The 71893-nt window shown below is 43.1% G+C and overlaps 4 protein-coding genes and 1 pseudogene across 4 annotated transcripts; 3 read left to right on the forward strand and 2 right to left on the reverse strand.

Annotated features, from left to right (window-relative positions):
- The first annotated feature begins 4163 nt into the window (after positions 1–4163).
- LOC136505432 (OVARIAN TUMOR DOMAIN-containing deubiquitinating enzyme 1-like) lies at positions 4164–13849 on the forward strand. The gene is made up of 9 exons (XM_066500586.1): positions 4164–4367; positions 5076–5396; positions 6238–6300; positions 6387–6470; positions 6556–6702; positions 12797–12831; positions 12939–12994; positions 13067–13176; positions 13449–13849. Exons 1-9 carry the CDS (start codon positions 4164–4166, stop codon positions 13761–13763), a joined length of 1335 nt encoding a protein of 444 aa, XP_066356683.1. The 3' UTR covers positions 13764–13849.
- A 5978-nt stretch (positions 13850–19827) lies between these two features.
- Positions 19828–26347, forward strand: LOC136504860 (OVARIAN TUMOR DOMAIN-containing deubiquitinating enzyme 1-like). Its single transcript, XM_066499894.1, has 10 exons — positions 19828–19959; positions 20616–20933; positions 22263–22325; positions 22412–22495; positions 22581–22727; positions 22838–22927; positions 23650–23684; positions 23785–23840; positions 23913–24001; positions 24216–26347. Exons 2-10 carry the CDS (start codon positions 20685–20687, stop codon positions 24555–24557), a joined length of 1155 nt encoding a protein of 384 aa, XP_066355991.1. The 5' UTR covers positions 19828–19959; positions 20616–20684; the 3' UTR covers positions 24558–26347.
- A 120-nt stretch (positions 26348–26467) lies between these two features.
- Positions 26468–29011, reverse strand: LOC136504861 (uncharacterized). Its single transcript, XM_066499895.1, has 7 exons — positions 28799–29011; positions 28576–28653; positions 28185–28291; positions 27798–27875; positions 27223–27324; positions 27001–27079; positions 26468–26894 (listed from the first exon to the last, which is right to left on the reverse strand). The coding sequence occupies exons 1-7, from the start codon at positions 28932–28934 to the stop codon at positions 26776–26778; spliced, it is 699 nt and encodes a 232-aa protein (XP_066355992.1). The 5' UTR covers positions 28935–29011; the 3' UTR covers positions 26468–26775.
- A 4568-nt stretch (positions 29012–33579) lies between these two features.
- On the forward strand, positions 33580–34786 carry LOC136504941 (chalcone isomerase-like protein 2). Its single transcript, XM_066499994.1, has 2 exons — positions 33580–33835; positions 33933–34786. Coding segments are annotated over exons 1-2 (651 nt in total). The 5' UTR covers positions 33580–33834; the 3' UTR covers positions 34583–34786.
- Positions 34787–48664: 13878 nt separating this feature from the next.
- On the reverse strand, positions 48665–50048 carry LOC136505626 (RING-H2 finger protein ATL74-like; annotated as a pseudogene).
- Positions 50049–71893: the final 21845 nt, after the last annotated feature.

The following is a 71893-nucleotide window of genomic DNA, read 5'->3' on the forward strand; positions in this document are numbered from 1 at the left end:
CACTGGAGCTCCCATGTCGCATAGGATTGGGTGTGACCGATGCGTCGCTCCAGTGCATCAAGGACAAAGACCACTCCATCGACCATACCACCATAGTGACAAGCTACAGGGCTCGGACACGCCACCTCTGCTTATAGGACGCTGCATAGCAAACACATGTATCACCCTGGTCCCCCATTCAACTATAAAAGGGAGAGATCGGGGCCATTTCTAGGGGGACAGAGGGGCACGAACATGGACAGACAGACTCACTCACTCGCGCGCAAGCGACACTCTGTAACATGCATGCTTCCTCGCTGCCTGAGATCAACATCCCAAGCAATTCACACCACTCCATGCAGAGACCTAGGACTAGCTCCCTCTCTCACCCTGCTTGTAACCCCCTACTACAAGCACTTCGGTGCAAGGAATACAAGATCGATCTTTCAGACTGGACGTAGGGCATCTATTGCCTGAACCAGTATAAACCTTGTGTCTCTTTGTATCACCATCTAGGATTAGGGGCACGCAGTATATTTTCACTAGTTGGTTGAGGGCCCGCCGTTCCAAAACACCGACATGGAGGGAGTTGCATCATTGGGAGAACCTATGGATGTAATCCCACAAGGACTCGCTGGGTTCCTGCTGGCAGCTCTTAAGGTCCTTGGAGTTACCAGGGCGGACATACGTCCCCTAGAAATTTCTGACAAAGATCCTCTTGAGGTCCACCCAGTCACGGATGCTGTCGTGCAGGAGGAATTCAAGCCATGCCCTAACATGTCCCCCATGTAGATGGGAGATATTGAATGATGAAATGGTCATCATCCACCCCTCCGACTCAACAGGCGAGCCGAAAATCTTTGAGCCAAATACTAGGGTTTGTCTCCCCGATGTACTTGGCAATATTGGTGGGTGGTTGGAAGCACTGTGGGAATGGCGCTCTCTGGATACGCCGATCAAAGGCCCATGGTCCCAAGCCATCTGGGTTGGGACTCCGGTTGTCTGGCTGGTGACCATGCCTGGGGCACGTTTCACCGCTCCCCTCGATGGTTCGACCGGGGCCCATGTCGCCTCCCCTCACTGCTGCCCGATGGACGTCATCATCATGCCAGGCCTGATGTCGGTTGCTAATGATGCTACAAGCGTCTAGGTGCGGACTGAGCCATTCGCGTATCAGTGGTTGTTGTGGAGCAGGCGCTGCGGCCTCTTGTGTCGCGCTTTGCGGCTGTAGCGGTGAGCGGATGGAGCGATCCGTCTGGTGCATCCCCACTCCCCTGGTGGGGAGAGAGGTCACGAGTCGGAGTCGCAATGTGGATCTTTCTGCTTATTGAACGGTGGCGGCTTCCACCAGCGCCCAGAGGTTCTGGTGGACCGCCCGCTCCTGGAGGTCGATGGGGTTGGGAATGCCATGCAGAAGCATTGCCGCAGCGGCGATGTTCTGGCTAGCCCAAGCGAACTATGGGGGGTCGTTCCCCTCATCCATGATGTCACGCTGGATCTGGCGGGCGTGACCCCGGGCGCCACTCGCTGGGTTACACGCATGGGGCGCAACGTGTTGCACCGAGCGCTCCGGCATAGGTGGCGACTAGTTCTGCCGCCGTTGTCATAGCTCCTTGGCATGCTCTTGTGCGAGCGTGAGGGCCCCCGCATGAGGGTCCAGGGGGTGTGAGTCTGCAAGGACTCCGCTACCACTAGCGGTTGTCCCAGAGCGTCTGCCATAATGCACTCCTGGGACGGACGATGGCTAGGTGCTATGTCACCGATGCTGGAGCCGTCGCTCTCAACCTCGTCATTGAGGAGTTCGTGGAAAGTGGTGGGAGCATAGCTCGCCATTCCCATGAATTCAGATGTGAGAGGGAGTGGCACCAACGTCCTTTGGAGCCCCCAAACATACGTGTCCGCGAGGGACGCGAGGCTATAGGGGAACCGGTCGTACGGTGGTTGCGGTGCGGACAATGCGGTCCCTTTGGATAATCGGCGGGAGATAGTAAATAGTGAGTAAATAACAACATGTACATTACTCATAGTGGGGTTTAAGCAGAGCGTTTGCTCAGATTGAAGCGCAGGCGCCTCATCGTTGAAGTCGTCGTGTGTCCCAAAGCCGATGGAGGGCGCCCCTCCGACGGGCGGCGGAACAAGTGCCTCCTTGTGGAGGTGTAGTACGCCGAGCCGGTCGGCGACGAAGTCTAGGCTTCCGAAGAGGAAGGCTTGGGACGGCTCGAAGACGGGTGGAACCCACATCCCAACAGGTGGGACTACGGGAAACTCCAGTGAGCCGAAGCGAGTCGTATCGCTTGAGCCCGCCACGGTGAAGGTGGCGGAAAAGTGGGCCATCCAATGACCAAAAGTGTGAACATACAACGTCTTTCCCATGGACGGCGCCAACTGTCGGTGGAGAAAGTGACCAACACGTAAATATTTATAGTTTCATTGTACGTTGTGATCGGATGTGGCCTAGCACTCAATGACATAGGGTTTATACTGGTTTAGGCAACATGCCCTACGTCCAGTTTGAGTCGGTCGATGACTTTATTCCTGAGCCTAGGTGCTCGAAGTTTGCTATGGGGTTACAAACGGAAGGGAGAAAGATGGGGGATACAAGAGGTCCAGTCAAACTCTGGTCTGAAGGGTCGAGAGTGACAGAAGCTCCGTTATGTGCTTAGTGTTCGAGCATATGCTCGAGGTTTGAACCTAGTGGTTCTGTTGTGGTGTGTGAGTGAACTGAGGAGTCTATCTGTTGGGAGAGAGCGCATCCCCTTTTATAGATGAAGGGGATGGTCTTACAAGCGAGAGAGAAAGAGAGTACGCATGCTACTAAGTCTTGTTGCCCACGTCATCGGGTACAAGATGATGGTTGGCACCCATAACACTGTTGTTGTCAGACGCATGTGGGAGGTTTTACCGTATTCACCATGTATGGTAGATGACGACGCCCACAACACTGTTGATGTCCAAAGGCATGTGGGGGGAGCCTTACCGCATTTGTCTGGTATGGGAGTTGATGGCGCCCACAACACTGTAGGGTAAATGTCGGCGCCCACAACACTGCTTGAGTTCTAGCATGCCTGGAAGGTTGCAGGGCACCCTCTTGACATGTCCTGTCGCTTATTGTCCTGTAGGTGTGTAGGGTACGGTCCTCGGTATCACGGTCGACTTGAGTGCCCTGCTTTACTTGCTCCATCCGTTTCCTGGTCCTCACCGAGCGGGCGTCTCCGGTCGGTTAGTTCCAGTCAGCTCTAACTGCACTAGTCGGAGAAGAGCTGTAAGCAGAGGTTCGGTGTATCCCTAGTCGGAGACGCGGGTCGGAGTTGGAGGCGATGCGTTGTTTCTCCTTTGCCAGGCCTTCCGGTCGGAGAGGCGGGCTGGAGTCGGAAGCGAGGCCTTCCGGTCGGAGAGGCCAGCCAGAGTCAGAAGCGGGCGCCGTTCCTCCTTAGCCAGCCCTTCCGGTCGGAAGCCTGTTTGCCCTTCTACCCTGTTGTTAGGTTTTTGGGCCGGTCCAGGAGTTGCGCGTCGTTCGCAACGTCGTCTGCTAGGTTGAGCCTTTGCTGGGAAGCCGGTCCATAAGAGACCCTGGGTTTATGAATCCGATACAAATATTTTAGTTGTTTCAGTCATACGTTACAGCAAGCATGTTGCAAGTGTTTCATTCATATTTCAAGCTTATACTCTTGGATGGGAGTCTATGGCACGCATCCGCAAGCGGGGATGCGAGCACACGGAGTAGGCACAAGAAGCCGGTGTAAGTGCAGGAGGTCCCCGCGTTCGCGATACGAAGCAGCCGCAGGCGGTGTGCATGCGCACAGGAAGCGAAGGGTGGCGCGGGTGGTCCTCGTGTGTATACGGGTGCGTGAAACAGAGCGGGCTTGAGTGGTCTCTAAGTACGCGTGAACAAGTGCGACCGAATTGTAGGCGGCCCGACATTTTTCGTGGACGCGCGTGACGGAGGAAGCGCAGGACTCCGTGCTAGTATCTCGGATTTCTTTACTACAGCGCACATAATAAAAAGGCGTAAAATTCTGGAAATACCTCTTCACTTGTAAATTCTCCATTAGATCCCTATGACTATAAATAAATAGGGGCCTATGATGATAAAAAAAAGGAGGGCTATGTTCTGACCCAGCAAGAAGTAGCGCATCAACATTTCGTAGAAAATCAGGGGAGAAACTGCAAAAGAACTCGGCGAAATGTCAGAAAAGGCAACGCCAGAAAAGAATGTGAGGCCGCACAAGTTCACGTACACGTACAAGCCCAGCGCGGGAAGCAGCGCAGGTGGCGGAGGCGGAGGCGGCGACGGCGCAGCAGCGCCGCGGCCCGCGCCGCAACCTGAACCCTCTTCTCCGTGGCCACCTTCACCGCCGCCGCCCGACGACGACGACGATGAGGAGGAGGTTTGTGTTTGTTCCAGCTTCACGCGGGTCTCTTGGGGTTCCGTGCGTTGGCAGGTTCTTGATTTCTTGAGTCGCTGGCAGGCTGATAGAAGGCGAGGGATCCTCGATTGGGTCGGTGGCAGGATGATTTTGGTTTGAACACGTCCCCGATTTGATTGATCATTGATGGGTTCTTGATGTCGGCTAGGAAGGAAGGAAGGGGAAAACCAATGCCGGTTACTGAATGTCCCGGAGTGGTGCCACGGCAATTTCGAATGGCAGTTTCTTGCGGCGTCTTTTGCGAAATGCTTGTCCCGTTCTGGCTGATTCTTGCCCTCTGAAGTTTTTGATCGCTTTATTCAAAATCGCCCGTTTAGATTACTGTGTGTCATAATTTGGGCTTCCTTCAGGGATTTGATCCAATTGCAGTTGGTTTGTTATTTTTTTTTCTTTTTCTCTTGGTATTTCGTGAAAAGAAAACTCGGTATATGTTGAGCACGTTGTTTTGATTCTTTTTTCTCTTGGTATCTTGTTGTAAATGGACATCTCATGATACCAGAGATCATGTCGTGACTTGCATATTTTCTGGAAAGTTTTTTTTTTTAGATTATGTGTCCGTCATTTGACTAGCAGTAGAATGAAATAGGTGAATTTACTGGGATTATGTCATTGTGTTCTCCCTGCTTCCATTTGGAAAACATGAATTACCTGATGATTGTAACTCACCAGGATTATGAGGGCTTCAAAGACGAAGAGCTGGACGTACTTGAAAGAAGAAGTGGATGGGGTTCTCTGTACATGAGTGATCCTCAAGTTCTTTGTATGGACTCGAGTGATCCACAAAACCCCCCTCGTTATATTGGCCGGCAAAATTGTGAGCCGCTCATCACAGAGGAGTTTTTTTTTTCACTGCGCCACAATTGGCAACAGCTGCTAGATGGCAAGAAGACATACCTCCGCCCGCCAAAGAACAACCGTGTTGCCAAGGACAATAATGCCAACTGCCTCTTTGTAACCCCAGAACCTCTTGAGAAGGCAATACGATGTCAGGTATAAATATTGTAGCCTCATAAGCTACTTAACTGAATTTATTGTTTGTTCCTTAATCATGAATTGTTTCTCCTTCACAGTGAAGTTTCTTTTCTGTGCTCAATGAAATGGTCTGGCATCTGAAATTTCATACAATCATCAACTATCATTAAGTATCCAGAAGTGTTACCATTGTTCTCTATTGAAACATCTGTGATGCCCTGATCATACCCTGTTCATTGTGTTTGTAGATAAGATTTGCTAATCAATGGCAATAAATATGTGATGATGATTTGCACTAAACATTTCCTGGACTGTTTGCAGATTCCTTGAGTGCGTCCTAAGTCTTGGCTTAGATATTCCAGTCATGATTTCTTAAATATAATAAAAATAAAGCTGATGCATCTCTCGATCAGGCTGGATGTTTCTATTCCATTATCGAGAAAATGTTACCCATAAAATAGATTTGGTCTTTCCCACAAACAATTTTTGTTTTTGTAATTTGGTGTCCTGGAAAAAAATTGTAAATATTGCCATGAACAGATACAATGTGCCCTGCAGTATTTGTACAATAAAAATATCATGAAAGTCAACCAGAAAGATAAGTGTGTCTTAAACGATGTTGAATACTTGGCTACCAGAGACTTCATGGGTTCATAATGTTTACTGCAAGCACTAGCTAGCTTGCATGCCTTTATACGCAAAGACATTTTGCCATGAGTCTTATAGCATTTTTTGTAAAAAAAAAGCAAAACTCGTGTGCCCCATGCCTTGCCTCAGCATGACTTATCTGGATCATTTTAAGTGAATCTTATGAATCAGTTATTATGCCTATGTGATGCTAACTCTCTTACAACCATAGGTGCCACTATCTGATTTTGTTCGTGCAGCTGCAAAAAATTCTATCGCTCAGCAAAAGTTTAAGGTTTGTTTTTACCTTACAAACTTGACTCTAGAAGCATTGTCATTATTAACTGCTTTCTGCATTCCTGAAAATCATTCTTTGTGCAGATTCTTAGTGAGCATTATGTGTGCATCAGACAAATGCGAATAGATGGATCATCTTTTTACAGAGCTTTCCTTTTCTCTTACTTGGTAACTATCTCAGTTATCTTGTTCATGATGATGTTGTTGCTTTCTTCTTCTGCACAAAATCTTAACATGCTAGGCTTGTAAACAGGAAAACCTTGGGAAAATGCAAGGTAGTCAAGCTGAGGTCACTCGCTTAATGGAATGTGTGGCAAGGTCCAGAGAGAATTTCTGTCGTTTACATTGGGATAGTGCGTACTTCTCAAATCCTGAAGCATTTTTCTCAAGTGTTGTTTCTGTAAGTATTGTCTCAACTTACAAAAGCATGAATTTGTATTGTCTGATTGTTTTATCCTAAATTTTTTCCTAGTGATCAGTTCAGCCAGTTATCCACAAAATAATCCTGTGGGACATCTATTAGTTGCCTAAATAGTTACTGTACCCCGTGCCTTGAATTCTAGAGAGTACGTAATGTAGATTTGTTCAAAGGGTTTTAAGTACTGCTGGGAATGTGGCTCTGCTCTGTTTTATGGTTGGAGCTAGGGGTTTGCTGCAGCTAGAGTTGGCTTCATCTTTGTTCTCCGGGTATACATGCCTGGTCGTTCTCTTGTTCCTGTGGGGTGTATGTAACTTCATAAATGTGTTGCTCGAGAAAAAAAAATCATAAATGTGTTAGGGTGTGTTTTACTTCAAATTTCTCTTCTTAATGCAATAAAACACAACTATCCTGCACATTCGAGAAAAAAAATGTAATGTGTATTTCTCTGGACTTTAAGACAACGTTTTAAATAAACAATAGTAAGGCATAATTTATAATTTTATAGAAACCTGTGCTCTCATCCCCTACATGGGAAAAATGGGAACTTTGTTTTAAAATAATAACAAGATGGAGTGCACAGACATATAGATAACATGGAGTACATGAACAAAACCAACTTAAAAAACTCATGAATAATCACATATATCTGGGTCTATATCACACTTCTTCTTTTCTCTCGAACACTATATCATATTTCTACACAGCACTGAAAATGAACTTTACTATCTGGTATGCATTTCTTTTTTTCTTTTCCATTTCCCCTGCATTTTCACTATCTATTAAAATTATGTTTTATGTGGTACTTTTAAAATTATGTTTTATGTGGTACTTTTCCTGAGATTATACTTTGAAGTAATTATATTAATCACTACACATGTCTTTATTTTCTTTCAGGAGTTTGAGAACTTGGTCAATTCAGATGCCAATGGGTACGTTCAGCTCATTACACCAGTGATCCAATTCTTTGAATAATATTTATGTTTACAGAACATTTATTTATTTTTCCTTTCTAGGCTAAATGCTGATGAGCTTTACAAGAGAAGCCTACAGGAGATTACGTCATCCAGGAGTGAGGATACATTGTTTTTTGGAATGTGTTTGTTTTTTTTGTTCTCTATGTAACATTTTCTTTGGTTAGTTCTTTGTTTGCTTAGATTGCTGACAGAGGTTCATATCCGTACACATCATGCGGACTACGAGCCAGCATTTGAGCAAACCCAAGCCCTTTTGGTTAATGTTTCTGGCTGCTATACCCAGTGGCGGACCTAGGATTTTATCATAGGGTATGCCGTAATTTTTTTTCTTATGCAATTCGGTAAAACTATATTCTAATTCGGTAAAACCAGCTACATTAAATAATATGATGAGCCTTAAATTAAAAGATTAAGCTACAAACGACGATAAATCTCGATATAAATTGTTCAAATGAAACACAAATAATTCATAATATAGAATCGATCTGTTGGGAACTTTCGGTTAGAAAACTCACAAGTCATAGGATATGATGGACTAATGACCGGATGCTAATTATTGATCTGATGCGTGTCTACCAGGTAGTAAGTTTTTTTCTTTTTTTCTTACATAAAAATTTATATTCTGATTCACTTACACCTCGACCCCAGGGTATGCCGTGGACCACCCAGCATACCCTATGGGTCCGTCCATGGCTATACCCTTTCAGAAATTATGCTTGATTCATTTTAAGTAGTAGATTATTTTCCTCTTATGCTGCTTTAACAATTATATTTTGTTAAAGATATCCTCACTTTCCCAAGTTAGTCCTCTCTCAGCAGAAATATGCAAACCCTAGAAATAAAATATGGGCAACTTTTTTTTTTTGGTAAATATGGAAGGACCAAGCTGACCAATACTATTTTTCATTTACAAATAGCTCTCACTATTCTGCATTTGTGGCTTTGGTAACAGTTTTGCATAGCATCAGTGCGTCCCTTTGACGCTGAAGCCGACATGCTACAAATGAGTGCTCTATCAAATGCACTTGGCATCCCAATGCACCTGGCACTCGTGGACGGAACCATGAACAATGGGATTGCGCAAGTAAAGTGCTTTGACTTCTTTCCTCAATCAGAATCAAGAGTAAGCACAGCATCAGGACCTCTCAGTTTAATCACAAGTTACTGTCCCTCAAGCGCAACTGATAAACATCCAGAGCAAGGAAGGGATGATAGCAACTCAGCCATGCCGGCTGGAAACTTACTTTCATCTGATCACATGCCTTTAGTCTCCTTACTGAGTAGGACGGGTCAATGTGACATTCTTTATCGCAAGTGAATTCCGAGTATGTTGCAGCCTCTGGTGAACAGTTCTAACCGAAACTGTTTGGGTTATAACATGGAAACCTATTGATAACGTACTCTAGTATGGGTGTTTGATTGTGCATCTGCTTCCAAAATGTATCTGGTTACACTTTGCCCAAGACAAAAAAATACTCCATTTGCTGGGATGTGGTGATGCACGCAGTTTATGAAATAAATTTGGACTTGGCATAAAATCTGAGGCATTGTTTCTTGTGTTGCTGGAGACTTAAGGGCACTAATACCAGTGGGAAGAACTCTTTACACTGGGAGCAGTGGGATAAATCTGTTAGTTTTTTTTCTTTCTTTTTTTTCTTATGGATGTTCTTCCTGTTGCTGAAGCATGGATGGAAGATTCATATTTGGTAAGAGCATATGAAGGACTAGTTGTTTTCTGATACAGCAAGATGTGGTTTGGATCATCCATGTTCAAGGAACAATAATACCGAAATTTGCAGCATGAAGGCATTTTTTGAGAGTCCTGCAGGCTCTCCTTTGGCCAGTGATTGGTAATGCTTGCTAAAAGTTGGATGCGTTCTAGAACGAATTTTAAATTGATAATGATATGGAGTTTGTATTTTTCTTGTGAAAAATCTTTGAAGACACTTGTGGAGAACTAAGATTAGCATTGACAGCAGACTTAATCAAATGAAAATGTAGTATGTGAGCGGTGATTCTTCTGGGAAAACTCGTGTGGATGTGAATGGAGACTCGATCGATCTTGTGTATTGCTGCAGCTTGCATGGTACAAATTGGGTTGTTGAGTAGAAAATTTAAAGCCATCTCGGAGATTAAATTGGAAATACAGATTTACTTCAAGTGGAAGGTTATGGACATACAGCGCCCCCTGCTAGACATGATGCATGAATGGTTCGTGACATTCAAACACATGCATAATAATTTGAACTTCAGCCATTTAATTTGGCTGTTTTTGGTCAGTTGCTGAACAGCGGCAGTTAATTCCAACAACAGAATTTGTCCATTATGTTCACTGTAATGTTGGTGCTAGCTTCCCGGTCACTGGAGTTGAGTGATCTGCAGAGAACAGAGACAGCAGAGGGAGGGATAGACAAATAGGAAGGTAACTTAAAGAAGAAGATCAGATATGTAGAAACATAATCTTCACTTAGTTTAGGTTCTCATCAGTTACTGTCTCCCTCACACTGACCAATATGGCCCTCACACAAACATGGAAGTATTACAATCACAGCATGTATCCATGCAGTGCCTTGCATTCAGTTGTATGCCAGATATGCTACAGAGATGCCTGATGGCTATGCGCCTGCATGTTTTAGCTTGTGTGGCAGGCAAAAGCACTGCTTGACAACGTTGTAATCCTTCTTGGATCTGGCATTTGACAAGCACTTGAGCAGCAGCCGAAGCACTGCTGTCCTTTACCAAACTCCTATCCAAGATGTATTATGGCAAGAGCGACATATTGCCCAGATCAGGCAGCTCAGGGATCTAAGGGAGCACTGGTGTGCACTAAGTTGAGACATTAAGCACAAGGTGAATTTTGCATTTTTCTGGTAGAGCTAAGTGGTATGCTGTTAAAATCCTTGCACTTTAGTACTCCAAATGGGCCAAAGTACTTTAAAGGGAGCTTCGCACATGGTTGACGATTTACCATAATCAACCTGAAATTTATTTCGAGAACGATGCTTATCAGTTTGTATTTTCATTTTGTTCTGAACTCAACTCAGTTCATTGTTGAGATCCAAATTTAGCTGCCCATCTTATAGCAGAGTGTTAGCATCAGAACTATTGGAAAGCAGTGGAGGCATAGTCCTAAAGTTTTTTTTTGGAAGAGAAACAGGAGGGTACTGAGCCCCTAGTGCATAGTCCTAAAGTTAGAATCAGAGACATATAACACGTTACATGGTGTGCGGCCCAATGAAGTTTGATATGTGATAAATTCAGCTAGGTTCTATTTCATCCAAACAAGCTGCATAGAGCATTGAGGAGTTTTTGGTTTCAATTACTAGACCAATGGCTCCCCCATTGATTAGACAACAACCAAGTCCAAATGTGGAAGCCCAAGATACCGCAATACAATCTCCTCCACAGCGCAAAAGCAATAGTCTTGTTGAAAAAGCGAAAAGCAAAGTTGGCAAAGGGGCAATCCAAGTAGCAGAAGAACTCCTTGTTAAGAAACTAGTAGGAGCTTTATCCCCTAAGTCATAATCTTCAAGTACAGATCTCTTTGAACAATTTGCCCAGCACTTTGATCAACCGCTCACCAAGGTAAGAATGGAGGCCATCCAAGCATTGTTTTTTTTTTTGAGCGTATCCAAGCATTGTTAGAGCACGGACAACACCTGTTATTGCTCTCTCACTAAGCAAAATAGGGAAGCCAGATGGTCTGAACACATCTTATTACTCTCTCATTTGGGAAAATATGGAAATCATCAAGTGCTGTGGGGAAGGAATGCTAACAATTCAACATTGTCCAGGGTTCTATCAGTCCAGCAAGCTATCTGAACCTTTCTCATGCTCCAGCTGTGGGTGGGATGGAAGGCGTATGGGCGTTTTTTTTCAGACTTCAGTTTGTTTATTGACACTAGCTTTGGTAGTATGGATATGTCGCATGTGGGCCTCTCTACAGTGGTGCTATGGTCTTTGTGGGGCTGTTGTGGTCTTTGTGTTTTTAGGACAGCATCTTAGACTAAAGGACAGCATCTAGGACAGCATCTTAGACTAGCATCTAGAGGACAGCATCTTAGCATCTAGGACAGCATCTTAGACTAGCATCTTGGCATATGCTTGGCTGGCTAGCAGCCTATAAATATGTATCCCCAACCCCTTGGGTTGGCATGGCATTGAGAAGTAAATCAGAAAATTGTCCCAACTCCTAGTGTCATCCTCTCTCGATGAGAGTAAGAATTCTGCTATTTCCAAGAGTGAGAATTCAGCGACTAACATCAGTAAGTATTATCACAGCTTACAAAAGCATGAATTGTATTGCCTGATCATTTTATCCTATTTTTTCCTAGGGATTTGGTCAGCCGGTTATGCACAAAACAATCATGTGAGACATTTTTTTTCCTTACGATTTTACGAAGAATCGTGCGGGACATCTATTAGTTGCCAAAATACTTATTGTGTCCCATGGCCTGAATCATAGAGATTATGTAATGTGTATCTGTTCAAGGGATTTTAAGTACTTCTGGGGATGAGACTCTCTGTTTTATGGCCGGGCTAGGGGTTTGCTGCTGCTTGCTTTGGCTTTTAGTTTTTTGGTATTCATGCTTGGTTGTTCTTTTGTATGTAACTTCGTAGGGGTGTGTGTGGTGTGTTTTACTTCAAATTTTTCTTCTTAATGCAATGGAATGCTGACTCCTGCATATTCGAGGTTAAAAATGTAATGTGTACAGAATTTACAGTTCTATGGACAGTAATTTACAGTTTTATAGAAACCTGCACTCTCATTCCTTATACATGCGAAAAGAGGTAAATTTGTTTTACAAGATGGAGTGCACAGACACATAGATGACATGGAGTATATGAACAAAACAACTTAAGAGCTCATGAGTAATCACATATATCTGAGTATGTATCATACATTCTGGCATTTTTTTTTCATTTTCTTACATTTTCACATCTAAGAGATAAAATTATGGTTTATAAAATGGTACTTATCTAAAAAAAAAGAATAGCGCTGCAAGACCACATTATGCATCACTTAGGAGTGTCTTTTCCAGAGATTATACTTCAAAGTAATTATATTAGTCACTGCAAATGTCTTTATGTTCTTTCAGGAGTTTGAGCACTTGGTCAATTCAGTTGTAAATGGGTATGCTTAGTTCCTTATTTCAGTGATCCAATTCTTTCAGTAATCAATTGTTGCCATAATACTTATGTTTACGGAAAGTTCTATTTTATTTTTTTTTTCCTTTCTAGGCTAAATGCTGTTGAGCTTTACGAGATAAGCCTACAAGAGATTTCGTCATCCAGGAGTGAGGATACGATGCTTTTTGCTATGTGTTGTTTGTTTATTTGTTCTCTATCTAACGTTTCTCTTTGGTTAGTTCTTTCTTTGCTTAGATTGCTGACAGAGGTTCATATCCGTACATATGAAACGGACTACAACAGAGCAGTAGTGAGTCAGAATCAGAATGAAAAAATAAATGCCCTTTTGGTTAGTGTTTCTGGCTGCTATACCATCATCTCAGAATTTATGCTTGATTCATTTCAAGTAGTTGATTGTTTTCCTTTTATGCTTCTGTAACAATTTTATAACATTAACGATGTGCACGCTTTCCATGTTAGCCTTCTCGTGATGGAAATATACAAACCCGATAAATGAAAATGTGGGCAATTTTTTTTGGTTAATAAGGAAGAACCAAGCTAACCAATACTATTCCATTTACAAATTGCTCTCACTATTCTGCATTTGTGGCTTTGTAACAGTTTTGCAAAGAATCTGGGCGTCCCTTTGACGCTGATGTCACCCTTTTACAAATGAAGGCTCTATCACAAGCTCTTGGTATCCCCTTGCACCTAGCAGCTGTGGACGGCGTCAAGATAGGTGGAACTGTGCAAGTAAAGTGCATTGACATCATTCCTCGATCAGGACCTCTCAGTTCAACCAGAAGATACTATCTATCCAGTGCAACTGATAAACAATCATTCTTGCCACCTGGAAACTTATTTTCGTCTGATCGCATGCCTCTAGTGACCCTATTAGTAACTCCTAATGCTACCGCCATTCTTTATCGCAAGTGAACAGATTCTGAGTATGCAGCAGCCTCTGGTTGTTGGTTCTAACAGAAAATGTTTCGGTGATAACATGGATCTCTATTGATAGTCTACTCTAGTATGGGTGTTTAATTGTGCATCTGCTTCCAAATTGTATCTGGTTACACTTCTTTGCCCAAGACAAAAAATACTCCATTTGCTGGGACGTGCTGATGCGCACAGTTTATGAAATAAATTTGGACTTGGCATAATATGTGAGGCACTATTTCTCTTGTTGCTGGATACTTAAGGTCACTGGTCCCAGTGGGAAGAACACCTTAGGAGCTGTGGATAGATCAGTTAGCTTTTTTGGTTTACTTTTCTTATGGATGTTGTTCCCAGTTGCTTAAGCAGTTGGATGGATGATTCACATTTGGTATGAGCATATGAAGGAGTAGTTGTTTTCTGATACATCAATATGTGGTTTGGATCATCCATCTTCAAGGAACAATAATACCGTAATTTGCAGCATGAAGGAATTGTTTTGTGAGTCCCTGTTGTTACAGGCTTTCCTTTGGTCAGTGATTGGTAATGCTTGCTAAAAGTTGGATGTGTTCTAGAAGTTAGATCAATAATGATGTGGAGTTTGTAAAATTCTTTTAAGACACTTGTGGAGAACTAGGATTAACATTGATAGCAGACTTAATCAAATGAAAATGTAGTATGCGAGCGGTCATTCTTTTTGGATAAGAATACCACGTGACTGTGAATGACGTACTCGGTCAGTCTTGTGTATTGCTGCATCTTGCATAGTACAGATAGGGTTGTTGAGTAGAAGTTTTAAGGGGAAGCCTGGTTGTTGAGTAGAAATTTTACAGCCATCTGGGAGGTTAAACTGGAAATACAGATTTGTTTCAAGTGGAAGGCTATGGACATACAGTGCAACCTATACTTGACATGATGGATGGTTCGTGACATTCCAACACAGACATAAAAACTGGAAATCTCTGCAATTTAATTTGCCTTTTTTTTTACTCAGTGCTGAGTAGTGGCAGTTAACCCCAATAGCACAAGTTAATTTGTCCATTATGTTCACTGTAATGTTTGGTGCTGGCTTCCCGGTCATTGGAGTTGTGATCTGCAGAGAACAGAGACAGCAGAGAGGGAGGGATAGACAAATAGGAAGGTAGCTTTGAGAACAAGATCAGATAGGTAGGAGGATAATTCCCATTTCTCCACTTAGCTTAGGTTCTCGTCAGTTATCCTCTCCCTCGCACTGACCAACACACAGTGTACACTGACTTTGTTTCCTGGCCTCAAGTTGTATGCCGGATATGCTACAGAGGTGCTTGATGACTGTGCACATGCCTGTTGTAGCTTGTGTGGTAGGCAAAAGCACTGATTGACGACATTTGTAGTGGTTCCATATCTATTTCTGGCTGAAATGGAGTCCATTTGAAAAGCACTTGAGCAGCAGCAGAAGCACTGCCTTTTTACCACTCCTGTGTCCTAACCAAAATGGATTCAGGCAACAGTGGCATATTGTCCAGAACTCCAGATCAGGCAGCTGTAGCTCAGGGATCTCAGGGAACACTGGTGTGTACAAATGGGTACAATGTATGGTCATTAGTTGTGAGACATTAAACACAAGGTGAATCTTACATTGTTCTGGTAGAGCTAAGCAATATCCTGTTGAATCCTTGTGCTTTAGTACTCCAAATGAGCCAAAGTACTTTTGGAGGGAGCATCTGACATGGTTGGCGCGTTTGAGCATAACCGACCTGAAATTGGTTTGGAGAACGATGCTTATAAGTTTGCATCTTCATTTTGTTCGGAACCCAACTCAGTTCATTCTTGAGATCAAATTTAGCTGCGCTTCTTATAGCTCAGGGAACTATTGGAATGATGTACTTGTGGCATAGTTTGGAAGCATTGAACATGACCATGACAATGTGTTCGACTAATAGTGGTTTTTTTTTTCAAAACAGTGTGTGTATATATATACGTACTGTTCTGTAGTTGGCCGCAGAATAAGTTATTCCGTGGCCACTTTGAGTTACGATAATTACTATACTAATTTATGAGATTATGGTAACTCCTTCATAAGTGATTTACTATAGCATTATGGTAAGTATCATCTTGAATTATAGTAACCCATGTATCGTAAATGTGTATTGTCATTATCGTAAATTGGTACAAACATTATCGTAAATCAAGGTGACTATAGAATAAGTTATTCTGTGGCCAGTAGAATAGTCTTACCGTATATGTGTGTATATATATATATATATATATATATAGAACTACTACTCTGTAGCTGGCTACAAAATAACTTATTCTATAGCCACTTTGAGTTATGATAATTACTATGTTAATTTATGAGATTATAGTAACTCCTTACTAAGTGGTTTACTATAATGTTATGGTAAATATCCCCGTGTGTTATAGTAACCCAACTATAGTAAATATATATTGACATTATCGTAAATTAGTATATAAAATTATGGTAAATGGAGGTGGCTACAGAATAACTTATTCTGTAGCCGGCTACTGAATAGCCTCTCCCTATATATATATATATATATATATATATATATATATATATATATATATATATATAGAACTACTATCCTGTAGCTGGCTACAGAATAACTTATTCTGTAGCCACTTTGAGTTATGATAATTACTATGTTAATTTACGAGATTATAGTAACTCCTTACTAAGTGGTTTAATATAACGTTATGATAAATATCCCCATGTGTTATAGTAACCCAAACATTATGGTAAATTAGTATATAAAATTATAGTAAATGGAAGTGGCTACAGAATAACTTATTTTGTATATATATATATATATATAGGGAGAGGCTATTCAGTAGCCGGCTACAAAATAAGTTATTCTGTAGCCACCTCCATTTACTATAATTTTATATACTAATTTACCATAATGTCAATACATATTTACGATAGTTGGGTTACTATAACACATGAGAATATTTACCATAACATTATATTAAAACACTTAGTAAGGAGTTACTATAATCTCGTAAATTAACATAGTAATTATCATAACTCAAAGTGGCTACAGAATAAATTATTCTGTAGCCAACTACAGGATAGTAGTTATATATATATATATATATATATATATATATATGAAATTATTCTTCTCAAAAGTTATTAAAGCGAAAAAATTGTTCCATGATACCATAATGTAGCTGAGGCTCCAATGAATAGACCAATGTACCTACATTTGTTAAATCTCTTGGAAAAAACATATATTGGAAGCATTTCAAAGGATTTTGCTCCTCCTAACTACAAATTATAGAATAAGCACTTCAATTTAAGATGAGATGTTTATTTTTTGCTAGATAAATAGTTTGAATGAGGGCCTGGGAGAGCTTGTTCAAATTGTGGTGCCTCAATCCGTCTCAAAACAAATCCTAACTACAAATTATAGAATATAAGCACTTCAATTTGAGATGAGATGCTTATTTTTTGCTAGATAAATAGTTTGAATTAGGGCCTGGGAGAGCTTGGTCAAATTGGGGTGCCTCACTCGTCTCAAAACAAAAAAATCCCTTTATTTCAAATTATAAGTTGTTTTGGCTTTTTAATTCTTAGCTTTTACTATGTATCTTGATATACCCTATATCTACATACATAGCAAAAGCTATGAATCTAAAAAAAAGCCAAAAACGACTTTATAATTTGAAATGTAGGGAGTATCATCCTAGGTTAGACTAAGTTAAGGTTTTTAAGCTTATAAACTGGGTTTATAAAGAATATTATCAACATTTGTACCTCCGAACATGGTTACTATTTCATCAGATACTTATTATTCATTATAAAGATTAGTACGTTGTTGTATATATATTGTCAAACTTAATATGCATTGACTCCTCAAAAAATGAGTATGATAATTTTTTGGACGGATGAAGTAGGGCTCCATGAACTACATGATGTTGTTGCTCGAACTTAGAATTTCATTTTTTAAGTACTCCCTCAATTCAAATTATAAGATGTTTTCACTTTTTATATACGTAATTTGTCTATACACTTAAATATATACTATGTCTAACTATCATAGTTTTTAAGGCGGTAGGGCGAGGTGCGGTGCTCCACCCCCTTCCAGACGCCTAGACGGGTTAGGCGCATGGCGAGGCGACGCCATACACAAATAACAGAAAGGAGCAGAGCAGAGCACGAGTACAAGAAGCAGAGCAGAGAAACAAGGGGGAGGAAAAGCAGAGCCGCAGTGGAAAGAGGGATGGAGGATTGGAGGAAGAACAGAGGAAGGAGAGGCCAAGAGGGGAGAGCATACCCGCAGAGTGGAGCCGGTGATGGAGGAAGCGACGGAGAAGTCCTGGAGACGGTCGCAGATGGGGCGGGAGTCGCGGCAGGATTCACGGCCACGGATGGGGCGGGAGTCTCGGTCGTGGACGGGGCGGAAGTCGCGGACGCGGATGGGACGTGGGTCGTGGACTCAGGGTCGCAGGCGCCGCTGGCCCGCCGCTCGATTTAAGGTGAGCCGACGCGCTCCTCTCTCCCTCTCGCCTCCCTTTCCCTCCCTCGACTGGCGCGAGTCAGATGGATGCGTCTTTGGCGGGAGGTATGCGCGCGCTGCTCTCTCTTTCCCGCGCGCTCGCGCCTCTGTTTCCTGCGCGCACGCAACGCTCCGCTCTTTGCCCCGCGCGCGCAACGCGCTGCGTTTTCCCCACGCGCGCAATCCCAGGCTTCCCGCCCCCGCGCGCGGTTTTCCTCCTGCGCTCGTGCACGCGCGGCGTCCGCCTAGAGCAAGTCGACGCCATGGCGACGACTTGGGGTGCAAGGCGACGCCATACGCGAGGATGCCGTGGCGAGCCCGACGCCATGGTTCAAAAAACGCCCGGACGACAAGGCGTCGCCTAGGCGACGCCTTAAAAACTATGCTAACTATATAATAAAATCTAGAAAATCTAAAACCTCTTATAATTTGAAAGAAAGGGAGTAGAAAAGAGAAAAAAATTACTATGCAGCACATAAACGATATAGGCGCAAAACTTCCAGAAAATACCTCTCCGCTTGTAAATTTCCCATTGGATCCCTGTGGCTATAAATAAACAGGGGGCTATATCTTCTGAGTTCTGACCCCTCAAGAAGTAGCGCGTCAACATTCCGTAGAAATCCAGGGGAGAAACTGCAAAAACAAACTTGCCCAAATGGCAGAAAAGCTACCTCCAAAAAAGGAGACTTTTCCCTGTGTGCCCTTATAAAAGATCGTAATTCCCTGTGTGCCCCTGAAAAAATTCAGCGGTCTTCAGCGCCACTACTCCAACTTTTTCGTGTCATCCATGCCACTTCCGTCAGTTTGGGCTCTAACGCCGTTAAACTGCAGATGTGAAAAGACGAAAATGCCCTTAAGTTCAAATGTGTTATTAATTTTTTTTGAGCATCTTAACGACTTCAAATGAAAAAACTCAAAACTAGAAAGTTGTAGATCTCGTCGAGATCTATAATTTTTATATAAATTTTTTTTTATTTAATTTCGCAAAAAAAATATGATTTGATATGATTAATATATCTTAGAAAAATCATATTATTTTTTTTGCGAAATTAAATGAAAAAAAAATTTATATGAAAATTATAGATCTCGACGAGATCTACAACTTTCTAGTTTTGAGTTTTTTCATTTGAAGTCGTTAAGATGCTCAAAAAAATTAATAACATATTTGAACTTAAGGGCATTTTTGTCTTTTCACACCTGCAGTTTAACGGCGTTGGAGCCCAAACTGACGGAAGTGGCATGGATGACACGAAAAAGTTGAAGTAGTGGCGCTGAAGACCGCTGAATTTTTTCAGGGGCACACAGGGAATTACGATCTTTTATAAGGGCACACGGGGAAAAGTCTCCCAAAAAAGAGACTGCCGTTCAGGTTCACGTCCAACCTCAGCGCGGGAAGAAGCGCAGGTGGCGGAGGCGGAGGCGGCGACGGCGACAGCGCAGCAGCACGGCCCCCCGCACCGCGACGGGAGCCCTCTTCTTCGCCGCCACGTTCGCCGTCGCGACCCAAACCGCTCACGTGCAACCCCGGCGCGGGAAGCAGTGCAGGTGGCGGAGGCGGTGGCGCGGCGGGACAGGAACTCTCTTATTCGCCGCCGCCGCTTTCACCCTCGTCCCCCGGTGACGAGGTCCCCGGCGCGTCGGGACGGGAACTCTCTTATTCTCCGCCGCCGCTTTCATGGTCGTCCTCCGATGACGAGGTTAGGCTTTGTTCCAGCTTCATCCGGGGTGTATTGGGGTTCGGTGCGTTGGCATGTTCTTGAGTTGCTGCGCTTGATTTCTTGGGGATTCTTTCTTGCGTTCTGATATAGGGAGAGGGATTCCTCAATTGGGCTGGTTGGTTGTAGGCTAATTTTGGTTTGAACATGTTCCCAATTTGATTGTCGGGTTCTTGATTTTGGGGGAACACAGAAAAGAATGAAGTGACGGATAAAAAAAAGGCAATGCCGGTTCTTGAATTATCGCGGAATCGTGTGCCACGGCAACATCGAATGGGGGTTTCTTGCGAAATGCTGATCCCGTTTAGATGACTGTGTCGTAATTTGGGTTTCCTTCAGGGATTTGATCCAATTGCAGGCTGGCTTGCTTTTCTTTTTCCCTGGGCATTTCCTGAAAAGAAAACTCGCTCTATGTTGAGCACATTACTTAGATTCTTTTTCGTGCGTTCTTGGGTGTAAATGTCCAGAGAGCATGACGTGATGTGCATATCTTCTGGAAAGTTTTTTTTTTTTAGATTATGTGGCCGTCAGTTGACCAGAACAAAATAGGTGGATTTATATTTATTGGGATTATGTCATTGGGTTCTGCCTGCTTCCATTTGGAAAATATGAATTACCTGATGATTGTAACTCACTAGGATCCTAAGGACTCCGATGATGAAAAGCCGAACGAATTTCAAACAAAAAATGGATGGGGTTCTCTGTTCATGAGTGATCCTCAAGTTCTTTCAATGTACTCGAGTGATCCACAAAACCCCCCTCATTATATTGGCCGGCAAAATTGTGAGCCGCTCACCAGACAGAAGTTTCTTTCACTTCACCACAATTGGCAACAGCTGCTAGATGGCAAGAAGACATACCTCCGTCCTCCAAAGAACAACCGTGTTGCCAAGGACAATTATGACGACAGCGTCTTTGTAACCCCAGAACCTCCTGAGTTGGCACTACATCGTCAGGTATAAATATTGTAGCCTCACAAGCTACTTAACTGAATTTACTTGTTTATTCCTTAGTCATGAATTGTTTCTCCTTCATAGGGAAGTTGCTTTTTTTTTTGGTGCTCAATGAAATGGTCTGACATCTGTAATTTCGTACCATCATCAATTATCACTAAGTATTTATACCATTGTAAATTTTTCTCCATTGAACACCTGTGATGCTCTGATCATACCCTGTCCATTGTGTTTCTAGATAAGCTTTGCTCTTTAATGACAATAAAATATGTGATGCTGATATACACTAAACTTTCTTTGAACTGTTTGAAGATTGTTGTATTTTGAAACTGATAGATAATGTCTGGGCTTTGTTAGCTTATATCATAGAGAATCAACATGGATAGTTACCCATTCCTTGAGTGTGTCCTAAGTCTTTTGGCTTAAATAGTCGAGTTATTGTTGGGATCGGGCACGATCTCGTCGTCGGCCATGGCAAGAGAGAGGAGGGCGGGCCGCCGGGTGGGTGGACGCGTCGTGAGGGGAACACGCACGGAGAGGGGTGGCGGCGCGAGGAAGAAGAGTCGCGGCCTGGGCGCGCGATCAACGGAAGCGGAGGATCGGGTATGCGGCTGATACCATGTTAGAGTGGGAAGATCAGATTGGGGGCAAAGGCCACACTGGGCAACAGCCAGGGGCGCCATTATATATAAGCCAATGGGCTGAATTACAGGAGGTGATAGACACCAATAATAGCTTATTATACAGGCCTACCATGCATGTGTAACCGTAACAACCGTAACTATACAAGCCTACCATACATGTGTAACAATATTCCAACAGTTATGATTTCTTAAATACATGAAGAATACGGCCGAAGCGTCTCTCACTGTCCTGGATGTTTCTGTTCCATGATCTAAAAAAATTGTTACCCCAAAAACAGATTTAGTCTTTCCCCCTAAAACAATTCTTATTTTCATGTCCTGGAAAAAAATGTAACTTAAATATTGCCATCAACAGATACAATGCGCCATGCAGTAAACAGAAGTGTTTGTACAGTAAAAGTATCACGAATGTCAACCATAAGTTCATTGTGTTTTAAACGATGTTGAAAGCTTGGCTAGTTGGCTACCAGAGATCTTACAGATTCATGATTTTGCTGCAAGCAATAGCTAGCTAGCCTTTACGTGCAAAGGCATTTTGTCATATGGTTCTCAAGCATTTCCTGTAAAAAGAAGTGAACTCTTGTGCTCCAAGCATTGCCTCAGCATGACTTATCTGGATAATTCTAAGTTTTATAATCTTATGAATTAACTATTATGCCTAGTGTGATGCTAACTTTTACAATCATAGGGGCCACTATCGTATTTGGTTGGTGCAGCTGCTGGAATACCTACCTTCCAGCAGCAGTACAAGGTTTGTTTGTACACTGTAAATTTGACTCTAGAAGCACTGCCATTATTAAGAGCTTTGTGCATACCTGAAAATCATTCTTTGTGCAGATACTTAGTGAACATTATGTGTGCTTCAGACCAATACGAAACGATGGGTCACAGTTTTACAGAGCTTTCCTTTTCTCTTACTTGGTAACGATCTCAGTTATCTTGTTCATGATGATGTTGTTGCTTTCTTCTTCTGCACAAAATCTTAACATGCTAGTCTTGTAATCAGGAAAACCTTGGGAAAATGCAATGTAGTCAAGCTGAGGTCACTCGCTTAATGGAATGCGTGGCAAGGTCCAGAGAGAATTTCTGTCGTTTACAATGGAATAATGCGTACTTCTCAAATCCGGAAGCATTTTTCTCAAGTGTTGTTTCTGTAAGTATTATTCCAGCTTACAGAAGCATGAATTTGTATTGCCTGATCGTTTTATCCTAATTTTTTCCTAGTGATTTGTTCAGTTGGCTATGCACAAAACAATCATGCAGGACTTCTTTTTCCTTGCGAAGAATCATGCGGGACATCTATTGGTTGCCAAAATACTTATTGTGCCCCATGGCCTGAATCATAGAGATTACGTAATGTGTATCTGTATTCTGTTCAAGGAATCTTAAGTACTTCTGGGGATAAGACTCTCTGTTTTATGGCCGGGGCTAGTGGTTTTCTGCTGCTTGCTTTGACTTCATCTTAGTTTTCTGGTATTCATTTTTTATTGTTCTTTTGTTCCAGTGGGGTGTATTTAACTTCATAGGTTGTGTCTTTTAATACAAATTTCTCTTCTTAATGCAATGGTACACTGACTCTCCTGCATATTAAAAATGTAATGTGCACAGAACTTACAGTTCTATAGAGACAGTAAAAACAGTAGTACAGCATAATTTACAGTAGTACGGTATAATTTACATTTTGCAGTTATAGAAACATGTGCTCTCATTCCCTATACATGGGAAATGAGGTAACTTTGTTTTAAAACAATAACAAGATGGAGTGCACAGACACATATATGACATGGAGTACATGAACAAAACAACTTAAGAGCTCATGAGTAATCACATATATCACATTCATACTTCTGCATTAAAAACTCTACTTTACTATCTGGTATGCAGTTTTTTTCCATTTTTCTTGCATTTTCACATCTAAGAAAGAAAATTTTGGTTTATGAAATGGTACTTCTTTTTTATATAAAAAAGAATGGCACTGCAATACCTCATTATGCATCACTTAGGAGTGTCTTTTCCTGAGATTATACTTCAAAGTAATTATATTAATCACTACAAATGTCTTTATGTTCTTTCAGGAGTTTGAGCACTTGGTCAATTCAGTTGCAAATGGGTATGTTTAGTTCCTTACTTCAGTGATCCAATTCATTCAGTAATCAATTCTTTCCATTACACTTATGTTTATGGAAAATTCTATTTTTTTTCCTTTCTAGGCTAAATTCTGATGAGCTTTACGCGATAAGCCTACAGGAAATTTCATCATCTAGGAGTGAGGATACGATGCTTTTTGGGATGTGTTGTTTGTTTATTTGTTCTCTATTTAACATTTTTCTTTGGTTAGTTCTTTCTTTGCTCAGATTGCTGACAGAGGTTCATATCCGTACACATGAAGTGGACTACAACAGATTATTGAGTATACCATCATTACAAGTAATTGATTGTTTTCCTTTTATGCTTCTGTAACAATTATATATCATTAACGATATGCTTGCTTTCCAAGTTAGCCTTCTCTCAATGGAAATATGCAAACCGTAGAAATGAAACGCGGGCAACTTTTTTTGGTTAATAAGGAAGAACCAAGCTAACCAATACTATGCCATTTACAAATTGCTCTTACCATTCTGCATTTGTGGCTTTGTAACAGTTTTGCATACAATATGTGCGTCCATTTGGCGCTGGCATCGAAATTCTACAAACAAGGGCTCTATCACAGGCTCTTGGCATCCCAGTGCACGTAGCATTTGTGGACGGTGCTATGAAAGATGGAGCTGTGCAAGTGCAGTGCCTTGACTTCGTTCCTCAATCAGAATCAGGAGTAAGCAGAACATCAGGATCTCTCAGTTCAATCAGCCAGTACTATCTATCCAGTGCAACTGATAAACATCCAGTCTTGCCAGCTGGAAACTTATTTTCGTCTGATCGCATGCCTCTAGTGACCATATTCATGACGGCTGCCCACACTACTGCCATTCTTTATCGCAAGTGAACAGATTCGGAGTATGCGGCAGCCTCTGGTTGATGGTTCTAACAGGAACTGTTTGGGTGATAACATGGATCTCTATTGAAAGTCTACTCTAGTATTGGTGTTTGATTGTGCATCTGCTTCGAAATTGTATCTGGTTACACTTCGTTGCCCAAGACAAAAAATACTCCATTTGCTGGGATGTGCTCATGCACACAGTTTATGAAATAAATTTGGACTTGGCATAACATGCGAGGCACTGTTTCTCTTGTTGCTGGATACTTAAGCGCACTGGAACCAGTGGGAAGAACACCTTACACTAGGAGCAGTGGAATAGATCAGTTAGCTTTTTTGGTTTACTTTTGTTATGGCTGTTGTTCCCAGTTGCTTAAGCAGTTGGATGGATGATTCACATTTGGTAAGAGCATATGAAGGACTAGTTGTTTTCTGATACAGCAATATGTGGATTGGATCATACATCTTCAAGGAACAATAATACTGTAATTTGCAGCATGAAGGAATTGTTTTGTGAGTCCCTGTTGCTGCAGGCTTTCCTTTGGTCATTGATTGGTAATGCTTGCTAAAAGTTGGATGTGTTCTAGAAGTAACTTTAAATCGATAATGATGTTGAGTTTGTAAAATTCTTTGAAGAGACTTCTTGTGGAGAACTAGGATTAACATTGACAGCAGACTTAATCAAATGAAAATGTAGTACACGAGCAGTCATTCTTTTGGAATAAGAATACCCAAGTGACTGAATGGCGTACTCGATCAGTCTTGTGTATTGCTGCAGCTTGCATAGTACAAATAGGGTTGTTGAGTAGAAGTTTTAAAGCCTGGTTGTTGAGTAGAAATTTTACAGCCATCTGGGAGATTAAACTGGAAATACAGATTTGCTTCAAGTGGAAGGCTATGGACATACATCGCCACCTATACTTGACATGATGAGTGGTTCATGACATTCCAACACAGACATAAAAAATGGAAACCTCTGCAATTCAATTTGGCTATTTTTGGCTCATTGCTGAACAGCGGCAGTTAATCCCAACAGCACACGTTAATTTGTCCATTATGTTCACTGTAATGTTTGGTGCTGGCTTCCCGGTCATTGGAGTTGTGATCTGCAGAGAACAGAGGCAGCAGAGAGGGAGGGATAGACAAATAGGTAAGTAGCTTAGAGAACAAGATCAGATAGGTAGGAGAATAATTCTCATTCTCCACTTGGCTTAGGTTCTAATCAGTTATCCTCTCCCTCACACTGACCAACCCGTAGTGTATGCTGACTTTGTTTCCCAGCCTCAAGTTGTATGCCAGATATGCTACAGAGGTGCCTGATGACTGTGCACGTGCCTGTTGTAGCTTGTGTGGTAGGGCACTGCTTAACGACATTTGTAGTCCTTCCATATCAATCTCTGGTTGAAATGGAATCCATTTGACAAGCATTTGAGCAGCAGCCGCATTGCCTTTTTACCAGTCCTGTGTCCTAACCAAAATGGATTCTGGCAACAACGGCATATTGTCCAGAACTCTAGATCAGGCAGCTCAGGGATCTCAGGGAACACTGGTGTGTATAAATGGATAGCCAGACTCGCAAAGCCATATCCTCTGTTCTGGCCTGGGAGCAGCTGAGAGGGCCAGTTTGCAGTGGCTTCTGGTCCCCAGATCAGGAGTATCCGGAGCCTCTCTATTGCAGGATCAATACACCCTTACTCTAATGTACCTTCCAGACTGCAGTCGTAGTCAGCAAGGTTTGTTCATCATCAATTTTCAGACAATGTGTCAGGCTTGACAGCCACTGTACCCCAAGCTTCATTACCAGTGTAACATTTTGTAAGCTACTAATCTGACTTCAGATATTTCTTCAATTTGTTGTGGCCACATGCCTTGTAAGTGGTAACCTGGTCAGCTGGTTCTTATAAATAAATTTGATCCGGTTATTCTGCTAATCACAGCTCAGATTATTTACTCATGTTCTTTGGTCTGTACATTCTATCTACTACATGATTATAATCAGAGTTTGAGATATGAGCTGCAAAATTCTGAACACAATTTTCCTTTTATCTGGAAGCCGAAGATGTACATGGTTATAATCAGAGTTTGAGATCAGAGTGAGGATTCACATGCAGCGGAAATGTAAAGTTCCTGGGGCCAAAGACGCAGAGCATTCATACAAGTGAACGGGACTAAAATGGTCAAACAAAAAACCAGTACTCTCCTCAAATCTGAAATCCTCTTCAATTCGCTATGCTCGATTCATATACTGCCCAGTTCTTGAATCAACCAGAATATCATCGCCTACGTTCACAAAAGAGGGCACAGTGACAACAGCTCCAGTTTCCAGGGTTGCAGGCTTTGTTCCTCCTACAAAATACAGTAACAGTATGATCCCAGTACAAGTGATTAATTTGTTTAGCAACATGCAGGTACTTACAACAGAAGCATACTATATTTTAAGAGAGCTTTGTACCTTGCGCACTATCACTTGCCCCTGGGTCAGTATCAGTTACAGTCAGCCTCACAGTGATTGGGAGCTCGAAATCAATGATCTACAAAATTATCACAATCAGTGTCCAGTATTTATTTGCTGTGTAAGAAAACTATTCGCCCTGAATTTATAGGAAATTATTAGAATTTTAATTCATTAAAGAATTGAATAGCAAAGAATCTGAAAAACAAAACTAGGAAATACCTTCCCATTCCAGTACAACAAATTGCAGTCCATCCCCTCTTTCAGCCATTTTTGCTTGTCACCGACATCTGCTTCATTTAACCGACTTTCTTCAAATGTTGTCTAGACGGAGAAATTAAGAAGAGCATTGTAAGACAGAAAAAATCATGGAATTGTTTACCTATATCAGGATCCTAATTCCTAAGTTCAAATTTCTCCACGAATTCAGAAAGTGGCTCGTTTACGTCCAGATATCAAGCTTTCTGGGAAGACAAAAACAGAATATATTTTTATTTTCTGAAAAAAGAAACTGGAAGTGGCTATTGCGGTGGTGGTGGAAACTGAAAGTTTTCTGGTTCTTTTCCTTCATTCAAAATTTCTTACATTACAACTCTGAGTTGCCTTTGATAAAACAAATGATGCTGAATTCCTTCAACAATTCCTATTGCCAATTTGCACTGTGTTTTGAAGCAAGTATAATGCTACAAAAGGTGATCTAAGAAACGGGTGCCTCAGGGTGTTGAAGTGGGACCATGGTAAAATACAAAAAACATAAAATATAATTGTTTACATTGACAATAATTTTGACTAATTACCAGATCCATGAACACGAACTGGGCGCCATCCTTGTATGTAAATTGCTTGGTCTCCTTTGAAAGGGATGGTTCCTGCAGCTGAAAGTTTCAATGAAGAAGTGACTATTAGTCGTTGCATAACTGAAAGGGGATATACAGTGAACATAAAACATATATTGGTGAAGCAAAGGCAATCCACCATAGGCCAATGATACGTCATACATAAATCATCAGAGAAAATAACAAGAGAAGCAAGAGTTTCGCTAACTAAGCTACATCGTGTACAAGTAATTTGTTGCAAGGAAAAAAAAACATTTACTACTAGAACAGGCACAGAGTGGGGAAGGGAAAAAGAACAAGTGCTGAATATTGTCAGATTCAGAAGATGTGAATTAGAGGGGTGATTACCGTACTTCCAGCCCGGAAGGTTTTCTCAACTGTGTTGCCGGTTACATAGTTACGCAATTTTGTCCTGACAAAAGCAGCACCTTTTCCTGGCTTGACGTGGAGGAACTCTGTTGTTGGATGGAGAGGAGAAATTAACTGGCGTATTTTGCATAACAATGATGTACATTTTGTGCAGTGAATTCCTTTTGTTTTCATTCAAGAATAGAGCTAAGCAAATACTCCTAAATCAGTGATCGTTGATAAGACAGGTACATGGACATTGGACTTGATAAGTAGTCTCCACAACTTTATGCTACTACAGTGTTGCATATCCTTGAGCAATTGCAGGTAAAGGGATAGCCTTCAGATAAAAGAAGGAAGGGAAATACGAAGGGTGGGGAATGCTTGTCACCTAGAACTTTCCATGGCGCGCCGTCGACCTCGACGTTGGTGCCGACCCTGATGTCATTGCTGGAGAGCGCATAAACCCCTGCAAGCAAAGAAATCAGCCGGCCACCACCAAAGGCACTGAAGCAAGACATTGGGCTCCCACACTCAACCTGTAGCCGAAGAAATTGGGAGCGGAAGGAAGAAAGGAGGCCGACGAGGAGAGAAGGGGGAGAGGAGTTACTTACTGGTGAAGGAGCGGGAGCGGGAGCGGAGGGGGCGGGAGGGAAGGGGGAGGCGATGGAGCTGGAGGGAGGCGGTGGCTGCCGCGACGCCGTGGTGGTGGTAGGTGGGGCCGGCGGCGAGGTGGCGGAGCGCGGCCATTCCTTCCTTGCTGCGTCCTCCGCAGCCCGAGCGTGGCTCCCCTGCAACTGCTGCTCGCGTTGCGATAAGGAGGTTTGGAAGAGGAGGAACAGAGTAGAGAGGCAAGTGTTCGCAGGCAGATCGAGGATTGGGCTGGGCCAGCCTGTGACGAGCCCGTTACGCTTGTAGCCCATCATCGTAGAGGCCCAAAGTTGTGTTAGGGCTCATAATGATGATGGGTTAGGAAAACAAAAGGTCCAGTTTACTCCCAGTTACATATGAATAGTATTCGGGCTAAACTGATTTGATGTTCAATTTGTCCGTCTTTTTTCAGTTGGCCCAATCTTTCAGTTAGCAACATTTTTGTTTTTACTTTTTCATGTATAATAAGTTGAGTTTTAAGTTTAAATTTTATAGGGTGATAGAGAATATCATAATTTGGGCTAGAAAAATACACTGTGCGTTTTCACTATTGTTTTTTTTATAGTTTAGGCATTTAATAATAAAGTAACACTAAAATAAAAAACATACACAAGATAATGACAAAAAGTTCATAATGTATTTTCTAACATAATTTATGTTCGCTGTCACACTACAAAACTATTAGAGCTTAAAGTCTTAAACCTCAACTTGTACATTTTTTAGATAATAGAGCAAAGTTCCAGCCTCTACCATCCTCAGATGGTACACAACTGATAGTCACAATACACACCCTAAACCCTAAGAAAACGTGGTTTGACCCATCTAACGAGCATAGCAAACAAAGAAAAGGATCTAATCACGATTCCTAAAGTTTCATCCAAACTTCGCAAAGACGGCCAAAATCAACGTCTTCTAGCTTCTGCACCGTACCCCTACTGATACAGTGGTCGCTCCTCTTCTCTATGCAGAATTGACCACTAGCGGATCCAAAACATCGCGCTGAAAATTACCTATATAAAAATGTTAGATTTATCCTTGTTAAATACCATATTATTTCCAGTCAACCATATTGCCCAACAAAAGTGCAGTAGCTCCAAGCTATATTTGGTTTATGAGTTAGGACTTAATCCATGTAGCCAAGAACCAAACCAATTGGCAAAGCTAGTAGGTGGTTGAATTTCAAAAGTGATATTTACATTATTTTAAACAAAGCTTGCAAAGTGATAGTCAAAGAACAAATGTGGGATAGTTTCAACTGCGCTATAGAGGCAACATTTGACACTTCCTTACCAATTCCTCGTAGAGAGAAAAAGAAAAGAAAATTCTTATTAAGGGGTGGATTGGATTTGACTAACTAAAAATCAAGAGGTAAAGCTGAACACAAAATAACTATAGGGGGGTTATAATTTGGACAACTCTTTTGGTTACTTTTCTTTTTGAATTTTAGTTACCATTCATTTAATTTATTTATGAAAGATAAATCGTAAACTTAAATCGATGGACTTATTAAGCCGCCACGCTGCCGTTTTGGCGGCCGTCGCGACCACGTCCATGGCCCCTGGTCGCCGATTCCACGTCCACGGACTTCACAGTAATTGATTATGATTTTGATTTTGATTTTGACGAAAAAACAAAGATAAAAGGTGGTTACCACTTCCTTCCACGTGGATGGACTCGCGGGAAGTCCTGGTCCAGAAATTCCACCACGTGTGCCCGTGTCATTTGACTCGACGACTCCCCGTGTCTGTGTTATTATGCGTGGAGCCGCCCCTGACTACGATCTCTTTCTCCTGGGAATCCTTGACAATTCTGTTATCCCGGCGACCTTGAGACCAAGGAGTTTTGATCCGGTGACGCAACTAGCAACTTGCAAGTTGGTGGCCTGGCCTGGTCTTGCCGGCCAATAAACCATCTTAGAATCTGTTTATTAGATCCACTAGTGCTAACAGTTAGCAGCTAAAGTTAGTATCAGTGGATCCAAGCAAACCTACTAATCAATATTATTACGTGGATCAAAACAATCCGCATGAATAATTAGCTAGCATGTAGTTAGTACTCCCTTCAGTCTAAATGGTAAGTCGTTATAGCTTTTATAGATATTTCATTTTGCTATATATCTAGATATAGTATAATGTATATATCTAGTAGGTGCGCCGCAAAAACTATACACCTAAAACCTAGAACAACTTGCAGTTTAGAATAGAGACAATAGCTAGCTATTATAGTTAGCTAATTATTTTTTTCTCAAATACACAAAATTTTTGCAGAAACAAATATTTGTTTGTTTTATTTCCGCGGCCGCCTTTGAATACAAATGAAAATTAGAGAGCGCCGGCTTCAGGTAGAGAAGAGGGTCGAAGACGACGTTATTTTTTTATAACAATCAATCACGCACTAGGACTGGGGTGATTATGACAGCCCGGCGTTTCAATTTCAATTCAACAAAGCGATCGGACCTGCTGACGGTACCTGCACGGCATGCTTTTGTCCCTGCCTGCTACTACTTACCACTGTGTAGTAGTAACTTTTTTTTTTCAAAAACATGCGTTGGCACGTATTTCATTAAGCAGTATATGTATATAAACATCCCCATACCGTTTCAAAAAAAAAATAACTAACCAACTATGCCGTTACAAATATACAGAATTGTCTAATAATTTCTCTTCACCTGAATCTGTCGTTGGTCCGTTCCATCATACTACCAACCAACTAACCAAGGGAATCTTTATCGATCGATCTGTTGCCCTGTTCCATCTCAGTAACATCATCATCTGTCCATTATCACTTGCCATTGGTTCTCTACTCTCCGCTGTTACCTCGCTAAACGTTTTCAAATTTAATCAAATTTATATAAATAATAATAAATGTTTATCGTGCTACATAATTTTTTTTTTGCATTGTCAACAACAACAACAACAAAAAAGAGAATTGTATGCACACATCAGCTCCACTTAAGCGAAACAACAATACTTGTAATATTCTATTATTTGAACGTATATATGTCTTGCACTAAAAAAAATCAGATCAATTCACTTAAATAAAATTGCAAGCTTAGGGGGTGTTTGCCCCTCCCCCCATTCGTGTACCACTGGTTAGATTCATCATGATATATACTTCTATAGTATATTTATTCAGAGTAACATGAAGTTATTCATGAGATAGTTTCATTTTAACCCACCAAATATTACGAGAGGTGCCTAAAAATTTGCATTTGATCAGGCAATGATTTCATCCATTGGATCGAAAAATCCGATGACTCTGGGATCTTCTTCTTCCTTTGTCTCGTCTGCTTGCTCATTAACGCACCCACTCTCTCCTTACCCATCCGCTATCGTCTGACGCTTCCCGCGGCCGCTCTCCCTCTCCCGCCACTACCGCCGAGCATACTTACTTCTGAAACCCTCCTTTGCTAACCCGACTATACCCGGCCTTCCCCTAAGGCTACCTACTACGGTGGCACTCCTTCGTCGCCTGAAATTTTCTCCATTTTCATGGTGCCTGCAGTACAGGAAGCATGATTTTTTTTAGGACGGAGGTGTGGTAAAAAAAAATTTAGAGCCCATCCGTGCACCTTCCAGTCAAATAAATAGTCGCTCCGTATTTGAAACAAACCTGTACGCATGCGCGTGTGGGGTGTACATATGAGAGCTTGACATTTAATTGGTTGTTTGGAAGAAAAATCAAAATAAAAAAGGTTAGTCGTCGCTGCAAGTTGAACAGTTGTTGTTGGCTAGCTGCAGGCCGCAGCATGCACCTACCACGCCTAAGGCTGGACGAAAAACTCGAAGCTCGTTAGCTCGCTCGGCTCGTGGTTGGCTCGACTCGGCTCGGCTCGGCTCGTTATGATAACGAGCCGAGCCGAGCCAAGATTTTAGCTCGTTAGCTATAACGAGCCAACTCGAGCCAGCTCGCGAGCCGCTCGCGAGCTAAACGAGCCAAGCTTTCAAAAAAAAAGTATCAAAACTTGTATTAGTTTTTGTATTACTTCATGTCTTGCACTTTACAATTGACTGGTAACTGGTCTAGACCCTATAAATTGACTGGTAACTGGTCTAGATGCATTTCTTTTGTATTATTATTATTCTCAAACTTTAGATAAATGCAAATATTATATTTTGTGTATTTTTTATACCTGGCTCGCGAGCTTAACGAGCCAGCTCGAGCTTTTAACGAGCCGAGCCGAGCTGGCTTTCTGGCTCGTTAGGATAACGAGCCGAGCCGAGCTAGCTCGTTATCTTAACGAGCCAGAACGAGCCGAGCCCAAACGAGCCGAGCCGGCTCGTTATCCAGGGCTAACCACGCCCGTCCCGTCTGGTTTCTCTCTCCGGTCCTATCCTATCCAACCCCTCTAGTCCGTTCGTTGTCAATGGATGGAATTAGGAGATGTTTGGAGTCGCTGTCCATGGAATATTTGATACATGTATAGAGGATTAAATATAGGTTAATTATAAAACTAATTATATAGTTTGTGATTAATTTGCGAGATGAATATTTTAAACCTAATTAGTCTATGATTTGACAATGTGGTGCTAAGGTAAATATATGCTAATGATGAATTAATTAAGCTTAATAAATTTATCTCACGGAATAGCGATAAATTTTGTAATTTATTTTTTTATTAATATTCGAACACCCTCGTAACGCGTCCTAAATTTAGTCATCGGACCAAACACCCCCGGCCCAGCCACCTCCCTCGCTCACTTCCCTGCCTCTCCTACCTAACCTCTCTCGCCCTTGCAACTGGCTCAACTTGCAACAACAACAACGCACACGAGCACGTACTAGTCGTAGCTCCATCCCACTCTCTTTTTATTTCATCCCTTCTCTTCCTCCCTGCACTTACCTACCCAGCTACCTCTCCTCTCCTCGGAGCAGCAGCAGCAACGTCACCACAGGAGCTCATCCCTTCTTCTTCCTTGCTGTGTTCTACTTCTATCTACCTACCTCAGTTCCTCACTCGCATCCCTGCTTGCCTTACGTCGTCCACACCAACGTGAAAAGTAAGTACGTCGTCGTCTTTCCATTTCATTTCTTGTTTCGTCGCATGGAGACATCGTGTGACCAAGAGCAACGTTCGTACGTACCTTACATGCGCAGTGGGCTTGGAGACGGAGACGATCACCTTTGAAGGCATCCCGTTCCCGGCGGAGATCACCGCCGGCAAGCCTCTCTCCCTCCTAGCCAACGGTATCACGGACATCGAGATCCACTTCCTGCAGATCAAGTACAACGCCATAGGGGTCTACCTCCACCACACCGACGTCGCGCTGCTGTCCCACCTCGGCGCGTGGAAGGGCAAGACGGCGGAGGAGCTGCTGGCGGACGCCGCCTTCTGGTCCGCCCTCGTCTCGTCCCCCGTCGAGAAGCTGCTCCGCGTGGTGGTCATCAAGGAGATCAAGGGCTCGCAGTACGGCGTGCAGCTGGAGAGCTCCGTCCGCGACCGCCTCGCCGCCGCCGACCTCTACGAGGACGACGAGGAGGAGGCGCTCGAGAAGGTCGCCGAGTTCTTCCAGTCCAAGTACTTCAAGCCGGGCTCCGTCATCACCTTCCACTTCCCAGCCACCCCGGGGCCCGCCGAGATCACCTTCGTCACGGAGGGCAAGGGCGACGCGAGGATCACCGTGGAGAACGAGCACGTCGCCGGCATGATCCAGAAGTGGTACCTCGGCGGCGAGAACGCCGTGTCTCCCACCACCGTCCGCAGCCTCGCCGACCGTTTCGCCGCGCTGCTCGCCGTCGCCGCGTGAGCGTGGTATGTTGCTCTGCTTTTTCCGATCCGGCCGGCTGATGGAAGTGCAGTGCGTTGAGTTCTTGAATGTCCGTGTGTGTCGTGTGTCGTTTGCAGCAAATTTGAGAGTAATAACAGCAAAGACTGGTTTTAATTTCGAACGATCTCAAGTCCTTGGATGCTCTACACTTCTGAATAAACGCTTTTCATCACTTTGCCTCTATATGCGATTTTAGCTTTCTTCTGTATATTCTTCAGGCATCAAATGAGCAACGTTAGAATTAATCTATCCTCTCAAGAGTACGGCAATAGGCTATTACAACGTATCATGTGGAAACCAATCAACCTGTGTAAATTTAGAAACTACCAATCAGGACTACTATATACTGATCCAATGGATAGGGTGAGAGGTGTGATTTTTTTACGCTTAAGCCCCCCACCCGCTGGCCTTTTTTTTTTTTAGCTTAAGCTCCCTCACCTCATCTATTGGATCATCATCTAGTGATTATGATTGATAGTTTTTAAATTTGCACAGGTTGATCGGTTTGCACGTCTATTATATATAGCACAAGACAAAGACATGAGCAAGTCTGGCCCACCCCATGGCTGTACACAGGGCCAGGTTGAACATAGGTAGCCAGGCCCAACCATTTTTATTGCCCAGTCTCAAGCTATTACTTCAATTGTTATGCAATATTAAGCGACCAGCCCAACCAAAAATAGGCCTGTCTCGAAAAGGAAGACCCAACCTTGGCCAATGTGTAATGTCTACCCGTGACTTTTTTCGGCTCGGCCCAGTGTGCAAAAATGATTAAATCTATTCACAGTTTTGTAACCCAAAGCATGGCGAACACACATCGCTCAAAGATCACTTTGAATGCTTTGATAAGGGATCATTTGCTAAAAATTCCAATTGTTTGTAAGAATGCCACTGGAATTTCAGTTCTGATTTTGTCTTTGCAATTTCGTAAAAGCAAGATATTATTGCAATGATGGTTGTTGAAAGCGGTGGCAAATTTTGCAAGAACTCCCTTTAACAAAGAGTCAAGGATGGGAAACATACATGGCAATTCCTATGAAACCAAACGCAATCAAACATAGGTGATGGACTGTACGGTGTTATTATTTTTTATTCCTCCACTGTAAAACTGTCAATGGAGTCGTTATCTACCATGTGTGAAACGTGTAGATATGGTGGGGTAGTTAGTCTGGCTGCAAATGCAAGGTATGTAATCGAGCTATATCATCGGATCAATAATTCATACGGAACAAATGTGGATCAATAATTCATGCGGATCTGCCATTGCTATATCATCTCTGGTGGATCAAAAATTCAATAGTATTTTTTGTTGTTTTACCATGGACCAAATGTACCTAGTAGTAGGCAGAGTTTAGGCTATCCTCCTCTTACTAAATTGAACGGGAAAATTTCTAAAAGGATACTCCTATTTTTACACATGCCTCTCCTCCTTCTATCCCAAAATAACTGCACATCTCATTTTTTTAAGGAACAAAACTTTTTCTTTTATGTTTGATTAGATTTATAGAAAACATTATCAATATTTGTATCCTAATACGTTTATTAGGAAATATATTCCACTATTAATCTAATAGTATTTATTACGCATTACAAATATTACTAGTATATATTTGACTAAACCTAAAATAGTTTGATTCCTAAAAAATGAGACGCATATTTATTTTCGGAAATGCTTCGTGTAGGGCGTTCGTCCGTCTGGACGCCGGCTTCTCGGGCCTGCGGACGCTCCCGTTGGTGGGATGTGACGCCCTCGGGCCTGCGGACGCTCCCGTTGGTGGGCTGTGACGCCCTATGGCCCAACACTCGGATACGCTCGTCCACATGCCCTAATCGAATCCGCTCGTCTAGCCTGCCACATCTGCAGCGCTACGTCCACGCTCCACCATGACCGTGCCACCACTGCCTCCATGGATTCACCGCGACCGTGTCGCTTATTTGGCGTTCTCCACAGCGTCTGGCGCTCGCTGGCCGTCCCACCCGCCCTCTGTGTCATCACCGGCTCACCGTCGCCTCTGTGCGCCGGCACCTAGCTCCACGACCACGCCGCGACTGGGCTACACCGCCACCGTGCCACCTCGGTGTTCTCCACGGCATCCGGGCACCCCCGGCCATCCCACCCGCCCACTACGTCATCCATCACGCTGCCCCCACCTTTACCTCTGTGCGCCGCCACCCAGCTCCGCGCCACCGGTGAACTCAACACATCTACGAGCCTCCATTCGCCCAAGCAGCGAGGAGATGTTGCGCTGAAAGCGTATGCTGCAAACATATGTTTCATGTGTTTTATTTTGGTGTTGCAAAAGTAGATCTGGATGTTGCATTTGTTGCAATGGCTACACACGTAGTATATGTTGCAAGTGTATGTTCCAAATATTTCATATATTTCAGACATATGTTGCAATTGTTTCATCTGGGTGGTTGCAAAAGCAAATCTGGATGTTGCAATGTCTATGTTGCAAGTGTATGTTCTAAATGTTTCATCTGTTCAGACGTATGTTTCAATTGTTTAATCTTGGTGTTGCAAAAATAGTTCTGGATGTAGGCGTGGAGGAAGCCCAAGCCCTCAGTGGTCATGCTGTTGCCCGAGCAGTGTGGCGGCTGCTAGTATGTCGTGACGGACGACCATAGGAAGCGGGCAAAGGGGACCTCCGGTGGCGACGGCGTGGTCGCCAATAGGTGGAGTTGGACTCCGCGGGGGCGTGAGAGGCGTGGTAGATGCCTTGGCGACGCCCGCGGACATGGAGAAGGTCGGATGCCGTGGCTCCCTAGTGTATGGGCCGATGGCGAAGATGGAGGCCACGGGTGACACGGGCGCGACGGGGATGGGATCTCACGGGCTCAGCCCACTGGTAGAGAACAGAGCTTTACTCCCAGTGGGGAACCCCCTCTAGTCCCGGTTCCCCACCCGGGAGCAAGCATCCGGGACTAAAGGGGGTCCTTTAGTCCCGGGTCAGGAACCAGGACTAAAGGTGCCTCCTAACATGCCACGATGGCCGGCACCTTTAGTCCCGGTTGGTAATACGAACCGGGACTAAATATTTTTTTTCCTTTTTTTCTTTTTTTTTCATTTTTTTCTTTTCTTTTCAAAATAGGTTTTTGAAGTCGTATTGTACGCTGCTAATTATACATTTATACGTGCGTATAGTATGTTTCGGTTCAAGCACAATGAACGTATTAAATCACACAATTCAAGCATAGAAATATATATATATATATATATATATATATATATATATATATATATATATATATATATATATATATATATATATATATATATATATATATGCATGCATGCATATGTGTATTTTACATTATATTATTTCATGTGCATATATTACAAAAAGATTGCATTACAGTTGTTGTGATATAACAAGTTTTCTCTCATCCTCTAGCTTGGCTTCTATGGCAGTGTTGGGTCGAAGTAGAACTCGCCCTTGGAATCGATGACCTGCTCATTAAAAAATCCAGCTATAGACTCTTGAATTGCTTTGATTTGGTCTTGTCGTATGACCTTTTCCTCCAACCATCGAGTCTACAGGTTTGAATTAAAGGAAAATAAATTAATATATGTACATATATATATAAAGACATAGTAACACAATCAATAATAATAATTAAATGAATATATAGTGTATTTTTAACGTACTTTGAGTCTCTCTGTAGGAGTTCTTTGGGAGACCACCTTGATAAACTTGCAAATATAGTAACCACAGTAGTTGTTCTCCTGTTCCTGCCTCAGACACCACTTTACGAGAAAAAGATTTATCATCCAATCTGGTGATCCGGTAAAAGCTATATGTTTAATTAATAAAGATGATGCGATTTAGGGGACTTACTTTCAAAGGGATTACATTCAGTGGCGCTTTGCATTTTTCCATGTGTTGCTTCTCAATAAAGGTTTTCCAAACACTGCCCAATAAAAAATTTGCCACGTCATTAGATATAGTTAATCATCATGTTTGTGTGTATATATAGTTGCTAGAGATACCGAAATTATCTCTGAATAATATCTATCATATCTTGGTAGTCTTGTTGTGGTTTTCTCATCGAGTCATAGATTATCAAGTGACTTTTTACCAGATCGATGTCCATCAATATCCAGTGATTACTGCATGTATTTATAGGATATAATACATAACACTCATTAATTAACTAGAATCAACATATGAGCCATTAAGGATGATCGACATTATTAACACTCACTTGAAGTTGTAGGGAAAAAGTATATCTTTCTTGTGGCGTTGGTTCACTAAGAAGTTCATGAGGTTACTCTCTGACTTAGACTTCCAATTAGTCTTTGGAGTAACTAGGTCTTTGAATACTATATGGGGATCAACAAAACCAATTTCATTGTAGCCTTTCTTTCTGAGCTCTATCATTGTAAATCTGCATATATATAGTACTTGTTAGGATAATTTATATGCATATACACACATATGATGAGTTTAATAATAGATCGAAAGAATTATTACTTACAGGTAATAGCAGCTAATGATAACTTTGTTCAGAGAGGTTAGGTGGCATAGTTGATGAAATTCTGCAAAGTCAACATACATAACATCATCACCACAGAACCAATGTTCGTCTCTAATTCTGACACCAACACAGAAGTCTCCACCAGTAGACGCCTGCATGTACCACTTGTTTAGCAGGTACATTTGCGTCCCTAGATCAGATAAGGCTTGAGGGTTGTATAGACTCTGGCTTAGTACAAATTTTTTCTTCCAAATATCAACCTCCGCCGCACTCTCAATATTTCCATCACCAAACATCTGGTAAAGGTCGAGACCAGTCTCATCAATAAATTCACCAAGGTGATCCAAATCGACATCCGGAGGTATGTTTGCCTGATGCATTAATCCTAAATTTGAACTATATTCATTACCAACAACTAGCGGGGGGACTGATTGGTGCGCTTGTTGTCCGAGTTGGGCAACTCCTTTCCCTGCCCGCTTCTTTTTCTGTGCCACCTCAATTGACTTGGTGAGAGTGCGGTCATAGTCTGATAACGTTGATTTGGACGGCTTACGAGATTCCTGCTGTTGTTGCTGGTAAGAAGCCACCCTTTTTCTTAGAATATCTGGAGCTACGAAGAAGTACGGTTTCTCTGGGTTTCTCCTTGCTTCTTGATTCTTTTTAATTTTGTCATAGAATCTAGACATATCTTTTTATATGCATCAGTTCCTTCTTCCTTCTCTTTAGATATTATTTTGGGAATAGCCCTTGGTTTCACGGTGGCTTTCTTTGCCAGCGGGGACTGGTTCTTCGTTTGTGGGGCTGGCCTCTTGCTAGGCTTCTTGGTAGGCAGGGGCGGGGGAGGCATTGGAGACCTCCTTGGAGGTGTTGGCAGCGGCGTTGGAGACCTCCTTAGAGGTGGCGGCTGCGGTGTTGGAGACCTCCTTGGAGATGGTGTGGATGCAGCCTCGCTTTCCAACACAATGTCATCGTACAGAGCACTATGATGATCTGGCGATTGAACAATTGGATTTAGGTTGGGGGAGGATCTGCTACAAAAAAAGGAATGACATATTATTATGAGCAGATTATTAATTATTTAAGCCAATACAAATTAATGATGTAGTGTTTTCATCCGCACGTACCTATGGTGAGGTAGTTTAGGAGGAGGTGGAGTCGACATCCTAGGAATGATGATGTAGCGCTTATGCCATAGAATGAATGTCTTCTCCGCTTCTCCTAGAGTCTTCTCGCCATCACCTCTAGGAATGTCAAGAGGCAAATCACTAAAACCTTTTTTAGCTTTATCTACCAAGATGGTAGCATATCCTTCTTGGATTATATTCTCATGAATCCTTGGTGTCTTGGTTCGGTCGATAGGATTAATAAGACCGATAGCCACCTTGATTGTGGAATTCCCCTTCGGAATGTGTAGCTCACACGATGTACAAGGTTCAGTGACATCATCCATAGGGAAGCGCAGTCCTGTGTCCCCTTGATTTGGTATCTCCGTGGAAGCGCAGCTGCTTTTCAACTGAACAGATTGGCTAATGTTGATTCCTGGCTCTGATGCCTGCTTGCTTGCACTCACTGCTATTTGCACTTGCCTTCTGATTTCCTCTTGCATTCTCGCTTCAAGGTTTTTTTCCCCGCTCTTGTGCTTCACGCACCGCTTCCTCCAACCTCTGGAGCCGCTGTGCCTCTTCTTCTTTTTTTCTCTGGCGGCTTCTGTAGGAAGGTCTGTCCTGAGGGAATCCATGCTCCCACGAGACACTTTCTTTTCCTCTAGTTCGGCCACCATGTTCAATAGTCCCGATGGCGTATGTCAGCTCATCCTTCTCTCTGTTGGGCCTGAACGCACCACTAGCAGTAGCTCTCTGAGCATAAAACAATCTTTCTGCTGCTTCTTGCAGTCTTGCGCCATAAACGCACTTCCCTATCTCCTGGTCTAGTGTTCCCCCATGAGCTAAAAACCAATTCTTTGCATGTTCTCCCCACTCGAGTGATTCTGGTCTGATACCCTTGGCAAGAAGATTTGCTTCCATTTTGTTCCACTTCTTAATGGCAGTCGGGTAGCCACCTGATCCCAAGTTATGGTGGTATGTCTTCTATTGGGCATTACGTTGGTTCTTTATCACCCGACTCACACCCTCTTCCGAAGTCTTGTACTGTACAAACTCATCCCAATAGGGCCTCTGCTTTGAGATCGGGCCTGGGACAGTAAAATCTGGTGCTATGTTCTTCTTGACATACGTCATGTATAGGTGTTTCTTCCAAGTCTAAAACTGGGTGGCCATCTTCTTCATTGCCCAATCCCTAACTCGCTCCTTCAATTCATCACCATCTATTATATCATCATAACCATCTGTTTGGAGCATGAAATGTATCAAGACATCTTTCCAAATTAACGTCTTGTCATGATCGGAGACAAAACTGATATGAGGAGCATTGGTCTTCTTCTTCCATTCACGAGTACTGATCGGGAGCCGGTCCCGTACAAGGTAACCATAGTGGTGCACGAATTTCATTTTTTTCGGCCCCCCAATTCTCCTGTATCCACATTAAACTCCGAGATGATGAAGCGGCCCTCCAATGGCTTTTTGGGACCTCGAATATTTTTACTCTTCATTGTAGTTGTTGATGTCGATCCAGAGGGCTACAAAACATAAACATTATTTTTAATGTCATGAGCACACATAAGACATATGATAATATATATAGCTAATAATAAAAAATATATACTTGGCCAATATGTTGTTGCTCATTTTGTTCAAGAGCTAAGTACTGACTCCCGTCATCTGCATCCTCTTGCACGTTATTTTTAGCACCATCATCGTCGGCAACTTGAGTGCCAGTGTTGATCAAATTCATCATCAACTCCTCATCCATGTTTCTCGGGTCAGCCATCTAGCTTCAAAAAACAAAACCAATATATAGTACGTCAAATCTTTGCTTACATGCGATCATTAGCTAGTGATGTTTCCAAACATAATACTCGATCCACAGTCTGAAAATGTACGTAGCTATAGAGAGATGAACTGATCACCTCGACGGGCATGGTGGAGGGGCCATGGGCGCGCACGGAGGAGGGCCACGGGCGCACGCGGTGGAGGCCGCACGAGGAAGAAGAGGGCGGCGGTGTCACAGAAGACGAACGGACGGCGGCGCGAGGAAGAAGAGGGCGGCGGTGTCATGGATTAAGATGAACAGACGGCAGCACGAGGAAGAAGAGGGCGGCGGTGTTCAACGAGGAAGAAGAGGAGCGGATCGATCTGCGCCAGGCACTGGCGGTTATATACCAGGGAGATTTACTCCCAGTGCCAGCCACCAGCTGGGAGTAAAGGTCCTTTACTCCCGATGCGTATTACCAACCGGGAGTAAAGGATTTTTTTTGGCGGGCCATGAAACTGCAGCCCACCTTTACTCCCGGGAGTAAAGGTGGCCTGCAGTTTCGTTTCCCGCCTGTTTTAAGCAATAGTCTTGTTAAATACAACAGAAATGCAATAGTTTTTTGTTAAATACATAGTAAATTAAATAAAAGGCATAAAATTATTTTGTTAAAAATATGGATTTTCTTTTTCTTTATTGCACATAGGAAAAATCTATAACCTAACTTTTTTATTTTTTGTTACAATTATAAAACATAATGTAACTAATATTTATTATTTCGTTAATGCAAAAATGTAGTGTTTAATTAAAATTATTAAAACTATTGGTTTTGGACAGGAAATTTGTTTTCACATCATTTTAACGTTAATATTTTAATTTTTCATGACTCAATATCCTAATTTACCTTTTTGAGAGAGAAATCCCACCAAATCAAACATTGATTTAATTTGAAACATGACATAATAAACATCTGAATTCACAATTTTTACATAATATCTCAAACACACACTATATTAAATCACTATATCATCAAGTGGGCACAACAGTGAACTTCTTCTTTACGTATGTCCCTTGGTTATGATCGCGTCGTAACCATGGAGTGTCCTCATCATTTACTAAGATGCTAGGGTCTTTGTTCACTTTGAAGGGCGGAATTCGGTCATCCTTTTCATAATCTTCTGACATGTCCGACTTGTCCTCAATTCCCACGATGACTCTTTTCCCTGAAAGAACTATGTGGCGCTTTGGCTCTTTGGTTGAGTCATTATCGTTTTTCCCTCTTTTTGGTTTGGTAGACATATCATTGACATAGAACACCTGATTCACATCCTTGGCAAGGACGAATGGTTCGTCTTTGTACCCAATATTACTAAGGTCTACTGTTGTCATTCCATACTCGTTGTCTACTGTTACCCCGCCTCCGGTCACCTTGACCCATTGGCACTTGAACAATGGGATCTTCAAAGTAGGTGCATATTCTAGTTCCCATATTTCATCTATGCGTCCATAATATGTCTGCTTATTCCCATTCGGGTCTGTGGCATCTATGCGGACACAACTATTTTGATTGGTACTCCTTTTATCTTGGGTTACTGTGTAGAATATATTCCCATTTATCTCATACCCTTTGTATGTGATGATATGCCATGATGGTTGCATAGCCAATAAATACAGTTGCTCATGGATGCTCTCATCACCTTGACATTTTTTTCGCAACCAACCACCGAAAGTTTCCATGTGCTTACGCGTAATCCAAGCTTCAGTCTTCCCTGGAAACTCGGATCATAAGAGATCCTTGTGTGTCTCAATATACGGATCTACCAAAGAAGAGTTCTATAGAACTATGTAGTGCGCTTTATTAAAATAATCATCATCCGTACCAATATATGTTTTCCTCCCTAGTGTCCCCTTTCCGCTTAGTCTCCCCTCATGTCTCGATTCAGGAACACCAATCGAGTCAAGGTCGGGAATAAAGTCAACACAGAACTCAATGACCTCTTCTATTCCATAGCCCTTGGTGATGCTTCCTTCTAGGCGAGCACGGTTGTGAACATATTTCTTCAGGACTCCCATGAATCTCTCTAAGGGGAACATGTTGTGTAGGAACACAGGACCGAGAATGAAAATCTCCTTGACTAGGTGAACTAGGAGGTGTGTCATGATATCAAAGAAGGAAGGAGGGAACACCAACTCAAAGCTGACGAGACATTGAACCACATCATTCTGTAGTTTAGCTAGATCAGTTGGATCAATTGCCTTCTGAGAAATTGCATTGAGGAATGCACATAGCTTCACGGTGGCTAGACATACATTTGGAGGTAGAATTCCTCTTAATGCAACTAGAAGTAATTACGTCATGAGAACGTGACAGTCATGGGACTTTAAGTTATAGAATTTCTTCTCTGGCACATTTATAATACCCTTTATATTCGAGGAGAATCCAGATGGTACCTTGATGTTGATTAAGCATTCAAACATGATTTCCTTCTCCTCTTTGCTTAGAGTGTAGCTAGCAGGACGTAAGTAATGGCGTCCATCATCTGTCTTCTCTAGATGCAGGTTGTCTCTTTCTCTCAAACAACACAGGTCCTGTCGTGCTTCAAATGTGTCCTTAGGCTTTCCATACACACCCATGAAGCCTAGTAGGTTCACACAAAGATTCTTCGTCAGGTGCATCACGTTGATCGAGCTGCGGACCTCTAGGACTTGCCAATAGGGTAGGTCCCAAAATATGGACTTCTTCTTCCACATGGGTGCATGACTGTTAGCGTCGCTCGGAACAGGTTGGCTTCCATGTCCTTTTCTAAAGACAACTTTTACATCATTGACCATATCGAGTACATCCTCATCGGTTTGGTTGCCAGGCTTGGTCAGGTGGTCTGCCTTCCCTTTAAAATGCTTGCCTTTTTTTTCTTATGGGGTGATTTGCAGGAAGAAATCGACGATGGCCAAGGTACACGACCTTTCGACATTTTTTCAAGAATACACCTCTAATATCACCGAAGCAGTGTGTGCATGCATTATATCCCTTGTTTGACTGTCCTGAAAGATTACTTAGAGTAGGCCAATCATTGATTGTTATGAACAATAATGCTCGCAGATCAAAGTGTTCCTGTTTGTACTCATCCCACACACGTACACCTTCTTTATTCCACAAAATGAGAAGTTCGTCAATAAGTGGTCTTAGGTACATATTGATGTCATTGCCAGGTTGCTTCGGGCCTTGGATGAGCACAGGCATCATAATGAACTTTCGCTTCATGCATAACCAAGGAGAAATGTTGTAGATACTTAGAGTAACAGGCCAAGTGCTATGACTACTGTTCAGCTCTCCAAAAGGATTGATACCATCTGTACTTAAAGCAAACCTTAAGTTTCTTGCATCATTTGCAAACTCTGGGAATTCTCTGTCGATTGCTCTCCACTGGGACCCATCAGTAGGGTGTCTCAACATATTGTCTACCTTACAGTCTTCTTTGTGCCATCACAACAATTTTGCATGTTCTTTATTTCTGAACAGACGTTTTAAGCGTGGTATTATAGGAGCATACCACATAACCTTGGCAGGGATTTTCTTCCGCGGACGTTCGCCCTCAACATCACCAGGGTCATCTCGCCTGATCTTATACCGCGACGCATGGCATACCGGGCATGCATCCAATTTCTCGTACTCTTTGCCACGGTACAGGATGCAGTCATTAGGACATGCATGTATCTTCTCGATTTCTAGCCCCATAGGACAGACAATTTGTTTTGCTTCATAGGTAGTGGCGGGCAATTCATTGTCCTTCGGAAGCATTTTCTTTTGGATTTTTAGTAACTCTCCAAATCCCTTGTCAGATACACCATTCTTTGCCTTCCATTGCAGCAATTCTAGTGTGGTTCCCAACTTTTTCTGCCCTGCATCACAAGTTGGGTACAATAATTTCTTGTGATCTTCTAGCATCCCCTCAAACTTGATCTTCTCTTTTTCACTTTCATATTCTCTTTGTGCGTCACGAATGACCTGAGAAAGATCATCAGCCGGCTCATCTTCTGCGGCTACCTCTTCTTCAGCTTCTCCCATTGCAGTATCATTGAAGCACGCACCATCGGGAATAATATTATTGTCGTCCCATTGTTCTTCTTCACCTTCTTCTATTACAACACCGGTTTCTCCGTGCTTCGTCCAACAAATATAGTTTGGCATGAAACCCGACTTGAACAAGTGTGAATGAAGAGTCCTTGAGCAAGGATATTCCACCGTATTCTTACATATGGCACATGGGCAGCACATGAAACCGTCGTGTTTGTTTGCCTCGGCCGCACGTAACAAAGAATGCACGCCGTCAATGAACTCTTGGGAGCGGTGATCAGCATTATACATCCAATGCCGGCTCATCTGCATTACATGACATAAATACCATATTAAAACCTAGATCATAATTAATTATTTATACAACATGCGTGCCACCACAAAAGATACAAATTTATGAAAGCATCGCTACAATGTAGACAATCCCAACTACCACTAAAAGAACTAAAGCTAAAATACATTTCAGGAGCACAAGGATTTCGCGACCAATCTCAACTAAAACAGACAGATCCCCCGATTGTGCAACATCTTTGGGCTTCTTCGGCTGAATCACTGCCTCATTAGCCGCCGTATCTGCCTGTTGTGCAAGATATTTTTGCACGAGTTCAACATACTCTTCCTCCCAGTAGAAGCCTGAACATCGTCCACTGCCATCCCACTGAAATTAAAACAAAAAATTAGAACTTTAATGACAACCATCATGAAAATAGGTATAAACTAACCATAATCATTAAATACGATAAAATAACTCACATTGCGATCTGGACACTTGTAGAAGTACGAATTTTCTATAATTTTCTAACTATTTTCTAAGTTTATATTTATATATACTTTAACCTTCTTTCATGTAAATATGCAAGCTTGAAGTGATTTTGAGCTCAAATTGCTTACAAATGAAAAAAACCACAATAAAGAACCATATATATATAGTGAACAAAATGACATAAGACAATGGTGAAAAATGAGAGTATGAGATTGGTAACCTTTATAACTGAAGAATTGACGGAGGAATCGAAGAAATCGACGGAGGAATCGAAGAATGGATGGAGGAACAATGGAGGGAGGGAGGAAGCAAGAACACTAGTGCAATGAGCTTCAAAATGTGCTGAGCTCGAGCTCGGGGAGGAAGAAGGAGACGGCCGATATATAAAGGGGGGGACATTTAGTCCCGGTTGGTGGCTCCAACCGGTACTAAAGGTAACTTTCTAACCCCGGGTGCAGCCACGGCCCGAGAGTAGACCTTTACTCCTGGTTGGAGCCACCAACCGGGAGTAAAAGTATACCTTTAGTCCCGGTTGGTGGCTCCAACCGGGACTAAAGGTCCCTGCCACCTCTGTCTGGCGCAGTAGCCATTGGGCAGGGACCTTTAGTCCCGGCTGAAGCCACCAACCGGGACTAAAGGTATTTTTAGTCCTGGGCGCAAAAAATTCCGGGACTAGAACCTATTTTGACCGAGGATCAAATGTCTGTTCTCTACTAGTGGCCAAGGGCTGAATGGTAACGGGCGTGGCAGATTGGGCAGGATGGGGCGCGGGCGCCGGAGCTGTCATCCCGTCGATTTCTCCCATTCAAAATACACTTGTTATCTCAGGAGAGAGAGGATATTCTGAGAGCACTCTTATTACAAAGTTAGGATGGTAACTAGTGTTAACTGTCATGCCTGCATCGCTCTATCTGGACAATGCAAGTGGACGACCTATCAGACCACTCGTGTAAACCACATGTCAAAATCCTTATTGTGCTAGCAAGCTAGCTATTTGACGTATGGATATCGTAATATAGCATTTAATTTCCATTATACCTTGGCAAAGGTTATTGTTGAGGTAGTTGTGGTCTGAGGAGAGAGTAGTGGACTTTTTCTACGATTTTATCACCTTGGGCCTTTTTGTTGGCTTGTGTTAATGGGTGTGCTTTCTTAAAAACTTTCAAGTTTTGCGTGAGAAGTGAAAAGTGGAACCATCTGAGAATGAAGGAAGAGCATCAACTGGAAGAGCCAAGACCTCCACACTTGGTTTTTTTCTCTTTCTTTTCCTTTCTTCTTCCTACTAAATAGTATGTATAGAAGGGAATAAGCATGCATAGAAGGGAAAATTCGGGTGAAAATCTTGTCTCCCACACAGCTCAGGTTTAATAACTGTCAATATATGCTAGAATTTACACTCAGACTTGTAGAGCTATGGTGATTATTTTGGTGTAGTTTTTTTTAGCACAGTTGGTGTAAGTAAAATTCGGATATGAGGAAGGAATATTTTATCTGATTTTTACAACACGATCGTGGAACTCCTCTAAACACCTGAATTTTTCTTATAATAACATGCTCATGAAAATCGGGTGTAGGGTGGACCTTTTCCCGGGGCATGATATAACTTAGAATTTCTTGCCAACTTAGATAATTTCAATTTGTAACTAGTTGGGTCTAGGGAGAGGTGGACATCTTTACTAAATTAAACAAAAACAGAATCTAGATTACTGGTCCATGCTCATCCTGGCAAGAGAAGGGCTATCAATTAATGTGGAATTCTGCGCCAAGGATTGGCCGGGAAAAAAAATCTGCAAAAGTCAAGGAAACAAACAAATAACAAATCGAAGTGACAAAGACGTTGGCACATTGCACCAGCTCCTTGCTCTTTCACAAAAAATGTCAATCCTATATCTTACATATGTAATAAGACCTGAAAAAACATATCAAAACATTTTAGGAAGGAAAAGCTCCAAACTACTCCCTCCAAGTTTGGTATATGTCCAGATAACCCCCTTAAAACTAACATTTGGTTCAATTTACACCCTCCAACTATTTTAGTTGGTCTAGTTTACCCCTTAACTGGATGATTTGTTATTTTTGCACATCATAAGTTATGTTAAAAATATATCTTAATTTTCTCCACTATTTTGATAGCTTAGGAAATTTAGTAATAAATTAACACTATATACGATGTCATAGAAAATATAATGATGAAAAATTCATAATGTATCTTTCTAACACAAAATGTGATTTCCTCTATCACTCACAAAATTTAAAATTAAAACACAATTTGTACATAAAGAAACAAAAATGAAAAATCTTTTCAAGGTGTAAATTGGACCAATTGAAATAGTTGGAGGGAGTAAATTGAACTAAAAATGTTAGTTCAGGGGTTATCTAGACATAGACCAAATTTGAGAGGAGTAATTTGGACCTTTTCCTTTTAGAACAAAGTGAAGTGTTTTGTACTTTAGCCCCTACGAAAATACAAGAAACTGCAAACCATAAACGACCCTTTGCGCGCGCCGCGCGGCACTATGTCTCTTCCCCTTCCACCGTTGTTGCCTCGCCGTCGCCGTTGCCAGTTTGAAGGCCCTGCTGGATCCGGAGCGAGTTCCGGCAAGTCGGGCAAGACGGGTGCGTGGCCAGCCACAAATCGATGCACTGCACGTGGAATCCGTGGTGGCACCTCGGGAGCACGCGCACCCTCTCGCCGTCGTCGAACTCGCCAAGGCAGATGGCACAGTCGGTCGCCGACGCGCCGGGCTTTGCCTCGTACACCACCACGGGTATCCTCCTCAGCTCCCTCTTCTTCAGCCCGGTACCAGTGGCTGCACCGGCAGCCGTAGCGGTGGCGGCAGGTGCAGGTGGAGCCACGGTGAGGGTGGTGCGGCCGAAGTCGAGCACGAGGCAGTAATGGATGAGGGAGTTGAGGCCCAGGGCGCAGACGAGGACGCAGAGCAGCGCGGCGAGGATGATGACCATGTCGGAGTCGAACCCAGCGTCGCTCCCTGCTCCGGCCGCGGCCGGCTGCAGCTGGGCCTCGCCGACCATTCCCGCCGCAGCCGCTGGCGTGACGAGCAGCGGCGCCGCCGATGATGCGTCGGCGCCGACGGTGGCGCGGCTGTCGTTCAGCACGCGCATGGCGAAGATGGCGCGCGCCCGCCTCTGTGTGATGCACACGTGGTGGTCTCGCTAGGACTCGCTCTGCACCTGGGGTTTTGCACGGATCATATTGGATCGTATTTGTGAGGAGGAACAGGAGCGGAGGGTGTTTTCATTCTTTTTTTGTTTGTCTGTTTTTCATGGCAATCGACTGAAACACGTTACGATGCAGGCGTCTGTCTGCTTTTGCAGCAGGGTCCATCTATGCGTGTCACGTCGTTTTTTTTTTTTTGCCTTGCATCGCATCATTACCGGAAACAGTAACTTTGCCGTGTGCCACACACACTCGGCAAAGACAAAAAAACACTCGACAAAAAGCACACGGCATGTACAGTATCGGCAAACAGCTATTTGCCGAGTGTTTTTTATCGCGCACATGGCAAATAGTTTGCCGAGTGTCAAATTTGACACTCAGCAAAAAAAAAAAGTGATTTGCCTAGTGTTTTTCCAAAATACACTTGGCAAAGGATTATTGTTTGCCGAGTGTTTTTTGTAATTGCACTCGGCAAACCTATTTTTCAAAAAAAAAAATCTCAGCATACCATTATTGTTTGCCGAGTGTTTTTGGGAATTACACTCAGCAAACATATTTTCCAAAGAAAAAAATAATTTTTTTTTCTCAGCAAACCATTATTGTTTACCGAGTGTTTTTGGGAATTACACTCAGCAAAACTATTTTCCAAAGAAAAAAAATAAATTTTTTCTCAGCATATCTGTGCACCTGCTTCACAACTCAAGAAAAAATTTAATCTTATCCAAACTTGAAAAGAAATATCTTACAAGCTGCCTAAAAAAATAGCTTTTCTGCAAGCTAGTCCAAAATCAATGGTAACAAGGCCACTGAAATGATATACATGTTGTACTGAGTTTTAGGCTGGGTAGCTAATTTTGCCAACATAATGAATGCTAATGATCTAGGGTATAATTGTAGTGAGCATAATCATAAAAATAGAAATACAAGCAACAGGACAAAAATGGTATCAGTCACTAAAACATTGCAAAAAAAAGAAGCAAATCTTATAACACTATGATATATACTCTACTGAATACAGGGTATACACCTATTGCTATTGTAAGCTAGCATTGGCCCAATTAAAGTGACAACCATTGATTAAAGAATAAGTATGTGCTGATAAAGTCTCAATCAATGGAATTTCAAAACGTAAATTCCGAGCAAATAAACAAATTTACATAAGAATGTGGCATATACAAGCTAAACATGTATTTGAGAAGTTCCAAAGCAAACTGAGAAGGCCATTATCAATCACCATGCTTTGGCTGTTTCATCATGAAAGCTTCCAAGTAATTTGGCCCAGTATGTAAAAAAGGTGAATTGAGATTCAGTCTACTGAGTACGGTAAGATTCAAAAGGAGATAAAACATTGGAAAGAGATATTTACCTTTGCGCTAGCAATATGGGCTTGTTATACTTCTGTTATAGTGAGAGACAAAATTAGCAACTCATAGTTAAATAGTGGGCTTTGAGAATAATGGCATCACAGATGGACTAAAAGAAAAAAATATTATATTTAAGCTCCTGAATGTCTATAAACTATCTATTTGCTTCTTAGCAACGAAAAGTTTTAATTGTAAGGCTTGGAGCAGACACCATCCAGGCATCCACATAGTTGCACAGAAGTAAACAAAGTTTAGTTTTTATTTGTCGAATTCCAGTGTTCTGCAACTCTATAGGAGGGTAAATAGATGACCTAAAACAATATGGACTAAGACAAAAATATAAGTAGTAGAACTGACAATAAGTCAATCCATGTAGCAAGATACAAAGCTAACGAGAGATCACTAAACCGTAGACCCAATTGACATGGGTGATAAAATAAATATCAAAGTTAGTAGGCATAATACATGTACACACTTGTGATTACATCAGATCCGAATACAAATAGCTAAATAGCTCAAGTTAGGGTTCCGGTGCTCAATTTGGCACAGCAGGAAGGGAAGAGAAGGAGCGGACATACCTGGTGTGGTGGGTTCCCGTCACCGGCAACGGGCCCGAAGAAGACATGGGAAGCTTGGCCTAGGGCGGCGGCGGTACCTGACAGACGGGCACAGTGTCCTACCTCTCTTCGCCCGCTGGCAGCAACCACGCTGAGGCCAACATGGTCCCCTTCCGTGTGGAGGAGGGAGGCGTCGACAGCCGAATTTGGAGGAGGGAGAGGATTTGGACGAAATTATAAACCCTAATAAAAATGCCCAAATTCCAAATCTATCGAACTCTAAACCTAAGACTACGATAAAGAATCTCACCGGCGGCCATAGGCCTGGCCGTCGCCGCCGTGCGCGTCAGGACAGCTGACCGTCGCCGTGCGATCTCGAGCCGTCTCCCGGCCACGCGCACTTGAGGTCGCGTGCATAAGCGCCATCGTTACGCATAGCCGCGCACAGGGCTGCACCACAGCCACCCATGCCTCCGCCTCCATCCATGCCACCACCTCCACCACCACCCATGCCGCGGCGCTGGATCCGGAGGGAGGAGGGAGGGAGGGAGGCGGCGGGGCCAGATCCGGAGGGAAGGGGCGGCCGGATCCGGGTAAATCACTATGCCAAAACAGATTTGTAGCGACGGTTTTAGATGGTTTGTAGGGGCGGTTTGGACAGCCGCCCCTACCAAACCGTCTCTACAAATCATGTATTTATAGGGGCGGTTCCCAGACCGCCCCTACAAATCAATTTGTAGAGGTGGCTAGTGTTATCAGCTGCCCCTACAAATCGATTTGTAGGGACGGCTACAGTACCAACCGCCCCTACAGTACATTTTTTCGCCAAAAAAAATTTAAATTTACAATTCAAATTCGACCAGAACATATATATATATATATAATTCAAATCTGACCAGAACATATATACTACTCATGGATATATAGACAGATAGATTAGTCACATAAATCCATTACATACAGAGATGTCTTGTTTGCATCAATGTAAATACATATAAGATGTACAAAACATTTAGCACCCATTTAGTACTAGCTAAAGCTCTCAACATCCACACCACTAAGAACTACCCAAAGGTTAGTACCAACCTAATTAAGTGTATGCACAGGCAAACACTTTAAAAGATGAACAACCAACATGCTACACAACCATTCAGTCTTGAAATGAGACCAGCACCAGCACCTCAACATGTGGCTTGATTCTGATAGTTCCTGTTTTCCAATGCAACTCTACTTCTACCATGGAGTCTCTCATCTGCAGATGATCAAGTCACCCTGCTGCATGTGAATAAGTTGAATAGCAAAACAAAATGACAAAATGAAAGGACTGGGAAGTACAAATCCTGCGGTTGAAGTTCCATTTGACCAATACTAGACGATATCTATTTTAGTTATCCACATGTGAACTTCATTTTCTTTTATTCATCACACTGGTGGGTACCCCAGCAATATTTAAGTAATAGACCTGACATGGAAGCACCAGCACATACACAGTAGGCTCATCACACAGATCTAGCATGTCACATTGATCAAGAGAAGTATTACTAGATGCTGTGAACTCATGCTGGTTGATAGTTTAGAGGACCAAATCATCAGTAAAACATAGATGGTGTGAAGACAGCTTGGCGTTGCAATACAATAACATTATAAAATACTGAAGAAGAAAGGAACCTCTGAACAATTGGTTTGATCATGTGGGTCGCTGGCAGTCAAGACTCAAGCAGTAGTAACACAAAAGGCAGGAGATGAAATGACCTGCAATAGTTCAGTAGAAAAATGAATGACCGGTAGTGATGCGACCCTTGCTAATCAGATAACACATGGCGTTGACGATTTATACAGCCACACAACTGATATCCATGGGCAATGCGAAAGAGGCAAGTAGAATATATACATATGTTATTTCTTTATATGACTAAGAAAGCATATAGGAATAAAAATTGGTAATTTTAAGTTGTTGGTTCGCATGATAAAAGAGCAATACCAAATTCAACCCAACTACATAACTAACACAACACAGGCATGGCATCAGTCATATAGTCATTGTGTGTGATCTGTTTCTCAAAACTTTTTCTCTCCTATGCTCCATTTGGCAAAATACATGGGCGACAAATGGGATTGCAAAAGACACAGGCAGAGTTCTTGTTCTAAGGGGACAAAGTGATCATACCAGTACAAATACTGAAGAGTGGCTTGAAGGTGAAGGAGAATTTTGCAGAGCAGATCCCAAGCTTCAAACTATATGTCATGGAGACAGAGCTGACCTTTCTGATATCTATCCATTCACAATAAATAAAATCATTGAGTAAGATACTGATAATTCACACTTCCCTATTGTATATAGTTCCAGGGATTTGCTATGCCAATTTGGACAAAAAATATACAGTCTGACACTTCTTTAGGAAAACAACTTTTCAAAGACATGGCTGAGCTCATAGAAAGAAGAAACGATGCTACTTGAGTTCTATATATGTCCTGAAGGTAGTCAACATGAGATCAGCTCATCAAATGTGTATCAACCTGACACACCATCTAATATTACCGCCATCCCAGACCTGGTGAACCATTTGCAAGCTGCAGATAAAACAGAAAAAATATGTTCATACTGCTATGTGTTTGTTACTTTTATCTACCTGAATTCATACTACTATGTGTTTATTACATCTATGTAACTGAATTCCATCTCATACACAGTAGGCTCATCACATATATCTCATACACAAATGATTATCTCAAGTACATTAAAAAATAAGAACTCACTTTCTAGTTGGTGGATTTTATCATCTCCAAATATGGCATATTCTGTTGCAAAGAAAGGAAAACAGCACACTGGGCATCAGAATCTATAATACTAAAAATCATTAGCAAGGTGAAATGAGTAGGCAATCATTAACAAGGTTTTTATTGCTCCTCAGATCTCGACGGAACCTCCTCGGATCTCCCCGCGTGGATGAATGATCTGCTAGTTCCAGCCAGAGAGAGAGGGTCACCGCGATGCTAGAGGCTGGTAAGAGGAGAGGTCAAAGGTGTACCTCTCACCGTCGATGGCTTAGGGTTGTGCCAGATCTGAGTGAGAGCGGCGCGGCCGCCCCACGAGCGCTGCCGATCTACATCTCCCCGAGCGCCGCCGTCGCATCGTCCTCCTCCTCCTGCCACCTAACTTCGGTAGCCCCTGCACGCCACCATGGAGCGTCGGACGGCCGCGAGCAGTAGCTCCAGCACCGCCACCTGCCGCCGCCGCTCCTCCTTCGTGCCACCTCCGCCGGCGCCTTGCACCTAAGGTCCGGCGTCGCCCGTGTCCGTTGCACGTACGCTCGGGTCGCCGCTGCACCGTGGGAGCCGCCACGGCCATGCATTTCATTTCTCTCTCTCTCTCCCTGGATGCCAATGGCTGCTGGGTGTAAGGAGGAGAGGAGAGGGAGTGAAGAGAGTGGGGGCATTAGGGTTTGGCTGGATTTTATATGAGTTCATTTTCAGTCGGTCAGATCTCAGCCATCCATCTTAGATCAATGGCTGACATCGCTTGGCCATTAGGGTTTCTCTGTTTGGGCCATGCTGGGCTTCGAGTAGCCACACGGGCCTTAGTAGGGGCGGCTATGCATTTGTAGGGGCGGCTCGTATTATCAGCCGCCCCTACAAATAGAAACACCTGGGCCAGCTGGTGAGTGAGTCGTCCCTACAAATCAGACCCATTTGTAGAGGTGGCTCGTATCACCAGCCGCCCCTGCTGTTCCATTTGTAGGGGTGGCTGATCTCTGGGCTCCCTAGCATGCCACTGTAGGGGTGGCTCCATCACGAGCCGCCCCTACAAAAAATTTATCCCGTTGCTACAAACCGTTTTTCACGTAGTGAATCCAGGAGGGAGGGAGGCGGCGGGGCCGGATCCGGAGGGGAGGGGCCAGCTCCGGGGAAGAGGGGGAAGGGAGGGGCCGGCCGCCGGCGGGAGGAGGGGAGTGGGCTGGCCGCACGCGGGAGAGGATGGGAGGTGGGAGTGAGCTGGGAGGGAGGGGAGGGGGTGTGTGCGTCGTGAGGGAGGGGAGGGGCGGGTGGGAGATTTTAGGGGTGGGTCATTTTTTTTTCTTTACTGAGTGTTTTTTTGGGACACTCAGCAAACCTCTCTGTTTGCCGAGTGTTTTTGTTGTGACACTCGGTAAACCCCCTATTTACCGAGTGTTTTTGTTTGACACTCAACAAACCTCCTATTTTTTATATTATTTATTTATTTTTCTCTTTTCATGGGAGGGGAAAAATAGCAAGCTCAGAAAGTTTGAGCTCAATCTAATGTATAGAAAAAGTTTCAAGGTCAAACAATGATTGAACCGTCACTTTGCCTTCAAACCTGTTCCGTTCTCTCTCAATACCACAATTCTTCCTTAGAGATGCTTTGGTTTCTAAGCAATGTACGTTACAACTTTTCCGAAATCTTCTCAATTTTTTACCATAGCCTCTACGTATCATATCACGATACAATGGCAAGTCCTATGTTTTTCAGACTTCGTTTGGATTTTTTATAATTAAAAAACCAATAAGCTACATGTCGATGGTCGAGTGTTGGCACCTAGATGTTTCAAATTTCTTTTCATTTCTTCGGTAAGGCCAAAAAATAGACTTGACAAAATGAATATGATTTTTCTACCCATTTTATTCTATTATTTCATGCACTTATAGATCAAATTTGACGTAAATCAATTAAATTCCTAGAATGCATTTAATGAATTAAAACTAGCAAATAGATCCAAAAAATGCTAAATTTTAACATGGATTATGCTATATTGTTTGTTGAGTACAAAAAAAAATTTCAAGGTCAAATGAGAAAAAATAAATAAATTGTTTGTCGAGTGTTGCCCAACGGACACTCGGCAAAAGGGCAATGGAGGGACACGTGGCGCGATGTTTGCCGAGTGCCGTAATTTGCCGAGTGTTTTTCCCATATTTGCCGAGTGCCAGAGTTTGCCGGGTGTTTTTTAGTAGAATTGCGAGTGTCAGAATGTTTGCCGAGTGTTTTTTAGTAAGGCAAGTTTGCTGAGTGTCAGAATCTTTGCCGAATGTTTTTAGTTTGGCACTCGGCAAAGAGATGATTTGCTGAGTGTCCGATAAAATACACTCGGCAAAGAATCTGACACTCGGTAAATCCTTCGATTCCGGTAGTGCATGCAGCTGCGAAAGTTTCATCGAAAGCGTATGGAGAGTGGAGCTGCATCGCGCTCTCTCGTATTAGGAGGAGCTTTGTGCCTTCCGTGTAAGCAACGCTAAGGAAGCGTGGTCGGCAGTCACACCACTGGCTACTGTCGTTGGTTGTACTACTTGCCCAACAAAAGGCTATTGGATCGATCGTTCGTGCTACTGAAAGAGAGGGCACCTCTTCCCCAAAACACCCAACAAAACATGGAAGCAGTTGCAAACACTTTCCTAGCTACTCATACAATTCCTCCATCTTTCTCTCTTAATCTTTTGATGCACTTCCAGCAATCTATATCTCTATCTCTTATAAAGCTAATCCCCACTACAAGTCTATCTCAACATGCAAGACATCCACGTCATCCTCTACTAACTATCCACATCATCTCCCACTAATCACCATGTCATTCCACTAATTTCTAACCTATTAATTGCAAGCTATGCACATACATCATGTCCGCTTAATTTCATTCCAAATTCTTTGCAATTCCCACGGCAACGAGCAGGGCATCTTCTAGATATTATATATATGCAGGTATAGATGGCTAGATATATATGGGCTGGGCCTAACAGATGGCACGGCACGACCTGATTCAGCATGGCCTGATGGCTATTGTTGTGCTTAATTGGGCTGCTACCTCGGCCCATAGTGCCAGCACGAGCATAGCCCGTTTTATTTTGCAGATCATTCCATCAAATAGAAGTCCTAGATATATAAGAATCACTCTCTATCCTAGTCTCCTATCTTTCTTTGTTTCTTCCCCTTTCCATTCCCCCAGCCGACACCATCCAGGAAACATGCAGCTCGCATGGCGGCCATCTCACGCGGCAACCAGCCCTTGAGGCTAGCTCACACATCGGCCCTGGCAGCGGACCGGTGGCCTAGCTCGCTCGCTTAGAGGTGGCGACGCGGCATTCCCGTCAGCTTCGTCAAAAGTGGCGGCTGACCTCTTCGATCTCCTCTCTTCATCCATTCTCTGATTTGTGATTGTATCCGATTGATTTGTGACATGCACATGAATTTCATGATGGATCTGTGAATATGTAAAAGATTTTGTAGTCTTATGTCTTTTATTGATTCTATCTGACATGTTTTGATTTAACGGGTCAGCACGATCCATTGGGCTTAATGGGCTAACACAGCACGCTTAATCGCACCTAATGTCGTGCTACGGCCCGTGTTGAGTTCGTCGGGTGGCATGACACCTGCACGGCTCATTAAGTCATCCATGCCTATCGGGCTCATGCCTAAATGGGCTAGGGCCATGTTGAGCCGTGTTGCCCATTTGGCCATCTATATGCATGCATGCATGATGCGCTGCCTTATATTCCCTCATAGTTTAACATCATGTTTGCCTCTTGTGCCTAATGGTGTTTCTATCCTATGCACTAGAGTTTTGCAACCTAGTTTCAATCCTACACTAGCATGACAATTATAATAATGTAAAGGCATGAATAAAATTACACAAATGTAAATGCTTAACATAAAGAGAGGGATAGGCATGGCGATGTTTTCCTGAGGTCTAGGAGAGTCAGCACTCCCCACTAGTCCTCGTGGAGCACCCATGCAAGGGTATAGCTCCCCTGTGATCCATGCAAGGATCAAGTGCTCTCTACACGCTGATTCTTTGTCACTTTGACATGGTGAATCACCCACAATCAACCGCTCACAACATCACTTGGGCCTCCCACAATCACCAAGCTTCCAATCACCACCAAGGTGTCTACACTACTGGAAAGCCCAAATTTCCTGACGATTTCAATTTTTTTATGGTTATTGAGAAAACCGTCAGGGCAAATGTATTTTTTTATGGTTTTCGTAAAACACACATGGAAAATGTGTAACCATCAGGGAAAAATCTTATTAACATGTGAGTTTAAGAAACCGTCAGGATAATTAATTACCCTGGCGGTTTGTGTATTTTCCCTCACGGTTCTTAAAATTACTCACAGGGAAATTATCTTGGGCGCGAAAACGTTACATTAAAAGAAAAAAGCCCGCCGGAACTTTCCTACCATCCCTCTAAAGATTGAGAGGCGGGCTTTTGGCCCGCCAAAATTTTTCCTCCTGCCTGCATGTCAAGAGGCCCATTCAGGTTGGGGAAAAAAAGAAAAAAAAGCCAAACCCTATCCCTTTAGCTGCCGCACCCGGACAGACCCACCCCAGGCGCCGCATTTTTGTCGCGGGTTGCGACTCCTCCCCATGCCGCCGCTCTCCCACGCCATGCCCTCCCCATGCCGCTCCCTCCGAACACTGCTGCTCCTCCGCGCCCTCCCCACGCCGCTCCTCTGTGCCCTCCCCCACGCCGCTCCCTCCCAACGCCACCGCTCCTCTGTGCCCTCCCCCACACCGCTCCTCTGTGTCCTCCCCGACGCCGCCATATCCGCCCCTCCTCGACTCCACGCCACCGCAGCTCCCATATGGTTCCTCCACCCCACGCCGACGGATAGGATGCCGCCCCGGACATTGGATAGGACTCCGTGGCTCCCCTGGACACCACTCGGATCCTCTTCAGTGTCGGCCCCTTATTTTTGAGAGTCCTAGGTGCATCTGTGCTTGCGCCAGGATCACGCACAAGTACGCACAAAATCAATAGAATTGGTACATCGCTAAAAAGAAAGGTTCTGAGCTTTATTAATATCTAATAAGAGTCTTACAACCGTAGCATGAATGGCGTAGTTGTAGGCTTACAGAGCTAGTGGAAAACTATTGCCGCGGGGCAGCACTTATTCATGGTGGTTTCTAATACGATGGTACTCTACAGCGTAGCGATAACCTTTTCCACAGGCAAGCTCGAGCGTAGCCAAAACCCTAGCTTCGATGGTATTCACGAAATGCTTCCACAAAATGTTGCCATGTGATAGCGTCCGGTTCACTAGCAACATCTTGATAGTTTTCCAACCATTCACCAGCTGCTCCTACTAGTTGATGGGTAGCTAAGTTGACCTTCTCTTCATCAGTGGCTCTTACTGCATTTAACTTTTTGGTAATGGCGCGCAACCAATCATCTACTGCAAGTGGGCCTTCTTTTGCACTACCTAAAGTCAGCGGGTGAAGTCTCATAAAAGATGCCATTTTGCCTTGTCCATTTCCATTGTCTAGTCTTCTTGCAAGATTTTCCAATAGTCATGTCTGTCTATCCATTATTTCTGCCAAGGTGGGTGGAGGTGGTAGTGGTTCTTCTCCTTGCACTGAATAATTTCCAATAGTCTGCTCTACTTCATCTTCGCCTTCTTCTTGTACTTCTTCTATAACTGGTATATTATTTTCCTGAGGTTACCCATGCCTCTGATCATGATGGCCGTGATTGCCTCTAGTTTGCCTGCCACTAGGTGGTGCAGCTTGTTCCTCTATTTCTGGAACCTGCCTTTCGGTGGCCCTTCTGCGGTGTTCATGAATCCTATCGAATCTTCTTTCCATCTATTGCTGTGGAACAACAAGGATGAGAAGACATCCTCTAGGTTTTCATTAGGGAAAGAAAACAAATAGACAAAACAAGCATAAACACACAACATACTACATCACAGGACAGTTACATATATATGACACAAGGGTGCATCATACACATTAACTTCTAGGATGGTGCTTCGTGACTACTCGTACTCTAGTGACATCGAAGCACTACTAAGCGTACTACTACTACTAGGGTACTAGGCATAACTACTAGGTGCTACAACTCGATTATTTATTTTACAAGAGCTGCAATCTCGTAGAGGTTCCATCACTAGATTCACTTGCACATCCTTTCGCATCTTAAGGTGGTTCAATTGCATTTGCATCCCCAACAGTTTTCTTCTTTGTCTTAGTTCCTTAATAAGCTCTCTTTCTTCTCTTCCTCAAACATTTCTTCTGTTGTGGACGCTTGAGGGCCTTCTGTAGTTCCTGCCTGTTCTGTTCCTTTTCCTCCCTCGTGGCTGATAGCTGTGAGTTTATCAGGAGTAGCTCCATCCTTAAGGCTCATGCTTCTATTTTTGCTTCCTTAAGTCTAATGGTCTGTATCTTAAATTCCTGCTCTTGATGTATGTAGAGAGTGTCAAGGGCTTGTAGGTACTTGGCAGTGGTCATTAATGGGTATATAGGTGACCGGGGCTCCACCTTTTCCATGGCTTTGATCTTCTTATGCCAAATAACAGAGGTCTGATCCATCACTGGAAAAAGTCTTGCATGGGTGTTGTCGATCTCCGCTTCATATTTCTGACAGATATCCATGAGAGCTCGTCTTGCTGCAATCTGACATGTGTCACTTAGTTCTTTTCCTTTTGCTAGGATGCATCTGACCCTGGAACCAGTACTTAACGGATGCTTAGTAATATGCAGGTGCACTTCGCACATGGACATTCCATCCTTCTCGTACTCGTGACCATAGTACAAGGGGCGCTCATTAACTCCAAGGTGCTGAAGCGTCTCCTAGAGGAGTGGTGGGAAGCCTCCAATGGTCAAGCAGTCCGAACGAATCCACATGTCCTCCATGTCTGCAAAATTTCACCACATGGGTGAGAAACATTTTGCAACAAAAATTGAAGTGACAATAGGAAAGGTTCATTGTTATAGCATTACCAACAGGTGTGCTATCATTCCTACTAAAACTACTGTTATAAAACGTGTTCCAAACCTAGGGCTTCGTCCTATGGTCAAGCTCGGCTCTGATACCACTCTGTCGGCCCCTCATTTCTCAGAGTCCTAGGTGCATCTGTACTTGCGCCAGGATCACGCACAAGTACGCACAAAATCAATTGAATTGATACACAGCTAAAACGAAAGGTTTTGAGCTTTATTAATATCTAATAAGAGTCTTACAACCGTAGCCTGAATGGCGTAGTTGTAGGCTTACATAGCTAGCGGAAAACTATTGCCGCGGGACGACACTTATTCATGGTGGTTTCTAATATGATGGTACTCTATAGCGTAGCGATAACCTATTCCATAGGCAAGCTCGAGCGCGACCGAAACCCTAGCTTCGATGTCGTCTCCTACGTTTGGACTCTTCACATAACTCCTAGTCGTCATGATGCGCTTCCTCATCATAACCTTGGTCTTCTTCGGTGCCAAAGTCTGTGTGTGTCAACAACAGGTGAGTACTTATGTACTCATCATGCCCTAACCATAGGGTGGAAATAGAGGTGTGGTGGTGGTTATAATTAAGGGTTGGATCCTAGTTGGGCCTTACCATCCCAGCTAGTTCCTAGGTTAGTGTTATCTCCTGTTAGCTACCAGTTTCATTACACATAAAAGTAAAGCTAATCATAGTATCCTGACCTAGCATCTACTCATTCCAAGGACGTGGCTATTCGAATTGATTTAAGTGACTCTGCAGAGGTGTACACATTTTCCCACATGATAGGCACTATCCCTTCCATGATTAGTGGTTGAAATAGACCTAATGATACCCCGTACCTGCTTGGGTGCTACCCTAGACTTTCATATAACCCTACTATGACTTCTTAGGGGTTGGAAAACACAAAACCAGGATGATACCTAATCATCCCAACATGATGATACCAAATCACCACAAAATCAATAATAGTCACGGGCTCGAGCGTGGACAAAATCAAGGGGCTTAACGTGGAAGATCACCTAGCATCCACGCTAACCGGACCATGGAAGATCACATAGCATCCATGTCTACTCCTTCCGTTGCCTACACCGGCCTCCTAGTAGGTATTATACTTCCGCCCAATGGGGTGTGGGATCCAGTCTACCCATATAGACATGTGGCTGTACATAACATCTCACTAGACACGAGGGACTACGAATCGGTCCTTATGTGACCAAGACGAGCATCTCCCCAAGAACCCTATCTAGGCACTCCCGCCAAGATAACTTATCCCACATAAGCTATCCCCGCTCGCCCCCTATCGGTGTTTAGTTGTTAGGTTTACCAAGTTTTAAGTTCTAGTCATTTTTATCCTTAAGTTCTTCAGTGTATTGGAGCTCATAAAATAAGTAGATAAACATTTATCTTATTCCAACATTTCTCATTATTCGAGCTTATATTTCATGATAGCAAGTTATTTATTAATTAATGGTTAAGCAAGATGGTAGAGGGAGAGGGGAGCTAGGACTTGCCTTCGCTGTTGACTTCTTCTGGCACAATATTGTAGTCAGGGTCCTCAGTTTCCCAATAGTCACCGTCGTCTGTCGGCATAGCTATCGCATAAGACTACCGCCAAAGCAAAAGAAAAGGGGAAAAGCAAACATAGAAGTGGTTTCACCTAAAATGTAGTTAGGATGCAGAAGATATGCATTTTATAAGTTTATTTCATAGCTAATTATCTAGATGGAATTTTATATGTATTTATGGTGCATGAAAATATGTGCAAACTATATGGTTAAATTCCTTAATGCATCTAGTTTATTTACAAATTTTCTGGGAATTTTTCTAAGCTTGGAAAGTGGTTTTATAGCCTTCTATGTACAATAACCGGGTGCACCTAGTATTTTCCTAACTGTACCCAGCTCTGTGTGCGTGTGACATGTGTGCATGTGTATGATAGGTGGGCCAGGCCGCCACGTCAGTGGTGACGGCACCAATGGCGTTACGGTCATGGGCCCATGTGACAAAGGGAGAAAGAGAGAGGGAGAGGACAGGACAGGACGGGACGGTGACGGCAACGTCGTTGCTGTCCGGTCCCATGATACAGAGAGAGAGAAGGAGTGAGGGGAGACGATGACGGCTGGGATGGCCACGCCTATGACGGAATAGGGGAGAAGGCGCTGAGCTCGTCTGAGTTGGTTATGCCAGCGACGTTGGGCCTCGGTGGTGATGGGTGAAGGGTGGACGGGGCTTAGGTGACCATGTCATCACCGGTGGTGGCCCTGCCGGCAACAGCGGGTGCCCGAGGTGGCGGTGCCGGCTTGCCAGAAGTTCCATGGCGGCGCCGCTCCATGGAAACAGCCCAAGTGGCCTTAACAAACCTAGCTAACTACGCGTGCATGATCGGGGGTGAAAGGTGAGTGCGACAGGGTACTCTAGAGCTCGGCCGAGCCTTGCCATCGGCTAGCTGGCGGGTATGATGGCATGGCAGAGCATGGTGCACGGTGGTAGCACTACACAGGGGCCTACACTACTAACCAGCTAGAGCAAAAGAAGGAGGAGGAGCTCAGGGACTCACCTACTAACCCAATCGGACAATGGAGCAGCGGAGAGGGAGATGGAGGAAGGCGGCATCAATGGCGCAGATTTAGGGAAGACCAAAACAGTGGAAGAAGGAGGAGAGGAAAGGGGAGGGGAGGGGGAGATGAGGTGTTCCAGCTCAAGGCAGAGCTGGTGGGGAGGAGCATGAGGTCGGAGCGGCAATGGCCGGGCCTATTTATAGGCCGGCCATGTCAATTCCAGCAGCGAGATATTTTCTCGCCCGCTGAGCTCACCGGGGCACGCACACGTGCCTAATTCCACTAGGTCCGTTCGCCACACTACGGGCTTGCCCACGCATGTAGCTGGGAGAGCTCGGGCTCATCCATGGCGGTACAGTGAGGTGAGCTCGCCGCCACATGTCGAGGGAGGAGCAGTGAGGAGAGAGAGGAGGGAGGAGAGGTGGTGTGGGCTCGCGAAAAGGTCTTCGTGAGCCTTGTTGCATCGTTGAGGCGAGGTGGTGGCGGTAGGGCCAGCTAGCTTAGGTGGCAACGCGGTATTCGCGTCGCTGGCCCAAGGTAGACGACGGGCCTAACGGTCAGGTCCCACACGTCAGTGGGTGAGAGAGGGGGAGAGAGGAGGCGGGCGCGGCATGGGCCGTGGCACGGTGATGGGCTGGCCCAGTTGTGGAGGGGAGAGGGGGAAGAGGGAGAAGGGTTGGGCTGCTGCCGCTACTACCATGGGCCGAGGGGGAGGAATGAGCCCATTGCTCATTTTCCATTTTCCTTTCCTTTTTCTTTTTCCCAGATTTCCTATTCTATGTTTAAATGCAATTTGAATTCAAATTTGAACATGCATATATGCAAGGTATGCCACCATATGCTCAAGCAAACAAGCAAACACTCAAGCACACATTTCTACACTATAGTTTTATTTCTAGGTTGGCCTATTCATTACTAATTACTAGGTTATTTACTTAGGTGATTAGGTTATTAGGCAAAGTTTTAAAAAGTTCAAATTTTTAGTGGTTTTTAAACTAGGTCAAAATTTTATGGTGTTACATTCAGTCTCCACCGAGAAAGACACTTCTGCTGCCCCTACTCCATGCCTGCAAGCAGCAGAGGTCGGCAGCGGAGGCAGTGACACTAGATCTAGAGAAGGCCATGACTGAGGATCCATGCCGGAGGTGAAGGGCCCGTGAGGAGCTTCCTGCTTCCAAAATCAAGGTTAGCCTACTTGTGGCATTTGGCTATGCTTCAGTTTAGTGAGAATTTGACTTAAACAACGTTAAAGAAGGTTAATCCAGTTCGTTTTAGGGAAAACTTTACCTTAGTTTTATACTAATAAAAAAAATCTTTGGTTGCTTCTTGATCTATCATAGTGTATCTTAAAGATAGTGTATGCTTGATTTTCATGTGGTGTACATTGTATTATGTGTTTGTTTTGTTATCTAAAATAATAGTACACAGAAAATATGATATCTAATATATTAATCTTTCAATACAGAACTTATTAACATGTCAAACCAAACATGGATGTATAGTGGTTAGCAGCATGGTAAAGCTCCCTCTAATGCATGGATTAATCAAAGCACTGAGTTCTTGAATCAAGCATTTGCATTTCCGAGTGTAGCTAAAAATGGTACCATCAAGTGTCCTTGTGCCAAGTGCTAGAATTATTTTAGACACCCTAGAAATACTATAGAATTGCACCTGTGTAGGCATGGTTTTAAGGAAGACTATGCAACATGGATAGAGCATGGAGACGGGATTGTTAGTCATGCTGAATTTGACAATGCAGCAAATAGATAGGGTTTTGATGAGACCAACCATATGGATGAAATGTTAGTTGATCTAGCTAGAGCTCATCCACCTACAGTAGATGAACCAACACCATATGCTAAAGCTTTCTATAGGATGGTCGCTAGTGCAGATGAGTTGGTGCATGAGAAAACCAAACACTCATGCATGTCCGCGGTTGTTCGATTGTTTGCTGTAAAGTCACGATACAACATGTCTATTGCAGAATATGATGACGTCTTAGATATTGTACATGAACTTCTTCCTCTAGATTCTAAGCTACCTAATGACTTCTACCAATCAAGGAAACTATTAGAGGGTATTGGTATGCCATATGTGAAAATTGATGTTTGCTACAACAATTGCATGCTTTTGTATAAAGATAATAAGAATAAAGAGAATTGTGATTTTTGTGGTGCCAATCGATATGAGGATGGTGGGAAGAAAGTTCCACGCAAAGTTTTGCGTTATCTTCCCATCAAAGATAGGCTGCAAAGGTTGTATCTACATGCCAAAACAGCCAAACTAATGCATGCACCTAGTCCCTCAACGAGTGGTAAAATGGTGCACCCTTGTGATGGAGAAGCTTGGCAGCAATTTGATAAAGACTACCCCGACTTTGCATCGGATAGAAGAAATGTGCGACTAGCGCAACTGATGGTTTCACACCATTTTATCTAAATTCTGCTCCTTATTCATGTTGGCCAGTCTTTGTGACCCCACTAAACTTGCCTCTTGGCACACTCTTAAGGCATGAGTATATTTTCCTCTCCCTTGTTGTTTCTGGTCCTAAGCACCCTAGTAAAAAGTTGAACATTCTAATGCAGCCCTTAGTCAATGAACTTCAGGAACTATGTGTAGGGGTTAATTCTTGGGATGCTTCGGTAAAGAAAGAATTTAAATTAAGGGCAGCCTACCTTTGGTCTGTACATGACTTCATGGCATATGGTGACTTTGTTGGATGGAGCACGCATGGTAGATTGACATGCCCATATGGATATGGGTGCAAAGGTTTCACACTACGTAATGGTCATAAGGCTTGTTGGTTTGATTGCCACAGGTGGTTCCTGCCTATTGATCATGAATTTAGACAACAAGCAAATGCATTCTGTAAGAACACTAGGGTTTTTTATGAGCCTCCTAATCGCTTAACAGGAGAGGAAATGCAATGCCATTTGGATAGATTTGTAGGTGCTTCAGCAACCTATGGAAAATTGCATAATTGGACACATGTACTTTGCTTTAGGTAGCTTCCATATTTCTAGAAGCTTCTTCTACCTCACAATATTGTTGTGATGCACAATGAAAAGAATATGGCTAAAGCCATATGGAACACATGCTTCGATATATGAGATAAGACCAAAGATAATGTGAAGGCTAGGCTAGATTTAGCTCTCATTTGTAATCGTCCTTCGCTCAATTTGGTGCAAAGTAACAATGGGAAGTGGGATAGGCCAAGAGGTCCATTCTGCATTGTAAGGGACCGTGACACCTAAGAGGGGGGTGAATTAGGCTACTTAAAATTCTAACTCTAAACTATGACCTCTTTTTCTATCCAGAGCAAAAACATATGCAAAAGATAAACTATCTAAATGTGCAACTACAATTTTGTTAGTGAGTTGCTATCTCTACCGCAAAAAGGAGTTATGCATCCTAGGTTCCAAACCTACCAACTAGCCTATCACTAAGCTAGGAAAGTAAAGCACAAACCAAGATTGGAATGTAAATGCGGAAGCTAAACAGTAAGGTAGAGATATGCAAACTCCCGTCGACAACTCTAGTATTTTTACCAAGGTATCGAGAAGCGCGCAAGCTTCCCCCTAGTCCTCGTTGGAGCCCCTCGCAAGGAATCCCTCACAAGGGCCAAGCTCCCGGTCAAGTAACTCTGTGGATAGCCCGAGCCTTCCCCACGTGCAAGTGGTTCTCCATTGTACCTTCCGGCAAGCCTCTCTCGGACCACTCCCCGCCGTCTTCACTATCAAGCTTCTAGCCGAACCTCCGCAGGCCTTATTCCCTTCGGTATATGGTAGCGGCCACACCACAAACGCGGTTGGTGTGATCTCGCAAGACTACAAGCCCCTCCGATGTACAACAATGGTGCGCGCAAGCACCGAGTGGTAAGAGGTGTACAAACCTCACTAAACACTAGGCCTAAACCTAGAGCAAGCGCATAAGCGGTGGTCTAACAAACCTAAGCACTTCGCAAAGTACCTACGCTAATCACCGAGTGTATCATTGAGCACTATGCAAGTGGAGATCACTAAAGTAGTGTATCAACACCCTTGGTATGTTTCCTCAACTCTCCACATCTCAAATGACCGGTTGGGGGTCTATTTATAGGCCCACAAGTGAGAACTAGCCGTTGGACCCGAGACCTAACTTTCTGCTAGTGACCAGACGCTTATCATATCCCGATCGGACATGTCCGGTCCTACCAACCGTTGGAGCGCGCGCGTTGATCGGCCTGTCTCACTCGATCGGACGTGTCTGGTCGTGCTGGCACCGCTCTAGAACCTTTCTGGACATGATCAGACGCTACTTCTTGGTGCGTCCGGTCGTCCAGCCATCACTTCCGTTCACTGCCTCGCTCAGTGTCCGGTAACTATTGCTAACGCCTACAATTGCCAAGCAACTAATCGGACACGTTCGGTCCTCATAGGGCCGCATCCAGTCACCTCTGTCGAGCTTGTTTCTTCACAATCTTGCGTCTGGCTTGGTTCCCATCTTCGTGCTTAGACTTTGCTTGATATCTTGGGTCTTCTCTTGTGCTTCTAGGGTCTTGCTTATGGTGTTGATCGTGGGATCATCATGTCGCCTTCGTCTAAGTCACGTCTTGCACCCTATTGAACTACAAAACAATTACTTGCAAATTCATTAGTCCAATTTGGTTGTGTTGGTCATCAAACACCAAAATCCAAAGTAAATGGGCCTAGGGTCCATTTTCCTTACAATCTCCCCCTTTTTGGTGATTGATGACAACACGACCAAAACAAGCAAATAATAAAAATTTTGGAATTTAAGAACTATTTACTTGGTAGGATGCAATGTAAAGGGCAAAGTTATATGATGCTAAAAGATACCCTATGTATACATCTTTGGAAACTTATCTTGCCCTTGCAAATGTCCTCATGTGGCATTATGAATTTAAGCCTCCCCTCACTCCATAATCCACTATCCTCCCTTTCTTGGACCATTACCACTTGTAAATTATTATGATAAGGCTTGCTTTTGGTCCTACAAATTCTCCCCCTTTGGAATCAAACATCGAAAAGGAAGACATTAGTAGCACAAGGGAGGGTCAAACTTTGTGATCCTTTGTATGTGGAGTGGAATAGGTCACAAAAATTGACTCTCACATTACATAGACTAAGCTCCCCCTAAATATATGCATATATATGATGGAGAATGTAGTTTATGCATAATTGGCAAATTAATGCTCAAGGGAGTTTAATCTATATAATGCATGGAGAAAGCATATAAATACCAAAGTGAAATTAACATGATGATATCAGTTTAGAAATACCACATGTGGAAACCAATTTGATTTATACCACTTGCAATAGGTGATGGATATTTGAAGTATGATGCTTAACTCCGGGGACTCCATTTTCCTTGCAATGAAACTACTACATACATGATAAGCTTGAAAAGGTGTTAGTCTCAAAGCATCCAACTTGTAGAGTAACCTCCCCCTAAATTTGTGCACACAAGTATGGAATACTTGTAGGAGACAAGCACATTGATTTTAGAATAAAAAATACCACTTGAAAGATGACATCACGTGAATGTGAGAATCATTTTTGAAAGTAATATTCAGGAGAAATTATCTACAATTTGGACTTTGGCACATATTAGATGAACAATTGTAAAACAAGCTATGTGCCGTGCTCCTAAACAATCTAAACCATGTAGGTTTGCTCCAAGGGTTAAGAGTGAAACCGAGCAAGCCTACCATAAGATATACCTAGTGTATGCAAGACAAAAGATTAAACATGCAAATGCAAACCTAGGCATGAAAAGGAACTAAATGCTAATTGAAATTGCAAGAAATTAAATCTAGTTACATAACATGGGAAGGGGAATTTGGGTCCATAGTATTCACAACCCACTTGGCAATTACCTTGTCCATAATGATGCACCCCCATGAAATGCACCCATACTTTGCCAAGTCTCCAAATTCCCCGAAGTCCATCAGACTTCTCACTTCCCTTTCGGGATCCAAACCTTCTTGATGCTCTTCATGTTGGAAATGATCTCCTTTGGCACCGAAATGCATTTGGCCCCATTGTTGGCTTGCTTGTTCACCTTGATGGCCACCACCTTGTCATTTTTCTTCTTCTTCAAGAGATAAGGTGTGGATGCCTTTTTGTCCACCTTGTTGGTGTAGGTGTTGGAGAGCTTCCTTGTTTCCTTTTTTGTTTTTCTCTTTCTTCTTAGCTCCTCCCCCATTCTTTAGCTTGCACTCATAGGACTTGTAACCTTCCTTGTGGCATACATAGCAAAGCATGGTTTGTCCTTCTTCAAGCTTCTTCACTCCCTTGATGGTGTTATCTTGATGAAGTTGGGCTTGCTCCGTTTTGCCTTGCACTTGAGTCAAGTCCTTGGTGAGGTGAGCCACTTCTTGCTTGAGTTGCTCATTCTCCATTGCAACCTCTTGTGTGCATGTATCTACAACAACTTTCTCAACACAAACTTGGTTGCACAAGGGTGAGTCTAACATAAATCATTGCAAGAAGTAGAGGCATCCTTTTTACGCATGTCAAAGATAGAACTTTTCTTTTTAGTTGCCTTGGTAAGGGTTGTACCGATGGCTTCAAGATTAGCAACTTTATTAGTTAGCTCATCATAATGTTTGCACATGGTTTCTATTTTAGCAAGTAAACTTTTATAAGCATCTTGTGAGCTAGCTAACTTTTCTTTTAATTTTTTATTTTTCTTTACAAGTTGCTCATCATTGATTGTGCATGCATTTATTGTTGCACTAGCCTCAAGTTGCTCAATTTTAGTAGGTAGTTCAGTATTGAGATTAGCAAATGTCTCATATTGTTCAAGCAAGGTTTTATATGCTTCTTGTGAACTATCTAATTTTTCTAACAACATTTTTAACTTCTTTTGTTGGCTAGTGCAAGCCTTAGCATATTTAAGATTTTCTTGCACAAGTTTATTAAGAGAAGGCATTTCATCATCACTATCACTCTCACTGGAGGATGAGCTTTCGTTACCTCGTGCCATAAGGCACACACGAGAAGAGCTTGATGATGAGTGCTTGTGGCCTCACCTCTTATGATGGTCTTCTTCTTTTCTTGAAGAATCATCCCATGACCTTATTGATGTGAGGGCTTTGTCCTTGCATGCCTTCTTCTTTGTCTTGGGTGTGGGCTTGTTTGGACAAACTTCCATAAAGTGCCCCAAGTCACCGCATCCATAACATCATTTCTTTCTTTGCTCATTTCTTTGATTGGTGAAGATGAAATCTTGAATTTGGATGGGCACACCCTTGATATTGAGCCTTTGGATCATCTTCTCAACCTTGTTGATAAGTTTGATTGATTCTTCATCAAGGTCAGAGGTGGAGGAGGAAGATTGATCATCATTACTTGAATCTTCATCATCATCATCTTCATCTTCACTTGAGGAGCTTGAGCTTGAGCTTGTCTCAACTTGCTTGCCCTTCATCTTCTTTTTCTCACTACATGTGAGAGCTTTGCCTTTGATTGATGACGAGGCTTCTTCTTGACCCATCTTCTGTGACATTTCAAATGCCACTATCTTGCCAATGACTATGGCCAGGGTCATGGTGCTCAAGTCCTCCATGTTGTGAAGGATGGTGATGATGCTTGTATATTTCTTTTGTGGTAGCACAGAGATGATCTTCCTCATGATGTCCATATCATCTAGGTTCGTTAATCCTATTGAATGGAGCTCATTGATAATTAGATGAAAACGAGAATACATATCA

The sequence above is a fragment of the Miscanthus floridulus genome, chromosome 14 (genome assembly GCF_019320115.1).
Source record: "Miscanthus floridulus cultivar M001 chromosome 14, ASM1932011v1, whole genome shotgun sequence".
NCBI lineage: Eukaryota > Viridiplantae > Streptophyta > Magnoliopsida > Poales > Poaceae > Miscanthus > Miscanthus floridulus.

Coding starts and splice junctions, on each gene's coding strand:
- LOC136505432 (XM_066500586.1), top strand. CDS start 4,164: ATGTCAGAAAAGGCAACGCCAGAAAAGAATGTGAGGCCGCACAAGTTC. Junction 6,471..6,555: donor CTTTCCTTTTCTCTTACTTG/GTAACTATCTCA, acceptor GCTTGTAAACAG/GAAAACCTTGGGAAAATGCA. Junction 13,177..13,448: donor AAAAAATAAATGCCCTTTTG/GTTAGTGTTTCT, acceptor GCTTTGTAACAG/TTTTGCAAAGAATCTGGGCG.
- LOC136504861 (XM_066499895.1), bottom strand. CDS start 28,934: ATGGCCGCGCTCCGCCACCTCGCCGCCGGCCCCACCTACCACCACCAC. Junction 28,654..28,798: donor CCGCTCCCGCTCCTTCACCA/GTAAGTAACTCC, acceptor CTTTGCTTGCAG/GGGTTTATGCGCTCTCCAGC. Junction 26,895..27,000: donor GGCAAGTGATAGTGCGCAAG/GTACAAAGCTCT, acceptor TGTATTTTGTAG/GAGGAACAAAGCCTGCAACC.
- LOC136504860 (XM_066499894.1), top strand. CDS start 20,685: ATGAGTGATCCTCAAGTTCTTTCAATGTACTCGAGTGATCCACAAAAC. Junction 22,928..23,649: donor GCCTGAATCATAGAGATTAC/GTAATGTGTATC, acceptor ATGTTCTTTCAG/GAGTTTGAGCACTTGGTCAA. Junction 23,841..23,912: donor GGAAATTTCATCATCTAGGA/GTGAGGATACGA, acceptor TTCTTTGGTTAG/TTCTTTCTTTGCTCAGATTG.